This window comes from Apium graveolens, chromosome 9, assembly GCF_009905375.1.
Source record: "Apium graveolens cultivar Ventura chromosome 9, ASM990537v1, whole genome shotgun sequence".
NCBI lineage: Eukaryota > Viridiplantae > Streptophyta > Magnoliopsida > Apiales > Apiaceae > Apium > Apium graveolens.
The window spans coordinates 106,053,215-106,125,303 of NC_133655.1; the positions used below are offsets into that span (position 1 = coordinate 106,053,215).

At 34.5% G+C, this 72,089-nt stretch overlaps 1 protein-coding gene, 1 long non-coding RNA gene and 2 other non-coding genes across 11 annotated transcripts; 2 read left to right on the forward strand and 2 right to left on the reverse strand.

The window, feature by feature from the left end:
- Positions 1-17,299: 17,299 nt before the first annotated feature.
- On the forward strand, positions 17,300-19,636 carry LOC141686867 (uncharacterized). 3 transcript variants are annotated; one of them, XR_012560833.1, is made up of 5 exons: positions 17,300-17,593; positions 18,525-18,643; positions 18,728-18,779; positions 19,105-19,186; positions 19,373-19,636. It is a non-coding gene; the product is annotated as an uncharacterized LOC141686867 (long non-coding RNA). The 3 variants fall into 3 exon arrangements; XR_012560834.1 differs by having other exon boundaries at positions 17,300-17,535; XR_012560832.1 differs by lacking the exon at positions 17,300-17,593 and having other exon boundaries at positions 17,600-18,643.
- Positions 19,637-31,557: 11,921 nt separating this feature from the next.
- On the reverse strand, positions 31,558-36,937 carry LOC141687014 (uncharacterized). Of its 6 annotated transcripts, none has more exons than XR_012560895.1 (4): positions 35,413-36,937; positions 33,273-33,350; positions 32,016-32,124; positions 31,558-31,806 (listed from the first exon to the last, which is right to left on the reverse strand). XR_012560895.1 is itself a non-coding variant. In XM_074492152.1 (2 exons), exon 1 carries the CDS (start codon positions 36,408-36,410, stop codon positions 35,421-35,423), a length of 990 nt encoding a protein of 329 aa, XP_074348253.1. In that variant the 5' UTR covers positions 36,411-36,937; the 3' UTR covers positions 33,461-34,414; positions 35,413-35,420. The 6 variants fall into 6 exon arrangements, 3 of the variants coding, with proteins under 3 accessions (XP_074348253.1, XP_074348252.1, XP_074348251.1); XR_012560894.1 differs by having other exon boundaries at positions 33,273-33,451; XR_012560893.1 differs by lacking the exon at positions 33,273-33,350 and having other exon boundaries at positions 35,413-36,933.
- A 13,189-nt stretch (positions 36,938-50,126) lies between these two features.
- Positions 50,127-50,233, forward strand: LOC141688477 (small nucleolar RNA R71). Its single transcript, XR_012561919.1, has one exon. It is a non-coding gene; the product is annotated as a small nucleolar RNA R71 (small nucleolar RNA).
- Positions 50,234-66,837: 16,604 nt separating this feature from the next.
- On the reverse strand, positions 66,838-66,944 carry LOC141688044 (small nucleolar RNA R71). The gene has a single exon (XR_012561513.1). It is a non-coding gene; the product is annotated as a small nucleolar RNA R71 (small nucleolar RNA).
- Between the last annotated feature and the right edge of the window lie 5,145 nt (positions 66,945-72,089).

Genomic DNA, 72,089 nt, shown 5'->3' on the forward strand with positions numbered 1-72,089 from the left:
AATCTGAAGCTTCTGGTAAAAAGACACTTCCAAAACTCAAAGGCATTGTGATAAAAGAAAGGACAAATACTGAAGCAATATTGGCTAAATCACAACCGCAGATAGATCCAAGATCCAAGGGTAAAGAAAAAGTTGGTGAACCTATCAAGGTTTATGTGCCTCCTGAGAATGAAGAAATCACTGATGAAAAGGATAATCTTGCTCTGACTTCAAGAAAAGTTCTTAAAACAACCTCTGACATGGCTCAAGTTGTTCAGAGTCAAGAGACAGTAAGTTCTGATATTCCAAAGAAGCAAGTAACCTCTGACATAGCTCAAGTTAACTTGATATCCGAAGATAGATCAAAGACACTCCTACCAGAATTCACTAAAGCAAAACAGACTCAACCTTTGAAGACTGCTGCAAGTGGTTTTGAAGCAAGAATAGTTACTGGAAAGGAAGCAAGAGATAAAACTGGATTGGGAAGTGCTGATGAAAGAAGAATACAGAACACTACCAATAATCCAACTTCCTTGAGTGAACCAGGTATTGGAGCAACTCCTGAGAGATTGAATCAACTGGAATCTGTACAAATGGTTTACCATACCTACTTGAAAGAACACATCTTGTTGTACTTCATGACAGATGGTAGGGTTTATCATATAAGGCAAAATGTCATTCCATTGAAGTATTTTGATGAACTGGAGCATGTAATATTCTTACTTCAAGTGAATGACAGATTAACAGAAAGTGCTGCAAACTATTTGAAGGATCAGATTCAGAGACATAAAAGGCTTTATTCTGTTAAGTCTGACAGCACATATCTTCCAAAATACAGAGATCACAAGGGTGATATAGTTGAAATGAAGCCCAACACTGCTAAGATTATAACTACCTTTCTAGGTTACAGGGCTGTGAAATTCAATCTTGAGTCTGATAAAGCTTATTTGATCAGACTAGATCAGGATATAAGAAAAGCAAAGATTAATGATCTCAGGGCTGCAATCTTTCAAATTGGTGAAGATAATGCAGAGCTTAAAGATGCTAAAAGGAGGATGATTGATGAACTCAGATATGCTGAGAGATGTTTGTTGAAGAACTATCTCAGAACAACTCCTGACATCAGAGAGATCAGAAGATGAAGCCAAGTCAAGATCTATAACTGCTTAAATTCTGATATTTGTACAGACTGAAGTTTTTATCAGAAGTTAAATATTGGTAAAGCTTTAAGGACTGTAAGTTGTAGTTATCTAGTCTAATTCTCATGCATTTGTACTTAATGTTTTTGACATCATCAAATATCTGTTAAACTTGTATATTATGCTAATTTACAAGTTGGGGGAGATTGTTAGATATATTTGATAATGTCATGGCTAATATGATTTATGTTTAGTTTTCAGATCTTACTTAAACAGGATAAATCAGTACTTACTGGAAGTCAGGACTTAAGGATATCAGTACTTATATTATCAGGAGATAATCATCAGAAGATGGATATCAGAACTTAAGTGTTGAAGGACGTTCAGATAAGGACAGTAGCTGATTAAAGGAAAGAAGATCGAGATAAACATAAGAAGAGATATGCATGAAGAAGGAATTCTATGAAGAATAGAATACTTGGAAGAAAAGATATATGATTGATTTATTTTAGGAAGCAGAATTATATTCCATATCAATTAGCGATTATCTTGTAACTGTGTAGTATATAAACACAGACATAGGGTTTACACTAAAAGTGTTATTATATTCGAGAAGATTATTCATTGTAACCCTAGCAGCTCTCGTGATATTTGTTCATCACTGAGAGATAACAGTTCCATACTGTAACAGAGTTTATTATTTCAATAAAGTTTATTTTCTGTTACTTGTGATATTAAATTTTGATTTGATTGTACTTTATACTGTATTCACCCCCTCAACAGTGTGTGTGACCTAACAAACTAATTACGCGAACAACCCTATGCACCAAAAATCACACATAGATAATAATAAAACAACACATAACGGTCAAAACCAATAACATATTTTATTTAATTAATTATTTAATAATTACACTTTTAAATAATATAAAAGTATACGAGTCGTTATATTGTGCATATTCGTCTTATGAGCGTCGCGAACTTATAAGATAGTGTGTTAATTCTTAATAAAGCGAAAGTAAATTTAAGGATTTAGAACTTTCCATGCTAGCACAGGTTTATGTATTTGTTATGCATGATTCGTAGGTAATTTTAACCATCTTACTTGCCCTATGTAATCAAGATAGATAACTTGTGCTTAAACCGTTATGTTGTCAAATTCTATTGACATATAGGGTCTCAATATAATTGGTGTCTATTCAGCTTCTATCTCTTTTGTGGATGTCTGGTAGTATGGTATTCGTACAACAAAAGTCGGCGTTTATCAGTTTCGTGTTATCTGATTAGTGTCATCACCATTGTATGCTAAGGTTAAGAACAATAAGGCTATTGAAAGAAGTATTTAATGAATTTAGAATCCCATGTTTATTATATATATTAATTCAATCAATCTTATTCCATTAGTTATAATTGTTAGTTTAATTCTTAGTTATAAACAACCTCAATTTGTTATCATCTTAGCATTGAATAATAACCATACATTATTGCTTAAGTGCATAAATTAATTAGTTAACCAAAGCCAGTCTCTGTGGGAACGAACTATAAAAGATTATATATTACTTGCGAACGCGTATACTTGCGTGTATTATTAGCGCGTGTTTAGCGACAAACAGTGCCATCCTTGTTTCTCATTTCATACACTTGACTTTGTTCAAGTGATGGTGCAGACTCTTTACAAGATGCATTAGGGTGAAAACTTTGTTCAATAGAGACACCCTGTTGAGAAGATGTCCCTAGAGTCTATTTTAATCCCTGTTTTACAACTACATCCTTTTGGGAGGATGCAGAGGTGGCTAGAGTGGTCAGCTCAGTTTGTTTCACCTTCTTTATTTTCTTGACCAAGGGTGACATCTATTTTGTTTGGTCCTCACCACTCTCATTGATTACTGTTAAGGGTTCCTTCTTTCTCTTCTTTTTACTCACTTCACCCTTTTGAGATGATGAAGTGGTTGGCTTTCTAGCTTCTATTGGTACAAAAAAAGTGGTCTCAGCTTGGGAAGGCCCCTGTTGGTTATCCTGTGTTTGTGCTTCCACAAGTACAGTGACCATTACTGTACTAGATTCAATATTTGAGCTCATGTTAAGCATAGGGTAAGGGTAAGTCATGAACCTCTCCAACATAAATGGAGTGATTTTAAGACTTACAGGTACCTTATTTTTAGTAATATGTGAACTAAATAACACTTTGGACACTTGCTTACAGTTGCCTATTTGTATTCTATCTATACCATTTAACATATGAATGTCATGCACTTTATGATTTAAAGCAGACATTATAAATCTAGGGAAGAAAATTTCCTTACCTCTTGTAGTTAGGGGCATTGTTAGCCTGGTGCTCAGTTCTTCCAGGATAAATAGACCAACATTCAAGTATCTGTTGTGAGCTATGAAGAACACCAGCTTCTGGACCACACTTGATATGTTGTCATAGCATGTCTTTCTGCAAGTGAAATTCCTCACAATAGAATCAAACAAAAAAGACCATTCCCTCCTCAGGTATTTCTTGTTTAGGCTAGCTAGGTTGATTCTTTCACTATAGTTGATGAAGTCCATGAACTGAGCTAGCTCATCCAGGTTTGGAACCTCCACCATGTTCTCAGTTGGAATGCCCAAAGCTTGATTCACATCTTGCTCATTGAACTCCAACTGTTGGCCTCCAATTAAGTAGTTCACCACCATAAACACAGAATTGCCATACACAAATGTCCTTACTACAACTTTTGTCCAGAATTCATGCAGGACTTCCAAGTAAAGGATTGGGTTAACAGTTAAAGCTCCTGCAAGATACGATTCACATAAAAACTTAACAAACCCCTTGAAAATGTCAGGAGCTTGATTAACATCTGTAAAAGCGATATAGTTGGTTCCATCTTTGGGGATTGCAGCTCTAACATTGTTTTGTGCCATTTTAGAGGATTAAATTGGAGTGGGTAAGAAAAATAAGAGAGAAAGAGTTTGAAATGAGAGAGAGCGGTTGAGAATTGGAAAAATTAGGTCACTTGAAGATCTCAAAAGCGTAAAGAGGTGTATATCGAGATGTCTGGGTATTTATAGTAAAAGGTAAATAACTTATCGAGAACTAAAAATGGATGTTTGGAATTTGCTTATCGAGAAGTCATATTTAGAAAATCGATACATATCGATATGTCATTTTTCTGACTCTTATTGAGAACTAGAAAATGACTTGTCGAGATGTCAAATAAATACTCAGTTTGTCCTGAATGGACTGAATTGTTTCCAAATTTTATTTGAATAAATCAAAATAAAATCAGAATGAATTTTATCAAAAATATCATACTAAAAAAAATTTATTAAATAAAATTATTTCAGTCTGATCTAAAGATAAGTTTAAATTATAATTTTGGAGAACTCAAACTGGATTACTCGAGAACTCTACAATACTTATCGAGAAGTCATAGAGTGACTTATCGAGATGTCCATTCGAGAAGTCTAGTAATGACCTTATTTGAGAAGTCAGTCGAGAAGTCATAATAACTTATCGAGATGTCCACGAGAAATCTAATAAAGACTTATCGAGAACTCTATCAAGAAGTCAAAATAAATTATCATGATGTCTTACTCAAGTAGTCCAAATCTGACTTATCGAGAACTACTTCGAGAAGTCTCAAAATGACTTATCAAGAAGTCATTTATACTTATCGAGAACTCAGTTCTCTATGTACTTTTGCTGCTTTTGAGATCTATCCTTTATTAACTTCATATACTGAAAATAGGAACTAACAAAAAGACAGTTTACTTAGAATTTGAAAAATTCCAAGTTTACAATAAGTAAAATGAAAAATAAATATGTCATACTCACAGGTTAGGATCTCCAACTTGTTCTCCCTAACTTCCTCTGTGCCTTCATTAATCACCTCAATAGTTTCCCACATGTGTTTGGAATTTTTACAGTTCATCACATGTCTGTTTATCAAGGGATCAAGGAAATCAATTAATATTAATTGAAGGCTGGCATCCAAGGAGGCTTCTTCCTTTTCAGCAGGAGTAAAATCTTCAGGCTCTTTTGGATAGGTTCTAGCTTTGGTAATCACAACATCATCTTCTATCACCTCTGGTTCAATAACCATCGGAGTTTTTAGACCCTTCTTTAACAAGTTCAGATATTTGGGATTTGCAACTTGTAAAAATAATAGCATCTTCTTCTTCCACATGATATAATTTTCTTTATCAAATAGTGGAATTTTAACGGTTCCAACTTTTTGTGAAGTCATTATGAATTTTTGAATAAATAAAAATTCAAGGAGTTGAAAAATCACAAAAGTCTAGGATCTTGATTTGTTCGTTAATCAGAAGGCTCTGATACCAATTGTTAGGTCCCAATGTGTTTGTAGAAGGGGGGTTGAATATAAACAGTACCGAATAATCGAATTAAATGCGGAATAAAAATGTGAAACAAAATTCAAGTTAAATAAGAATATTATTAAACTTGAAAGGTGTTACAACAACTGTATCGATTACAAGGAATTAATCTCAAATTAATTATCACAAATCTAGAATAAATTTGACATGAACTTTTTCTATTTTTGCAATAAAAAGATTCAAATGCTAAACGCAATTTGAGATTAAGTTCTAGGGATTTTGATCCGCTAGATTGTTACACAAGAGCAAGATAAAGATTTCTAGTGGGTTGGATTTAACAATAAAAACTAGAAATATGATCTTGAAATATGCAGATGAAAAGATGAAATATTGCTGCTTGTTTTTCTTTTCTGCTTTGTTCTTGACTTCTGTGTTCTGGATGATTAAAATGAATGTTCAGCTTCTGCTTCTTTTATCAACCAACCGAATGAAAATGAACTGGCATGACAATCTCTTTAGCTCAGCAAGACTTTCGGTAGGACTATCAAATTCCAGTAGAACTTTTGGTAGGACTATCTTTTAGAACTAGCAAGACAATCAGAATGAACTAGCAAGACTTTCGGTATGACTATCAATTGTCATACCGATTGTCATATTAGTTCAAACAGTTTGTCTTGCTGAAATTAAATAGATTTAAATCCTAATAATAATTCTGATAAGACAATCCTTTTGAATTAGCATGACTTTCGGTATGACTATTGATTGTCATACCGATTGTCATACTAATACAATCAGTTGTCTTTGTTGAATTTATAACAGATTTTAAATCAATTAAAATTTTGAAAATTTTTAATATTAATTTAGAATTAATTAATCAATTAATTTAATTAATCAAATAAATTAATCTTTGCAGATATAATTTATTTTCTTAATTAAATTATATGACTTAATTAATTAATAGAGAATTAATACTAATCTTGAGCAGCATCCATTCTTCTGCAAATCTTCTGAAAATCACTGAAAGTTATGAATCAATTCCACCACTTCAACGTTGACACTCGATGTACTGTCTGGTTCATGAGTGACTAACTTCCGTGACGTTTCTTCATGTCTTGACTTTGATACTCTGATTTTCTTCAGATTAAATTCTTGTAATTAATGATACTCTGACGAGATCTCTGTCACTTGATTAAATCCACAATCTTGATTTATATCACTGAGGCATGATCAATTTCTTGAACTTCTTCCAGTGAATTAATTCCTCAAGTCCGTAGATGAACCTTGTTTCTGAATCCTTTGACAGATATTACTTTGCGAGATCTCTTTGACGGTAGATCCACTATTTACTTATTACATTCTTATTTGAGTTGAGTTAAATCCTCGAATATACAAATAGGCTATGACATATGCCTTACAATCTCCCCCTATTTGTTTGTTAGACAATAATGCACAAATACCTAGAGGATAACTCAACTAACAAATAAGAAAAAGATATAAACAGAAATGCAAAGTAAATAGCAGAAAAGTTCTGGATAATATTTAACATTTTCCAGATTCCAAATAGATGTTCCTCTAGACTGAACATATCTTCAAGTAGTTTCATCTTCTTTTGTACAACCACATTTCCTGTTGAGAAGCACATATCTCTCTTGCTTCTCCCCCTATGAGAATCAACTAATTAAAGAAGATCACCTTCGTTTACCACCTCTCCCGTATAATAGGATCCGCAGATAAAACCAATGGTACTCCCCTAACAGCTTCTTCCCTTACTAGAAAATCACCTTGTGTTTACCACCTCTCCCGTACAATAGGATCCGTAGTTACAAACAACAATGGTGTGGTGTAGTGTACATATGCTTCATCTTTTTCTTCCTCCCTGCTATTTCTCCCCCTTAGTTGAGAAATCCTCCAAACTATTACTTAAGCTTTTATCTCCCCCTTAAAGAAGGAATGTATGCCGTCGTCTGAAGGAGTTCTCATATTTTACTTGGTTGGAAAAGAAATAACAAGTAGTTTCTCTTTCTTCCTCACTGTGAGTGTGTGATTCTGTTTTAGTGTACCTCACATGTGTTTCACTCTTCTCTCCACTCGTGTTTACACTCATTCTCACAAGTGTATAACTCCTCTCATAGCTCCAACATTCAGTTGTACCTGCAAGGAAAATCACCTTAGCCATCCTTAAGGAGGTCACAGGTGGTGCAATGGGAGTTCACAAATCCCCATCCTTGTTAAACTCGTCAGATGAATCTGAGTCATAATTTACAAGTTGCTAATTTCCCTTTTATGGTTCCAGATTTGAATTCTGGGAAGGTAAACAATGATCCAAAGAATTTAGCATAAAGATCAAAGTTCCCTTCTAATGTCTGTGAAGACATTTCCTTGTGACTCATCAGGTAATATCTGAATCATTGTCAATAAGTTGCCGATCTGCACCTATGTCAGATCCACTATCCGCAGATGCATCCAGGGGATTTAAGCCTGGGGAGGTAGACACTGACCACTGACATATGGCTTTTGGATCAGTATCCTCTCCTAACACCTGTAAAGGCAATTGGTCCATTAACGAACCTTGTACAATCGAATTTGACCTTAAAATGGTCGAAACTCTTGTTTCCGTCAACTCATCCTTTGTGTGTGTAACCTTTCCTTGTGCATCAAGAATTGTTTATATTTGAGGTGGTGACACTACATCGGATACCTTGGCCGACAGGCAAATTTCAATAGACGCACCCTGTTGAGAGAATGAATCTAGTAACTGTTTTTGTGCCTTTTCAGCCATTACATCTTTTTGAGAAGATGTATGGGGGCTAGCAGTTGTCTCGGTTTAAATACTACTCATCTATGTAGGAGACAGAGCTACTGGGTTGACTACAGAACCTTCCTTATGTGGTGCACTAAGGCACTATCTCCCTCACGCTCATTCATACTACATTTAGTGGTAAGAGAGTGTTGGTTGGTTCTGTTTCTGTGTTTGTCTTTACAGTCTGGGATAGACGTTGTGGGTTTTCAACCTTATGACTGCCAATGAAAGAAAGCCATTTGAGACTGAACCTGTATCACAGAACATATGGCAATATAGAGAGATAAAATGTACTATAGTGATTTCAAAAGATTTTACATGAAATAAGAAATCACTAACGTAGAAAAAAGTTTGATTTACTCCTAAAACTCACTGCTCATATTAAACAATATGATTGTGCCTAGTGATTAGAGAGTTATAAATATGACGATTGCTTGAGCAGTACACTAGTTTATACCAACCTGAAGTGAGATTGTGAAGAAGAGATTGCATAGTCCAATAGATCTGCAACTGCAAAGTCCATGAACTGAGGTGCATTGACTTCCTCTTTTGACTCACCAACCAGGAGTACACTTGTACACATCTTACTAGAGTCCAATTCCAAGTGTAATGTGCATCAGGTGCCTGATATGTCATAATATTCTCAAGTCTCGTCACTGGTGTTATATGTTAGATACTGCTTCCTGATAATAACCTAGCACAATATACAAATTTACAATGATAACATTCCCAGCTTACGAACAACCATATCCCTCAGATAAATCTTTGTTGTTATCTCCAAAGGTAACCATGGGGCCAGCTTTCTCAACCATATTTGATAGCAGGGCTCTATCTCCGGTCATATGTCTTGATGATCCACTGTCAAGAATCCACACTACCGGTTACACCTGTTTAATGCCCTGCACTACAAATGGATTAGACCTTCTTCGGAACCCAAACTTGGTTGGGCCCGGCATACTTGTAGAATTGTCCTTTGTCAGGCAAAATAATATTTTTAACTTTAATGGTCTCAACTTTCTCAATGAATGAACATTTGACCTTGTAAACAGCCTTAACAAATTTCTGTTTAAACTTAGGCACAAATGTCTCCTTTATAGCCCTAGAAGGACTAGCAGTCTTAGATCTATCATGCTTCTTGTTATTCACATGCTGACGAGGAGTAGTCTTATCATTAGAAACATGCTTACCATTAAAATAAGCATACATCATATTAAAATCACAAGACATACAATTAGAAACACCACATTCTTTATGAGAGATATTAACAGCAGGCAATTTATGCATGGTAGACATGGCATTTTTGTTATCCAACTCATGTGTGTCTGAGTTAGTCTCAGTTGCTTTCACAACTTTGACTGGAACTTTCGACACACTTGGCTTGGAAATAACCTTCTCATTAGCATGATCTTCAGCACGTATTTCTTCTTGAATAATAGAAGAGGTCGCATCAAATGGTTCAGCAATTGATGCTTTATAGAGGGGTTCATCAACACCCTTAAGCACATGTGGTACTTCCCTCCCTTTAGCACAGACATGAGGAGGGGAGTTTATGCCTAATTCTCCAATAGCAACATTGTAATCATAACCTATTCTAGATGTTTGATTAACAGCTTGCTTACTGTAGAACTCTTTAGCCTTCGAACAAGAATTGAAGTAGGCTCTAACCTTAGTCTCGAGACCGATGATCTTGTCTTTGAGAATAGTTTCGAGTTTTCTATAACATTCAACTCTATTCTCTAGAAAAGATACTTGTTCTTTTAACTTGTCTTGATTAATGTGCACAAGTCTTAATTCATTGACCTCTTTCTCAAGGTCTGTGATCTGTAAACTTAACAGTTCATTATCACGACGTGCACAATCTAAGTTACCTCTTAGATGATAAACCATTTCAGCATCAGAAAGTTTTACATCTATTCTTGACGATGAAGCTTTTCCATCAATAGCCATAAGAGCAAGATTTCCTTCTTCTTCATCTTCATTGTCAGTATCATCCCAGCTTCTTCCCTTTGTCAGATAAGCCCTTTCAGAGTTCTTTCTTACTTGCTTTGGCTTCCTACATTCTGTGGCAAAGTGTCCCAACTCATTGCAGTTATAGCATCTAATGGTGCTCCGATCAACCATCCCAGTTTTGTATCCACCACTGCTGGTGTTAGAGGATGAAGATCCACCTTTCTGGAATTTGTTGTAGTTGGACTTGTACTTAAGCTTGGGATTCCTCTTGAATCTGACATGGGAGAATCTCTTGACAATTTGGGCCATTGACTCGTCTTCCAATTGCTCCAGCTCTTCCAAGGAATGAAAATCATCACTTGATTGATTTGTAGTAGGAGGATCATATTCTGCTACTAACATATTTTCCTCAGCCTTGGAACACTGTACCATTCTCTCCAATTGTTGAGATTGATGTTGTTGTTGACCTTCAGCTACAAGTGCAGTAGATGTGCTGACCATTCTATCTTTCCCGTAGACTTCCTTCTGCTGAATCTGCTCCAACTCATAGGTTTTCAACACACCATAGAGTCTATCCAAAGAAATCTCACTCAGATCTCTAGCTTCTCTAATGGCAGTGATTCTATGTTCAAGATGAGTTGGCAGTGTTAAAAGGAACTTTTTGTTGACCTCCCTGATTGAATAATATTTTCCATTTATGTTCAGGTTATTGATCAATGCATTGTACCTCTCAAACACTTCAGAAATTCCTTCTCCTGGATTTGATTTAAAATGTTCATACTCACAGGTTAGGATCTCCAACTTGTTCTCCCTAACTTCCTCTGTGCCTTCATTAATCACCTCAATAGTTTCCCACATGTGTTTGGAATTTTTACAGTTCATCGCATGTCTGTTCATCAAGGGATCAAGGGAATCAATTAATATTAATTGAAGGCTGGCATCCAAGGAGGCTTCTTCCTTTTCAGCAGGAGTAAAATCTTCAGGCTCTTTTGGATAGGTTCTAGCTTTGGTAATCACAACATCATCTTCTATCACCTCTGGTTCAATAACCATCGGAGTTTTTAGACCCTTCTTTAACAAGTTCAGATATTTGGGATTTGCAACTTGTAAAAATAATAGCATCTTCTTCTTCCACATGATATAATTTTCTTTATCAAATAGTGGAATTTTAACGGTTCCAACTTTTTGTGAAGTCATTATGAATTTTTGAATAAATAAAAATTCAAGGAGTTGAAAAATCACAAAAGTCTAGGATCTTGATTTGTTCGTTAATCAGAAGGCTCTGATACCAATTGTTAGGTCTCAATGTGTTTGTAGAAGGGGGGTTGAATACAAACAGTACCGAATAATCGAATTAAATACGGAATAAAAATATGAAACAAAATTCAAGTTAAATAAGAATATTATTAAACTTGAAAGGTGTTACAACAACTGTATCGATTACAAGGAATTAATCTCAAATTAATTATCACAAATCTAGAATAGATTCGACATGAACTTTTTCTATTTTTGTAATAAAAAGATTCAAATGCTAAACGCAATTTGAGATTAAGTTCTAGGGATTTTGATCCGCTAGATTGTTACACAAGAGCAAGATAAAGATTTCTAGTGGTTTGGATTTAACAATAAAAACTAGAAATATGATCTTGAAATATGCAGATGAAAAGATGAAATATTGCTGCTTGTTTTTCTTTTCTGCTTTGTTCTTGACTTCTGTGTTCTGGATGATTAAAATGAATGTTCAGCTTCTGTTTCTTTTATCAACCAACCGAATGAAAATGAACTGGTATGACAATCTCTTTGGCTCAGCAAGACTTTCGGTAGGACTATCAAATTCCAGTAGAACTTTTGGTAGGACTATCTTTTAGAACTAGCAAGACAATCAAAATGAACTAGCAAGACTTTCGGTATGACTATCAATTGTCATAACGATTGTCATATTAGTTCAAACAGTTTGTCTTGCTGAAATTAAATAGATTTAAATCCTAATAATAATTCTGATAAGACAATCCTTTTGAATTAGCATGACTTTCGGTATGACTATTGATTGTCATACCGATTGTCATACTAATACAATCAGTTGTCTTTGTTGAATTTATAACATATTTTAAATCAATTAAAATTCTGAAAATTCTTAATATTAATTCAGAATTAATTAATCAATTAATTTAATTAATCAAATAAATTAATCTTTGCAGATATAATTTATTTTCTTAATTAAATTATATGACTTAATTAATTAATAGAGAATTAATAATAATCTTGAGCAGCATCCATTCTTCTGCAAATCTTCTGAAAATCACTGAAAATTATGAATCAATTCCACCACTTCAACATTGACACTCGATGTACTGTCTGGTTCATGAGTGACTAACTTCCGTGACGTTTCTTCATGTCTTGACTTTGATACTCTAATTTTCTTCATATTAAATCCTTGTAATTAATGATACTCTGACGAGATCTCTGTCACTTGATTAAATCCACAATCTTGATTTATATCACTGAGGCATGATCAATTTCTTGAACTTCTTCCAGTGAATTAATTCATCAAGTCTGTAGATGAACCTTGTTTCTGAATCCTTTGACAGATATTACTTTGCGAGATCTCTTTGACGGTAGATCCACTATTTACTTATTACATTCTTATTTGAGTTGAGTTAAATCCTCGAATATACAAATAGGCTATGACATATGCCTTACATTGTGCCATCAAATTCAGGTATTTGAGATATTCTCATGATTCACTTGTTCAGTTGACTCTTCATCCATTTTGTGATTTATGTTAATTTCAACTTCATCCTCAAAATCACTATCAATGTTGAGATTTTCAAATTTTAGGGTCTCAAATATATTTTCATCAAGGAATTCCAAGCCCGGACACTTGTCATCATCAAAAGTTACATCTGTGCTTTCCATAATTTTCTTTTGTTCAAGCACATAGACTTTGTAGGCAGTTCTCTCCAATCACTATCCCAGAAAAATTGCTTCAAAAACTTTAGAGTCAAATTTTCCCACATATTCAAAGTTGTCTTTCAGAACATAACACTTACTTCCAAACACATGAAGATGCTTCACAGTAGGCTTCCTTTTAGACAAGATTGAATAGGGTGATTTGCCAAGATTTTTGTTGATGAGATATATGTTTTGAGTATAGCATGCAGTGTTAACAGCTTCTTCCCAAAAACTTGTTGGCAATTTGGCATCTGGCAGCATTGTTCTAGAAGCCTCCACTAATGTTCTATTTTTCCTTTCCACGAAACCATTTTATTGAGATGTCCTAGCTGCTGAGAATTCTTGAACAATGCCCTTGTCTTTACAGGATTCAGTTAGAGTTGTATTCCTGAATTGTGTGTCATTTTCACTCCTCAATATTTTTAGACAATTCTAATCTTCAGCCTGTTTCTCAATCTTCTTGATGTATTCAAATATAATATGTGGAGTTTTATCTTTAGAATGCATAAATTTTACCCATGTGTATCTTGAGTAGTCATCCACCATCACAAGTGTCTATTTCTTTCTTGAAATTGATAAGACATTAAATGGTCCAAATAAGTCCATGTGAATAAGTTGCAAATGTGCACTTATGGAATTCACAATTTTGCTCTTGTGACTTGATTTCTTCATTTTCCCTTTTTGACAAGCTTCACAGGCTTTATTCTGAGCAAACTCGATATTTGGCATATCTCTCACTAACTCCTTTTTGACTAGAGTGTTGATTGCTTTAAAATTCAAGTGAGAGAGCTTCTTATGCCACAACTTGCTTTGTTCTTCAGATGCCTTGGTGTACAAGAAAAAAATTACATCCTTATTTGTCGAGTTCAAGTCTGCAACAAATAAGCTTCCCTTTCTCCCTCCTTTCAGAGCAACTTCATTAGTCTTTTTGCTGATGATTAAGCATTCCTGACTAACACTTAGGAGATTTAATTCTGAACCAACAACCAATGCTACATCTTCAATGATAACATTTCCAGAAATTAATTTGTCATATCCCATTGTGAAACCTTTGTTGTTGTCTCCAAAAGTCACTAATGGGTCAGCCATCTCCTCAAACTGTGATAGCAGGGTCATATCACTTGTCATATGTCTTGAGCATCCACTGTCTATGATCCATATAGATTTTTTCATTTTGCCCTGCACACAATGAGGATTAAGTGTTTTTAGCTACCCAAGCAGTGTTGGGTACTTTCTTCTTGTTAACAGAATGTGCAGAATTAGAATGAGTTGATTCAGAAAAATGGTGTTCATTGATTTATTTGCATGTTCCTTTTTGGATGTAGACCCAACATTGATTTCTTTGAGGTCTACTCTTAGCTTGTGGCAACTTGTCATAACTTTCATGTTGCAAGGGATTGCAATCATTTTATCACAGAAGGAATAGGGATCTTCAGTCTTTGTTTCACCATACTTGATGCTCCCAACCTTGGCTACTAACAGCCTTTTTACAAAGGTGAGTTAGGTGATTTATAGAGCCACATTTCTGACATTATTCTCTAAGAGCATCTGCAACAAATGCAAAGTTATTGCTTTTGTTTATCCCAATCTTTTCATTTCTATTTTTCTTCTTCTTTCTTGCATCTTCAATTTTAACTTCCTTGATTGGTTCTTTGGGAGTTTGATCAACCATGGGCTTCTTCTCAGCTTTAGAAGTTAGAGTTGTTTCTGTAAATTTCTTTTCATTATCCTCATAAGCAATTTCTTGGTTTATGATCAACTCTTCTTCACTGAAATTTACTTCACATGCTTTGAACATAGGTGAACCAACCTTTCTCAGCATGGCTGGGACATCTTCACTTGCAGTTGTTTTTCCCTTATCACCTTCAACTTTCTTGTTTCTATTCAATGCATCATAATCCAAGCCAATAGCTATGTTAGCACATGGCTTGTTCTTCTCATGGTACTGACCAACTAACTGAGATGCATTTATGAATGATTTCAGTTTCACTTCATTCTTTTCTAGATTCTCCCTTAACACAGCTTCTATCTCAGTAGCATACTTCAGCTTGTTCTTTAGATATTCATTTTCTTGCTTGACTGTCTCAAGATCCACAAACAGTAGATCAAAATTTTGTTTCTCACTCTCAAGCTTCTCATTAGCTTTTGACAACTTACTGACCTCCTCAGTACCTTTATTTTTTATGAGGATGACTCTCCATGCTCCATGGCCATAAGTGCATAGTTTCCTACTTCCTCATCTTCATTATTTTCAGAATCATCCCAACTCTTTCCTTCTGCAATATAAGCTTTACCCTTTTGATTTCTTAGAAAAGTCTCATACTTTGCCTCCAATTCAAGATAAGCTTTGTCCTTTTTCACTTTCTTTGGCTTCTTGCATTCTGTAGCAAAATGGCCCAATTCATCACAATTGAAGCACCTGATCTTTGACCTGTCAACGGATCATGTTTTGTAACCATCTTTTGCTTCCAGAGTTATACTGTGTTTTTCCTTTCCAGTTGTTGTCCTTATTGGATGTTTGTCCCTTATTTTTGAAGAACTTTGGCTTCTTTACTCCAATGTTAGAGAATTTTCTTGCTAAGTAAGCCATGGACGGATCTAACTCGTCCAGTTCATCTAAGGTATAAAATTCATCCTCTTCAAGTTCAAGAATAACTTGCTTATGTGGTTCCTTGTTCTTTTGCTTACTGTTTAAGACAACTAGAGTCTGGATTTCCTATTCATCATCAAATGACTGGTTGTCATTAACCACTAAAGCACTTGATCCATCAACAATGTACCCTTGACCAGCTCTTAAAGACTTTTTTTTGAATCATTTCCAGTTTAGAGGTTTTCAAGATACCATATAAAACCTCCAGTGTCATTCTGCTCAAGTCTCTCCCTTCTCTTATAGCTGAGATCTTCTGTTCTAAATGGTCAGGAAAGGTGAGAAAAAACTTCAAGTTAATCTCCTCAACTCCATAATATTTATCATGGAGTTGCAAGTCATTAATCAGCTTACTGAATCTTTCAAAAACATCAGTTACACTTTCTTTAGGTTTAGCCATGAAACCCTCATACCGAGATACCAAAATTCTCCTTTGGTTTGACTTAACTTCCTCTGTTCCCTCACACAGAACTTCTATCTTCTCCCAGATCTGTTTGGTTGTGTCACAGTTGATAATGTTATTATACATCACATTGTCAAGTGACTCTATTAAAATTAGTTGCAAGCCACTATCCAGAGAGACTTTCTCCTTTTCAGGTTCAGTATACTGTGAAGGATCTTTATGAGCATAATGAGCTGGAATGACCATGTCTCCATTTGTAGATTCCTCAATTCTATCCATGGGGTGAAAGGTCCATTCTTGAGAATCTGAACATATAATGAGTTGGCCATCTTTATAAAAAATAACATTTTCTTTTTCCATAACGTGTAGTTAGATATGTCAAAGGCAGGAATCTTGGTATTGCTTATTTTCTGTGTATTCTCTTTCAAGATCTTTAATCTGTTTGCTTTCAGATTTTTCTCTGATACCACTTGTTAAGGAATGAATAAAACACAGGGGGTGAATGTGTTTTGGTTATTTTTAAGGTTTTTTTAATGTTTATTGCTTTGTGAACAAAGCAGATTAAAATATAGTAATATTATGTTAACTGAAATTAAAATAGTGCACACAATATTTCAAAACTCACATAATTTTGTAATAAAATCAAGCTAGTGTTTTGCTACAAATTTTGGGTTCTTTGTAAGAAAAGAACTCAGCTTCTTCCTTCAGAGAGTTACAAGAAATTCTACACTACTAGAAAAGTGTCAATAGACATCACTCTTTTAACATAAGTTGAAAAAATCACTGATGTAAAAAACACCTTTTACATCTGTTATTTTCAAACTGATGTTAAATATATGTTTTTACATCAGTATTTGAAAAAACCCGTGTCTAAATATATTTTTTCAAATATAAAAAAATAGCTTTCGCATCAGTTTTTTCACAACCGATGTTAAAAAATTCATTTTCACATCGATTGTTTAATGAATGATGTTAGTGTCTATAATTCATATCGGTTCTTTAGCAACCGTTGTCTATATGAAATTTTTTTAAAAAAAATAAAATACAAGACCCGGGAATAATTCCTCCTCTTTTGTAACAAAAAAACATTTTGTACTTGGTTTAAATTTATTCCTCCTCATATCTCCCTATGCGCTCCATCATCAATTTTCCCCTTCTCCCCCACCTGTTCTCTCTCCTCTCCCCCTCCAACCATTCTGTCTCTCCTCTCTCCCTCCAACCCTTCTCTCTCCTCTCTTTCACCCTGAACGGCTTCTCTCTTCTTCCATCTCATTAGCACACACTCATCTCTACTCTCTAATTGAGCCCTAAGCTCTACAATATCTAATCGGGTCTTTAGAAGATTGTATGGAGCCTCTACAAGCTCTAATTAACTCTTTACAAACTTTGAGAAGCATAATCGAGTTATGTAACACAAATTGAATCCTAATTTTTAAGTGTCAATTATTCTTTTATTTTATTTTATTTTTGTTCTTTTTTTTGTTTTAATTCAAGATTTGTTATATTGCAATTATTGTTTGTTAATGTTCTTATTTTTATGTATGTCTGTCCATATATTTATGTCTATTCATTTCTTGAACCATGAGGCTTAGAACCCTATTTTTGAATGGTTGTGGTTGCATCTACTTATTGCAATTCTCGGCACTTCATCTTTTTCAATTTTATAAAGTTTTTATTTTTATGTGTATATGTATACTTTTGTATTTATTCAGTTCCTCATTTAAAATGCCTGGAACCCTAATTTTGGATGGTAGTTTAGTTCTTTATTTATTTATGATTTATTGGTTATTGCAATTCTTGTTTGTACCTAAATCTTTGTGTTCAGTTTGTAAAATATCTTATTTTATGTGCACATGTATTTTTGCATCCTGATTGCTTAGAACCTTAGTGTTGCCTGGTGTTCTTTTTGGTATTTGAGACCTTTTGTCCATTGATGTTATTTTATTTAATTTAATTTTGGTGTCTATATACTTATTTATATATGCATTTTTTAATCACTAGGAAATAATGCTCTTTGACGTTTATATAATTTTGGTGCCTATATACTTAAATCTTTATAAATGCATTTTTTTAATAATTTAATTTTGATAAGTTTATCTTTAAAATGGAAAATAATGCTCTTTGACGTTTATTTGGTTTGTATAATGCATAAGCATCCTAGAGTCCTCGTTTACTCTTTGTGATCTTTGCTTGATTGAGATTTATTTTATGATTGCGATATGGGCTTTATGATTAATGAATATCGAGAGTAGAAACTTATAATACATTACCGCTAATAGTTGTTTTAATTTCATGATTTTTTCTTAATAGCTGACTTGACTCTGTCTAAAACAGATCAGAGGATGAACCTTCCCTGAGTCTAAGCACACGCGCAAATGTGTTAACCCTGAGATGACTACACTTTTCCAATAATAGGTACGACTTTGTAGGCAAAGAAATCAGCTGAAGCAAAGGTATAAATTTATGTATTTGTATGATGCAGGCTGCATTAGTTGTGTATATGATGCATGTATGTAAACAATGATTGTTATGTACAGGGAGAAGTGTGGAGTACAACTGAGCAAAAGCATGATGATATTGCAGGAGCAGGTGAATTTATTGACTTCTGTTTATATTACATAAGCACATACAATAGGTTTATATATTAAACTTGCCACAAGCATGAATGATAGTATAAAAAAGTAAAATATATCTTTTTGTGTTGTTTTACAGATTTTCTGTTGGTTGATTCCATCTTTCACAAATTTTAACACATATAGAATTATATTTGTTATGCACCTGACATGGACTTCTATCGGCTGTGCTTCCAATTACAAACTATCGCAAAACAGATTATTCTTATTTTTTGTTGATCTTTTTCATCTCCAATAAGTTCTCAAGGATTTACATTTTTTCATGCTTTTGATTTAAACAGATTCATATGACTAAGGTTCCCTGAGTCTAAGCATGCACGCTAATATGTTAACCTCGAAAAGACTACCATTTCCGAATAATAGGTATGACTTTGTCACTCGGTAAGTCTGCATACATTTGTAATATTTCTGGAAATGTGTTGTTCAGTTAATACGAAACTAGAAAGGAGCTTCATTATACTGATTAATGCACTGTATATAAAATATAATTACGGAGGACCATTGTTATCAAAACAAGCCTACATTAAACGCATTGATTTGAACATGCAGGTTATGTTAAACCAAGAAGCAGTGGATTCAATCAAAAGCTCAAGGGACCAAAGGCTGCTACAATGCGTTTGACCAAGGAGGCAATCTCGTGATAGGAAAAATAAAGATGATATAACTAGCTGCAATATGCTTTGATAATGTAGTAATCTTGAAAATCATGTTTTTAATTTTTTTTGTTAGTATACTAAAATTCTTTGGATTGGTTTAATAATTAATGGTAATTTATGTTTTGGTTATATAAATACAATAGCATTTGTTGGTTTTTGTTTTTGGATTTTTTTTGGAATGTATATGTTTAGATCAACCAAATATTTAATATTAGTATATAGAGTAAAGTTCTATGGAGTATACCTTTTAATTGGAGTCCTCGGAGTCCATATATATTCTGCAAGTAAAATATAGCATTTAACATTAGTTTTAAAGTAACCAAACATGAACTTATAGCTAATGTTTGTTAACGAGACATCGTCTAAAACCGATGTCTATGTACATATTAGACATCAGTATTTTGAAGGAGTTGATGTATAGGATAACATTTTACAACGGTTTTGGACCGATGTGAAATATATAGAACTGACGTCTGGGGTGACATTTCACATCGGTTTTTGATCGATGTGAAAAAAATTCCTTTTCATCGATTTTGAATAAGATAGACATCAGTTGTGAACTGATGTCTATTGACCTTTTTCTAGTAGTGCTAGATCTGTTTGATACAATTAAAAGTAAAGGACCAGTGTTTACTTTATAGATTAGTAAACATAGGTTTACACAACATGCAATAGAATGTACTAAACCCTACTTTGAGTTATCTCTAAAGCTTTCCATTTTTGTTTTAGTGTATCTTTGCAAATCCTGTTGATATGTGACTTTCCTTTGTCAGTTAATCTTGGCTTTTGATCTTGTACTCTTCAAGCTGCTTTTGTAGACTTTTCAATCTAACTGAGTAGATCGTTTGTTGATTGATAATCTTAAATATTTAACTTGTCTGCATTCTGTACTTGAGCTTCATATCGAGATCTCCAGTTTGATCTATAAAGAACTGACACCTCGATAAGTATAATGGCTTATCGAGATCTCTTAGTTTTCTTTAAGTGTTTTGACTTGTCGAGGTCTCTGAGTTTTCGAGGTAGCTTTGACTTGTCGAGGTCTCTAAGTTCTCGAGGTAGTTTTGACTTGTCGAGGTCTCTAAGTTCTCGAGGAAACTTTGACTTGTCGAGGTCTCCAAAACTCTACATGTAGAAATGACTTATCGATATCTCTGAGATCTCTATGGGCATATTAACTTATCGATATCTCTGGGAACTCTAATGAAATATTTGACTTGTCGATATCTCCAATCTTTATGACTTCATTTGAACTTGTCGATATCTCTGAGTTCTCTATATGCAAAGTGACTTGTTGATATCTTCATATCTTCATTTGACTTATCGATATCTCTAGGACTTCTCGATAGGCCAATTTGGACTTCTTGATAAGTCATTCTGGAGTTCTCGAATGACTTCTCTATATGACTTGATTTGTGACTTATAGATATCTTGACTTAGAATGTTTTTCCAAAAACAGATTCATTCAACTCCAAACTTCTTCACAATTTCTCTGAGGCATGATCTTCTTGATCTTCTTCCAGAGTTTATTTTTAGGATTGAGACTGTTTACGGAAAAAATACTTCAGTCTGATTTTTAAGATTTTACAGAATCGAGTAATACAATACAAAATACAAATTTAGGTTATCATACAACTAATTCTTAGGGTTGTCAATTTGACTTAGTCTTGTTATAGTACAAGCATGTCTTGCACAACAAAAACTTTAGTAATATATATGAAATTTTTTATCAAATGATTTTAATTCGTAAAAATTTAATTATATACTTTATAAATAATGTAAGTGATTTTTTACCCAAAATTTTGATCAAGTACCACAAAAAAATAAAGGAGTAAGAATGAGTATATTTTTAGTATAATCACAAATAGAAAATAATTATATTGTTCTACAACCATTCAAACACCAATTACGATATAATGTTCTAATACAATCTTAGATTGGATATATTTGGAGATTTAACAAATCATAAATATAAAAAAATTGCATTGTTCTACTACTATTCAAACACAATAATATAATAGTAGAAAGAATATGATTAGATATTCAACTATATATAATACCTATTTGGGATTTCGTAAAAAATGTAACGTATGAGTTAAAGTTGAAAATTGTCTTTATAAGTGATATGAAAATCGAAACTTATAAGTTATTTAAGTGTTTGGATAATTTTATATATAAATTACTTATAGGCCGATAATATGCTTGGTAAATATAACTTATAAGTTATATTTTTTTGAAACAAAATTAAAAAGTTAATTATAAATTAGATGAATGAATTATAATTTTGATACATGAATATAAAATAAAAGATAGATTATTTAAAAACCTGGATAATGACCTCGGGATAAAACTATATAATACTCCCTTCTTCCCTTTTTAGTTTTCACATTTGTAAAAAACCACACATATTAAAAAAAAAAAATTAAATTATTTACATGTGTACCACTGATTATTGCATTAAACATTGAGTTTGATTTGTGTATTAGTTACCTAGTCAAATATTGTAAATAGGAATAGAGGGGTAGACATTGGAAAATTCTGATACAAATGTATTAGAATAGGAATGTGACAACTATTTGAGTACAATTTCCCCGATGTGACTACTGAAAAGAGGACGGATGAAATATACACTAATAATCTCGAAGAAAATAAAATTATAGTAGTGATTGTGCTAAAAATTCAAACTGCAACCTTTTATCCTATATAATGCGCACCTTATCTGATGATCAAATCCCCCATGGCGAACTATTCATATTAGATTCACCGTCTGGTGGTTAGAGCATCTTCAAGGGGATGCACTAGTTAGCAATAAAACCGGCATGACAACTATAATTTCAAAAATATAAATAATATATAAAAAATAGAACTCCGACGAAGATACATGTTAGATATATTTTTAGATGTCGATAAACAAGCACGCTACATTTCTTAATTGAAGCACCATCATCTATATTCACTCAACCTCATTTCCCTCCCAAAAAACTCTATCCCAACTTTATTTACCTCTAAAATGAAGAATTCTCCCGCTTTAGCCTAGGGCATTTAGATGTATATACTTGTTCATCACACATATATATATATATATATTATTTTAATTTTATTTGAAGTATGAAATTATTTTACGAAAAACTGTAAAAAATTTCATTGTTAACCAAATTTCATTAAATACTTATATAATAATTTTAATATATATTTTATAATTTTAAATTTATTAATAAACTAATATAATAATAAAATTAGTTAAACATTTTATAATATTTAAACATAATATTTTAACTAATTCTTCAAATGTTTATATTATAAGAATAATATCCTTAAATATGTTTTAATTAATTTAATATTTTAGTTTCACTTCTATTCACTAAAAAAATAATTAGTTTGTTATTAATAATTTATTCACAACTATATATGTTAAAAATAATCATTTAATATAATTGTTGAAATTTGAAAATAACAATAAAACTCTTTTCAAATATAGCTAATTATTTTAGCTAATAGCACTAAAGTACAATTGCTTACGTATTAAACAAATTTTATATAATATCTATTTTGTACTATTTTAGCTAATAAATTTAGCTAATAGCCTTGGAGATACTCTTATAATGGCATCAAAACATACCAAAAGTAGAAATCTATATTATATTATTATAAGCGAAACATGATTTCGTTTGGTCGATTGGTTATCGCATTCCTAAAATGTATGTTAACACCTTCCAAAAATAAATGATGTATCCGATATAACTACAAACTCTATGAATTATTATTCAACCTAATTTCTAATTTCACTCAAGTTCTTTCTTATCTTTTCTACAAGAAACCAAACATTTCCAAAATTAATTTTAATAATTCATATCATAATATAACAAAATAATTAATAAATAAAAAAAAATATTAAAAAAATACCAAATCCACATACACCATTGTTATTCAATATTTCAAGCGACCTATATAGACTTTAATATAAGGACTTTTTAAGATTTTATATATCTAAATTTTGAATTCCTCAATAATATAATACATACAAAAATATACGTAAATATTTTAATTTCGTTAATCTGAATAATATATAATTATGGTATTTTATAATTTTTTTTTATAAAATAATAAAATTACGAATATTATAATCAGTCCGTGCATCGCACGGGCTATAGTCTAGTATTTTATAATATAAAAAGTCAACTACATCAACCATATGTTCCACTATACTCATTATATATTGATTGATCTCCCCATTTTACCAACTTTTTACATTTTCCTTTTCTCTTTCATCTAGAGATGCACAAAAGGCCCACCGGGCTGGGTTTTGACCGGACCGAGCTTTTCGGGCTTTGACTTTGACCGGGCCGGGCTTTCCGAAAATGTCAGAGCCCGTTTGGGCCCTCGAGGCGGGCCTAACCGGGCTTTTTTAGGGTCGAATCGGATCACGACGGGCTTTTTTCTAATTTAAATAGGATCGAGTATTATTAGAGATTCCGAAAAATACATATATTAGCAACTATATCATCATAAAAATGTATCAGTTTACATGGAATATTTTATGAAAATATTATTTCCTTGAAAAGATTTAAGTTCAGCAAAAAATAAACATATTTATAAAATAATATGTTTTATAATAATTATGATAACAATGATATCCAAATATATATAATGTACTTATTATATCTTCTTTCATTATTTATGCAACGAAGTATATAAATAATATTATTAATCACAAATATGTAAATATATATGTGTTTAAAGTATTATTTATATTTATAGTAAATGTGAATTTATAAATATATAAGAAAATATATTAGAATAATCATATTATAACCGGGCTTTTTCGGATTTTTAATCGGGTCGGACCGGGCCGAAGCATGGGCTTTTAACCGGGCCGGGCCGGGCCGAAGCCTAAAAATATAGGGCCCGTCGAGGCCCGAAGCCCGGGCCGGGACTGGGTCGGGCTTTGACCGGGCCGGGCGTGATCGGGTTTTGACCGGATCGAACCGGGCCAGATTTTCGGGCCCGAACTTTTTGTGCATCTCTACTTTCATCCCACTATCTATCAAAATAAAAATCGGGAATCAGGGAAGATCGGTGGAGTTATCGATTTGGGGTTAATTAAAAATTGAGAATTAATCGGAGTAAAAATCAATTGTATTATATTATTAAATTATATTTAATATATTATTATGGTTATAATTAGTTATTTATTAATAAATATATATTAATTATATCATAATTTCTATAATTATTCATATTTATATGAGTATAGTATTTTAGTTTTAATAAATAATTATATATACTCCAATAAAGAAAAATACGTAAGGATTAATCGGATTTCAAAAACGGATCAGTTGAGTACCTTGCAGGCGAGGATTAATCGAGGATTAATCAGTTAAATCAGGAATTTTTAGAACACTGATCGAAAGTAATATTTGTTTAATATTTTTCTTGTCCTCCATAACCAAACCATCTATATACAAATGGTTGGTACGGAGAAAGTAATACAAAAATGGGCCCGAGAATGAGTGCCCCAATCAGGCACATAATTGTAATAATTAAATTTCACGTTCGTATATTCCTCAAATTGTTACAACAAAATTACAACAAACTATTAAAATAAAAACAATATTTGCAACATCATAAGTAAATAATATATATGTACATTTAAAAATATTTTTTAAAAAAATACCATATATTGCACGGGTTATAAGTTAGTATTAATTAAAACACTATATATGATCTATGATAAAATCTATTTTTTCTCTATTAAAAGTGTGAAGAGATTGTTTTTACCTATTTACATATATTTCTTCACCATTCAAGAGAGGGAGGATAAAAATTTATGGTTTTTAAAATCATGACTAATTTGTTTATGACAAAATTTTAGGTATATGTAAAATAATTATTTTGTACAGAGATGTTTAAATTATAATTTTAAAAACATTTCGGCTAATATTTTATTATTATCGTGAAGAAGGGACCTTTGAGAGTAGAGCTGTTCACGAATCGAGCCGAGCCGAGTTTTGATCGAACCGAGCCGAGCTTTAATTTTTTTTCTGACGAGCCGAGCCGAGCCGAGCTTTCTTAACGAACAAAAACATGTGTTCGAGCTCGAACTCGTTAACGAACGAGCTGTACAAGAGTTTTTATCGAACAAAATCAAGTCGAGTCGAACCGAGCCGAACACGAGCCGAACAAGAGCTTTCTCCATCAAAACGAGCCGAGCCGAGCCGAGCTGAATTAAAAAATTCTGGTCAAAACACCGGTTGACTGTTAAAATAACAAACCAAATACTTTTATTTTTTTCTAAAAATTTTGTCATATCACTAAAATATATTGATCTTAACATCCGTACAGTTGGATCATTCATAAATATTTTTAAAAAAACCGAAACATTAATACGATACTAAACACTAATTACAAGTACAAGTCAAAACACCGGTTGCCTGTTAAAATAAAAAATCAAATACAATTATTTTTTTCTAAATTTTTTGTCATATCACTAAAATATATAGATCTTAACATCCGTACGGTTGGATCATCTATAAATATTTTTAAAAAAATCAAAACATGAATACAAGACTAAACACTAGTTACAAGTACTGTTCAAACAAATGGTTGATTGTCAAAATAACAAATAAAATAAATTTATTTTTTTCTAAAATTTTTATCATGTCACTAAAATATATAGATATTAACATCCGCATGGTTGGATCATCTAATATTTTTTAAAAAATCAAAACATTAATACGAGACTAAACACTAGTTACAAGTAAAGGTCAAAACAATGGTTGACTGCTAAAATAACAAACCAAATACATTTATTTTTTTCTAAAACTTTTGTCATGTCACTAAAATATATAGATCTTAACATATGTACGGTTGGATCATTCATAAATATTTTTAAAAAAATTAAAACATTAATATGAGACTAAACACTAGTTCTAAGTACTATTCAAACAATTGGTTGATTGTCAAAATTACAAACAAAATAAATTTATTTTTTTCTAAAATTTTTATCATGTCACTAAAATATATAGATATTAACATCCGTACGGTTGGATCATTCATAAATATTTTTTAAAAATTGAAACATTAATATGAGACTAAACACTAGTTACAAGTAAAGGTCAAAACACCTGTTGACTGTTAATATAACAAATCAAATACATTTATTTTTTTCTAAAATTTTTGTCATATTACTAAAATATATAGATATTAACATCTGTACGGTTTGATCATTCATAAATATTTTTTAAAAAATCGAAACATTATTATGGGAGAAGTACTAGTCAAACTACTAGTTAACTGTTAAAATAGCAAAACAAATATATTTATTTTTTCTAAATTTTTTATTATATCACTTAAATATATAGATCTTGACATCCGTACGGTTGGATCATTTATAAATAATTTCAAAAAATCGAAACACCGATCAGGAAATAAATACTAGTTACAAGTAGTAGTCAAATCATTTGTTAATTATTAAAATATCAAATTAAAAAATTAATTTTTAATATCTGATTTTTTTCAAATTACTAAAATATATATTTTGACATTCGTATAGTTCAATAATTTAAAAATATTTATAAAAAATCTGAATAAAATTCATAATAATTAAATATATAAAAAATAATTTTCTTTTAATTTTTTTTTTCGAGCCGAGCTCGAGCCGACCATACCAAAAGCTCGGCTCGAGCTCGTTTTCTTAACGAACACATTTTTGTGTTCGAGCTCGAGCTCGAGCCCTTAACGAACCGAGCCCTTAACGAGCCGAGCTCGAGCTTGTTCGCGAACGACTCGGTTCGCGAACAGCTCTGCTTGAGAGTCACCGTCAAATTCTAAAAGGTTATTGATGTTTACAAACATTTTTTTTTGCAGAAATATAAATATTTTCATTGATAAAAATCAAGAATACAATCCGGAGGGACAGAGTTTCTTTCATTCATCAAAGTATATAATCTAACCAAAAAGCAAACATGTGCTACCGGAAACTTAGGCAATATCACTTTAATGTTCGATCAGATAACCCAGAATTAGGCCTCATTAAAACCCCTCAAGAGTAAAACTCAGTGGAAAAAAAACTCATGAGGGGAAAAAGAGTACCCACTAATTTTTTTTTTATACAATACTAAGTATAAACTAGAATCTGATATTGCGCGGGAAATCTCGAAAATCTTCAACATTATCTTGTAATCCGAGAATTTGATTGATAATTGAGTTTTGAATCTGATATGATGACCCCTATTAAATCTCGTACCATCCTGAAAATAAAACCAAGGAGACAAAAAATACAAAAAAATTAAAAAACGATTAATAAAATTATAAAACAAATACAAATATATATTACATAATAATAACATAAAATCTAACCAAAAATATTAGTTAGACACAAGCAAGCCCAATAAATTGGCACAAAACAAGTCCCATAAATTGGCAAAAAACAAGTCCCATAATTGCCACAAGATTTTCTCTAAAAGGCCAAAATTATGCCCACAAATAGGCCACCCATAAATGCATTTAATCAAGGCACTCATTAAAATATCTAAAAATTAATTAATTAGATTCTAGATTTGGAACTCCCTTTTTAAGTAAATACCAAAATTACTCCAACAATTATGACATCAACAATTAAATTGAGCAATTACTACCAATCAGAGCAAAATTATAGCAACAAGTCAATCACTTAAGATCAGCGGATTACACAATCAATACATAATAAAAAAAATCAACATTAATACTCATATTCAAAATTTGAAAACAAAACCTTTCATTAAAAAACAATTATCATATTTAAAATTAGAACTGAAAATTAAATGCCCCTACTAAAAACTAATAAAAGGACAATAAGTTTTTTTTTTTTAAATAAACAAACTAGCACCAATTTGGTAATCGTAATGGTAGTGAACATAATTAAACCAATCAAAATTAAAATCAAAACTTACCAAGAAAAGATAACAATCATGGAATCAATAACGATAAAAATATCGTATTAGCAAGAATCGATAACGATAAAAATTTTATTAGAAAGAGACTAAAAAATCAATTACTAGGGTTATAGAACTGAAGTACTAGGAACAACCGGACAACAACCAAATGAGTTGCCTAATACTTCTTACAAGGAGTTACCTAATACTTGAATATATTGAACATGATAGAAACAAAAAATAAACAGATTGTAAAATTAATATATAAGAGCATTTTGATAAGATTGTAATATGATATTATTCAACCAAGCTCCCAATCACCAGGACTAGTGTCTGTACATATATGACTCATTCACTAGTCTCTGTACATATATGACTCATTCATAAAACAGCAGGCAACCACTTAAACCAAAGAAGCAATAACAATCAAAGATTTAAAACATTATTGTTATACCCACGTCAAGATCAAATATTGATTTTTATCCATCTCAATACATGATCATAAAACAACCAAGTATCAAAATTAGAATAAAACAATACAAGTAACAACATACAATTTTAATGGCCACTGGAGCAAAGTCATTTTTAATAGTTAAATTGTAGGTACACAATATAGTCTTAAGAATTTATACCTGAGTCGTAGTCTTCATTCACACGGACTTACCATTAATTCTTGTTTGAAAGCAATTAGCAGGAGAACATAACTGATTTAAGTCCGAAATAAAAATGAAGCACTCAGCTTCGTAAACAAAAAGCGCCCCAAGAGCCCATTACAATTTACAAGGCTCCCGAAAGAGACGCAGGTAGCCTTTAAACATCCCAAATCTCCCCGATGTCTCGGGACGTTACACTTACTTTGTTGATGCACAATTCAAATTGCCAATTTACGGGGGTCAGTTTGAAGGAGGTTACAAGTTTTGACGGGGGGCGAGAGAGAGAGGGGGATTGAGGTAAATCTACAATTTTTAATTGGACAACTTTTCTAAGAAACCGATTTTTACCTAAATGGCGTAAAATTGGGTTCCAAAAATCATGAACTTGGGGCTCATGCATCTGAGATGCTTTTAAGCAGAGTACTTATGTACAAACATTTGAACAACTTACAGCTATAACTTGTATGTATATATTTAAAATTAAAAACTTAAGAAAGAATACCCAGAATACCTAGAAAAAGAGGATACTATGGCCAATATACCGATTTTTCGTAACTATTGCCCGGAATATCCACTAGACACGCTTTTATGCGTGACGCATATTTCCAAGCTATATCACAAATGCATGTCTAGTACTTCACCACTTTTTACTCATATAAACATGTATGTATCACGACATTAGTGCAGAGACTCTTTTGGATGATCAAGCCTTCGTTAATTCTTCTTGTCAAATTAAAGAGAATTACTTTTACTCCCATATTTTTACAATCTGTAAATGCTCCCAATGACTATGGATGTTTGAAATAAAAAGGTGTTGCAATCCGGTTCTTTACTTTACTTTTATTCATGTAAATGTTTGAAATAAAGGGGTTTGGAACTAATACTGACGTATCTGCCTGCCAATTTGTCTCCAGCTAAGGTGTATATTAGTCTCCTTGTTTGGATTTTTTATTGGCGTATCTTCTCGACACGCCTTTCCAAGATGATGCTGCTTCTGATATGACACATCTGACGATACGTCTTTTGTTTCGACGTATGCAATGAGTATACGATACGTCTTTTGTTTCGACGTATGCAATGAGTATATGAGACACTATTTCGGGGCTGTAGGCGTTTTGGACCCAAAAATTAAAAGTTACGGTATTTGACAAGACTAAGGGCCTGTTTGGGGGTCATTCTTGAGCTTCATTTGAACTTTAAGCACCATCCTGTCATGAGTGTAGTGTTTGGCAAATTAAGCCATAGACCATATTTAAGCCAATTTTTAATGCAGAAAGTTAGAATTTCTAACATTTTCGTTTTCATTCTTCATTTTCTGTTCAACCCATTTAGTTTTCTTCCTTATTTACTGTTTTATGCTTGTAAGGCTTAAAACTGTGTGATTGCATGAAATATTTTTAATTTTAAATTATATATATTTTTTAATTTAATTTGATGAAAATTGTAAATTTAAAATTTTTTTCATTTAAATTTTTTAAATGATAGTTTGTCATCTTTTAATTTTAATTTTGTTTCAACCCGTTTCAATCATATAATTTTGTGTTAACTCGAAACCATTATACCGGCCAAATTAAATCGATATAATTATATTAAGTCTTATTTTTTTAACCCGAATCAATAATATAATTTAAATTTCGTCGAGATGAATGCTGTGTATTATATAATTTTTTTCTAAGGTCATTATCTTTGTTTTAAAATAATCTCCTTTTATTTTATATTAATATATTAAAATTATTAACTAATGTAATTTATAATTTATGTTTTAATTTTATTTCAAAAAAGTTATAACTTATAAGTTATAATTAACCCAACATGTTATCACCTTATAAATAATTTATAGGTAAAATTATCCAAACAACTAAATAACTTGTACCGGAATATGGAGCAACCAAGACTCAAGTGCCAATTTGCTGATGGTAGTAGTTATGGAAAGCCAAGTGTCATGTCAAAAGAACGAATTATGATTATTCAAAACCAAAAGATTCTCAACCTTCACAGATTAAAAAAAAATCCGTCCCTAAAAACATTTTCTGTTTGTGTTATACATGTTTGCCTAATATATTTTTTAATTATTAATATATTTAATTTTGTATTAGTATTAAATATAAAAAGTTCATTGTATTAAAGTACTCATGAATACTAATCCAACAAAATCACTCATAATTATGTTTGATATTATAGATTAGACGTAAATTAGTAATCAATGACTTATCATGAACAATACAAAAATTCAAAACGGGAACAACATTCTGGGAATGAGGGAGTAGTGATTTGTTTTAGTGTGTTTTGTAAAGCCTATAAAATATGACTACTTTGTTTACTTTCTTTAGATATAATATATACAAAAAAGGTGTATTCCTTTTCTCCAATTTTTTCCAACACTTGATTCCTCTTCTGGATATAAGGTCTTGACTCTTAAGCATCGGAGACCCTTGGTGGAGATGATACATATAAAATGATGGTACGAAAATGGGGTTTAAGGTTGATGAAGGTGCACTAGAAGTATCAGAATATGATTTAAGAAATAAAGTAGGTCTTGGTATTGCTGAAAGTAGAAACTTAAAGTTTTGCGATTCGACAAGTTTAAGCCTGTTACACCTGCGAGCGAGAAAAGTAGAGAGGAGACTGGTATTGTTTGTACATCACAAAGTAATATGGAATGACCAAAATTTAGGTGGCAATCTGCTGGTGGTAATAGTCTTCGAGTAGCAGTTAAACATTAGGCTAACCCTGCGTTGTCTCTAGCACCTCATGATTCAGAAGGCCTGAAAAATGGAATCAGCAGCACAGAAAAATTAGACCATCTTGGATTGAACTTTATAAAGCTAAGATTTCAGAGCAGAATTTTTTGGAAAGAAAATCTTCAACTTGTAGTGGAAAAGTAAAAATAGATGGATTATCTAAATAATCTGATAGTAGTGGAATAAATAATTCTTCTTAGGCACCGGAGATGAAAATGATACGAGAAATATACCATACAACTGGGAAAATCGTTGCGACGGTAAGGTTCTGAATTTGAATTGTGCACCATACAATGAACACCAGGTACGTCTGTCTATATTGTGATGAGGAAAGTACCGGACCTGTATATAGAAACATTAGAAAGGCTTCGACATGATGAAAAATAAACCCAACGGAAGGAATAAAAGGAATGCAGATATATGTAGATGTAGCAATGCAACTGAAAGAAAGAAAGAACAGCATAAAAGGCTTAATATGCAAAAAAGTGTTGAAGCTGTCCCTGGAAATTGGTGACAAGTTTCATCGAAGAACTGAACTTTTAATTATCGGGTTACGCATATCAAATTCTTGACTGGTATAGATAATTAACATTATCAGAAAAGTTACTTTGTTACACATCCCAAACAAATAAACTAACGACGTTAGCTACAGCCTAGTGGAGTTGACCCAGAGCCCCTTCGTTAGTAAAAAAAGAAATAAAAAAAACTAGCCAAGCATATGGCTAAAATTATAATTTAGACATCTCCATGTAAAATATTTATTTTTCATGTACCCAAAGAGCAATTTAGTCTTTGGTTATTATTAAAACAAGTCGATTTGAAAAAAAATGAGAAATGGATCATTATTACATCTATAACAGAGATAAATAAATATATCTAAATAATATAAGTAAGTTTTCGGTAACTTCAACTAATATAAAAAAAATATTACCTGCATGTATATTTTTTAGAGCATTTTCTTCATTATTTACCGCATATAAAAAAATGATATGTGAATTCTCTGCAACTTTTTACAAATCAATTTAAAGATCTTAGAAACATATGATATGTCTATTTTAAAAAGAAAATCTGTATTAAATAAGCATGAAATTTACAGAAAAAATATATTTTGAAATGAGAAGTGGCATCAAATCTACATAAAATTTGGAAAATAACCCGATTATTTACAAACTTGTAGATCAAATCTTGAAAAGAGAATTTAGAAACTTCCAATTTATTTTTAGTTTACATACATGAATTTGATGAAACCAAAATCTATTTCAAAATTTGAAACCAAACAAGTCTTTAAATAGAATCAAATGGGGTATTTGATTTAATTTAGCAAAAACAAAAAGATCACATAAAAAACAAATACAAAAATGGGTTCGGTTCAATTCAATCGAATTATAATGGAACATGTATACATGATTTTTTTGGAAGTATATTATAATTGCAAATTATATATCTAGAAATTAAGTACCTCACGTCAGTCTCTTTATCAAAGACTTTACCTGGACATATCTTCAAAACTGCTCTGTTCACCGAAAGCGTGTATGCAATTATATAGGGAGTAGTCGTCGTTGTGAATTCTGGTGCGAGAGTAAATGTCCATCCGAAATAAATACGTATATGAATATATAAATGTATCTTGAATGCAAAGAATATAGCTGGAAAATTCATTCGGGGATACCTGATATGAGATATATTAGGGAAACTCTTTAAGAGAATCAATAATTATTATTGGTGAGATAAATTTTATCACTTAGAATTTCTGTGGAGGCATGACTCCTACTTAGAATTTTTGTGGAGGCACGACTCCTAATTAGTATACAACATGTATTTATAAGAGTGCATAAAAACCTAAAGAACCTTCTAGCATAGGATATTAATATATTTGTGGGTCATACTGAATGGACTTTAACGTGTTTCTGGTCCAACTTATTTGGACTAATTTTATGGACTTTCAGCCCTTTTAAGTTTATACCTTTTTTTGTGGACTTTATGGCTAAAAAATAAATTAATAAAATTTACCCACTACAGATTTGGATAATCAACTCGTGTATGTATAGATATATTAGAGCAAGTCCAATTCTAAAGCTAAAATGACTATAACATTGCTATAATTTGAGATCAAAAAGTGTACTTTGGTGTTATAATAGAACTTCAACTCCAATGCTAGTTTCATTTTGCAACCAAACATTTCCAAATAAACCTAAATTTTATATCTCTCCCAAATTTTATTTAAAACATACCAGCAATTATTTCATTTATAGTTATTTAATGATGCGGAAAAGATAGCTATAGTTATATTTGGTCCTAAATATAGGAGCAGCTATCCATTTACGCATTTATAGGACTAACTATAGCAACGCATTGGAATGGTGATTTTGCAACGTTATTTCTATAAAATAGTTATAGAAACTCTGAACTGAATCTTAGTTTACTAAAATTAACCTATATTATGGCTTACCAATTTGATTCAGCTTTGTCAATCTACGTAACATCAAGTTGCATTCAAAAAATTTAGTGTACAGAAAAACTCTAACCGCCTAGCTTTCCTCCAATATATAATCAAACACCGTCTTGTTAGCCTTATAAATATTCTGTTGACTTGCTTTCAATTCCGCGTAATCTCTACCTTGATTGGCATCACCTGCTCTAATTATTGTGTATTTAAAGTCCATCCCTAAGTAATTAAGATATGATTAACAAGCCAAATAATGAAACAAGACTATGAAAATGGCCATAATGGAGGAACAATGTAAAGTATATCAAGAGAAAAAAGTGTAACATAAAGAACGAAAATCATGTGCGCATAAATATTTTTTGCCTAAAATTTGATGATGTGCAAGTGTACACAATGACAAGTAATATTAATTACCTGTTATGGTTCCTCAAAGAATGTATATTTGTATTAATTGCAAATAATATCAATAATTTGATTATCGGACAATATTCAGTTTATAGTTTTATAACTAATGTAATTAATTAAAAATACTAAATAAACCAACTCAAATTTTATTAGCAAGAGAGTTTCAAATATGATTTGATATATTATATCACTCATACAGTCATACAGTCCCATACAGTCATACTGCATTAAATGTAAAATTGTTATTAGTATTTCTGGTGTTGCATTACATATAACCTTCGTGGATGCTCTATGTAATATGAAGCTGTCTTCTTACAAGTTCCATATCTTGAATCCAGTTCTAAAATACAGAACAATCCAATTATTAAAATATGCTTTCCTTAAATTTTTAGTAAAGCTTACGTTAATATATGGGTTAATCATCATATACATGACTCTGCTGTCCAAATGTATCAATTGAGTCGCTCACTGCAAATTTGACTCAATTAGGTCACCAATTTGAAAAATCGTATAGATGAGATCATTTTTGAATGACTAAGTTGATACAAAATTTTAACTTTTCACTAACTAGGTCAATAGAAAATTTTAAATTAGTGACTAAATTGAGTCAAATTTGCAATGAGTGACCAACCCGATACATATCATGTGTTTGATGATTACCCGTTATTATATTAATGTTCCTCTCAATTTTTTTTAATGTTTGGACAGTAGAGATTCTAATTAAAGTACCTCCTTCAATAACATCACATCTCTTACAAATTAAAATTGTGAAGATATACCTCAAGGCCTAATCTTCAGTGCTCAATCTTTCATCTTTACATCTCCTCTGGTCACCGACCATGGATGCAAAAACATCCAATAGTCCATCCAAGCCTTCAGAATTCTCCCCCACAGCCTTAAGTGCATATACAATGCTTTCAATAGTGGACAAATATCCCGCCTTTGGTTGATTTCTTACTTCACCATACAAACTCAGCTTATCCAAATCCAATTTCAAATGCGGCAATGACTTTAACCAAGGATTCTCATTATACATCCTTTTAGCTTTAGCCCATGTTCCGTCCAATACAATCAAGTTCCTCACCTCAAAATCAATCTCCTCCGGACCAATCGCCTTTTCACTCGGGAAAAGCAAAACAGAACCAGCAGGAACTTCCATTTCAGACTCTACATTCACACTTTCTCCATCAAATTCCCTTTCATGCACCTTTTTTACCACAAAACCTTTCTCGAACGCATCAACGGGAAACCTCTCATCCACAAAATCATCAAAATCAACCTTCTCTTTTCCATTCACTCCCAACATTTTCCTATTAAAACAACTAATAATCCCATGCTTTTCAATACTAAAACTCAAACAACTTACATGCCTACTACTCTCATTAATCAAGAACCCATCTTTCCCCACACCATCATCTCGAAACATCCGAATATCGAAATGGGCTTGAAAATTAACATCAGAAACCCATTTTACACTAAGATTCTTGAGGCCCAAAACAGCAATTCTAGTGGAATTGAGGGGGTGATCCTTCTCCAAAATGTGCTGAAAAATGGTAACAGCAACAGCATTGTCAAGAATTGGAGTCTTGAAGCGATTGCATAAGCAAGTTCTGGTGGGCTTTGAACAAGAAGGGCACATGGGTCTTTTTGAGTTAGTTCCCATTTTCAAATTTAGGGTTAGGGTTTTGTGAAAATTGGGAATGCAATTAGTTTTGGCTAGTGGGTAAAATTTGAAAATAGAGTAAAGTGTGTTGTTTCCGGGCAGAGATAGCAGCATTTCAATTCAAAATTGCAAACAAAAACGATTTAGGTTTTTCAGCTCTGACCCGGATCCGTTTGGAGCTGTTACAAACCAGTGTGAAGTACACAATAAAATTGGCTACAATATAACAAAGCAAGCTACAATATAACAACAAAGAAATCCAACTAATACAACTTATATCCAACTACTAAACTATCCAAGTACACAATAAAATTGGCTGATATACGGCCTCCAGCTACTGCTACAAACTACAACAACATAATATACAAATAAAAAATAACTACAGATCTCCTGAAGAACCAAATCTGAGCTCTATCTATCACCGCTACAACTCTGCTCTAGCCACTGCCATCAATAGTGTGTAACTCGAACACCAACCAGTTAACCAAGTCCGGGTACTGAAGTCCGGGTACTGAATGATCCCAAACTCAGAGCTAATAAAAGGGTCAATAGACCTAACTCGCTCAACAGCAGTCTGAGTCAAAGTCCTCACTCGGGTCTGGATATCGGGTGAAGGGAGAGGGATGCCCTGAAAGGGTCCAACTGGCACTCGATGAAGATGAACGACCAGCTTCGGGCTCTGCTTTTTAATAAAAGATCTGTTCACCGCCCGATGAACATGATATGAAATTGGGGAGGAGGTACCTGTAGGAGTAGAAGGAGGAACTAGAGGTCTAGAGAAAGAAGAGCTGGGTCCACAACCTGGTGGAAAATCTCAAACAGCAGATACCGATCTATGTACCCAACGAGGACGGGCACTATGTCCTGACATATCTCTCGGTACAAACGGAGGCACTGGCGGGGGAGGCAATGGAGTCTCCTCAGCTACAACGTATAGGGTCCTCTTTGAGTCTGAACTGTCTGAATCAGATCTGTTCTCCCGGGATGGAGAATTGGATATCACTATGGGCCACTGCCAAAAATATAAATATACAGGAAAGACACAATAAGGTTAAGGCAGTTCTATCAAAATATCAATGGATGTCAGGGTAACGCCTTCGGAACCCTCGACTGACTCTTAGGTTTGCTCCTCTAAATGAATTGCTGACTTACACCTTAGGACACAATACCTATACCTTTTTGACTCGATCCTTAACCTAAATTAGGGATTTGAACCTGTAGCTCTGATACCAACTGTGACGGCATCAACCCCGGGGTCAGGAGTTGACGTCACCAAACATAGAAAACCTCAAAAAATAAACTACAAGATTATTATTAATATACTGACGCACCCCCAAAACCAAGATCCGATCCAGGTTCAAGTATGATTTAAGCTGCTCACTATTACAAACCATTTATTTAAAAATCTGACACACTAAACTTATTCAGCAACTCATCAGACCGCACATGGTCAGATACAAACTACCTCAAAGGAGTCAGGTCTGGAAGGGGCTGAGACTCTGTTCTACCAAGGTCTGATAGGTCTTCTAGGCATCTGCGATATGTATATAAGAGGTTGCAAGGGTGAGCATATAATCGCTCAGCAGTACCAACATATGAATATCAAGATAAAAACAGTAAAGTAAACAGTTATAGGAACAGAACTATAAATCAGCATGAAATCAGTAACCTGTAAATCATTTCGAACAACAGTAAATGAACATCGATAAAAGAAACTGGATATCACTGACTAGCATGCTCTTTATAAAACAATTGTAATTGTGTGTTATGTAAACACCAGAGTCCAATTTTAGCATGCTATTCACATTGTTATTCAACTGTACAAATCACTTATTCCCTTACAAGAATCACAAAGCCAAATCAGATACATAATGGATATGTGAAGACAGCTGATCAGGCTATCAACACCAGACGGCTCCAACCGCCATCCCATAAACATGTTCCGGAACTCAGAGACTAGCTAGGTCTCTGACCTGCTGGACTAATCCGTTATGTAGTGCGGGCAACCGAGTTAACCTCTTACGCCACCTCAATAGGCCACTCTGGCCCCTATGTATCCAATATCTGACCGTTTTATCCAGTTTTCAAATCACTTGTATCTATCTCAGTTTAAAACCGTTCATTTAACAGCACACGTAAAATTGGTTCACAAATCATTTTCATTCGAGATAGGTACCTTTCGAAGTTACTTTTCCCCAAAATAGGTTTAAAACGATTAGTTATAACTACAGGGGATACGTAACTTAAAAACGTTTCTGTTCATGTACGAGAATAAAATAACAGTTTATCCATATGTACACAACCGTAAAAGAATGGTCAGGGATATTTGCCTTGCAACGCTTTAACATAAGCTTTTACGCTGACTTCGATCCTCACGAGACTCGACTGGGATCTACAGTAATAGAATAACCTAATCAGTTATACCGACATGCTTGATATCCTAGAACCTAGTTAACCCAATCCGATAACCCGACTCGTATAACGTATATGCACATAACCACGTATTCAGTATTCACAATAAGGGTAAAATGTTTTATATCGTATAGTACACGTTTCGTATTTAAAATAATTTTTAGAAATTTTTTTGACAGCGGCTCCTCTATTTATAAGCCTACCCATCGAAACAGAACCGACGTCAAATCCCAACAAATCACAATATGATTTTTACAACTAAATACCTAATTACATACGAAAACTAATTATACGAATCACTTTATTTATTTTATAAATTTTGGACTCAGAACATAACATCACCGTCCACCGTCGACTCACCGAAGTTCATCGTCAACAGCGGTAAAATTTATGGGTACCCGATTAATTTTGAGTTTCCAACGTAAATTCCACCAATTACGTAATTAATTTCCCGAAAGCAATTAATTATTTCACGAAATTTAATTAATTAATTCCTGCAAAAATCAAATAAAATAACATCAAAACCAACTGCACACAATCAGCCTCAACATTAGAGGCCCAACAGCAAGGCCCAACTAATAGGCCCAATAACACAGTCCAACAGAGAACAGGGGAGCACGAGTACACGGCCACAAACACAACCAACAAACACGACCACCGCCGCACACACATATACACACACACACAACACACACACTTCACTCACACACACAATTACACACACAACAACTCATATATATACATACGAAACTCAACTGAGAAGGCACGAAACCTACCGGATAAAGAACGGCCGGAAAACAAACGGCGAACAACAGCGAGAGGCAGAAGAACGGAGAGGGAGAGAGGAAAGCAAACGAGGGAGGGGGAAACTGAGATTGAGAGAAAGAGAGAGAGGATCGAGAGAGAGAGAGAGAGAGAGAGAGAGAGAGAGTCAAGAGGAGTAAAATGAAATGCCCCCAAATTTTAGACTGCAGACACGTATCCAACAATTGTGATACGTGTCATCTTTTGACCGACTGCAAATACGCGCCTTACAAGCTTAGTTTCTCCCCGAATTCACAAATCGAGTTGCGGGTAAAACAAACTCGAAAAATTATCAAAATAGTCTTAAAATTTTATAAATATCCCGAAAGTAATAAAAAGTAAATTTCATAATTTTTAAACCATTTCTGAAACACAACTTATACCCGCCTTTATGATTTAACGAACAAACATGCGGGTGAATTTAATCCCAAAAATTTCCAAAATAATTTTAAAATTCTCAAAATATTCCAAACTTAATAAAATATGAGTTCCGTAATTTTTGAAGCATCCTGGAACTAAAGACTGATTTTACAAATAAATATAATTAAAAAATCATTTAAAGATAAATAATTAATGAAATATTGATTTCTAAATTTTATAAAATCCCAAAAATAATTATTAAAATTGTAAAATCATAAAATCATAAAAACAATTTTAGAGACAATCCAACTATTTATGAAAAAAAATATGCAATAAATCTACTCTTAAAAGCGAAAACAAATCAATACAACTCAATAATTAATTATACAAATGATCCCTGTACACCAACAATCACGTATAAATAATAATAAACCACACACAGCTGTCAAAACTAATACATATATTTTATATAATTATTTATTTAACAATTACATATTAAAATCATACAAAAATATACGAGTCGTTATATCCTCCCCCCCTTAAAAATATTATGTCCTCAGAATCTGACTTAACTAAACAAATGATGATATTTATCAAGCATGTCGAATGTTACTCCCAAGTAGACCCTTCTACTCGAGGATTTCTCCAAAGCACTTTTACTATGGGGATTGACTTATTTCTAAGGACTCGCTCTTTACGATCTAAAATCTGGATTGGATGATGTGGACAAATCTGGCTGAAGCTCGATCTGTTTGTACTCTATAACTTGATTCGAATCAGGAATGTATGGCTTCAACATGGATACATGGAACACATTGTGAATATGCTGCAACTGCGGCGACAACGCTATCTCATAAGCGACCTTTCCTATTTTCTTCAAAACTTCAAATGGTCCTATGTACCTTGGGCTAAGCTTGCCTTTCTGACCAAATTGAACTAATCCTTTCTAGGGCGATATTTTCAACAATACCAACGATCCCACTTCGAAGTTCATATCCTTTCGATATAAATCAACATTCCTTCTCTATCTATCTTGAGCTGCTTCTAACCTTTTCCGAATTAATGCCACTGCATCCTTGGTCTGCTGAACTAGCTCAGGTTCAAGCACTTTCTTTTCTCCTACCTCATCCCAATAAAATGGTGATCTACACTTGCATCCATACATGGCTTCATAAGGCGACATTCCAATGTTGGCATGATAACTATTGTTGTACAAGAATTGAATTAAAGGTAAGTGTTCATCCCAATTTCCCTTAAAATCCAAAGCATACACTCTTAACATGTCTTCTATGGTCTGGATTGTTCTCTCACTCTGACCATTTGTCTGAGGATGATAGGCGGTACTCATATTCAGCTTAGTTTCTAGACATTCTTAAAACTTAGTCCAAAACCTTGAATTGAATCTTGGGTCTCGATCTGATACAATGGACACAGGAACTCCATGCTTGGTTACTATTTTATCTAAATACAACTTAACTAGCTTTTCCAAAGGATATTTTTCGTTGATTGGGAGGAAATGTGCTGACTTTGTCAATCGGTTGATGATTACCCAAATAGCATCATGATTGGTTCTCGTCTTTGGCAATCCCACTATAAAATCCATTGCAATCTCTTCCCATTTCTATTGGAGAATCTCTAATGGCTGCAACAATCCACTCGGCCTTTGATGTTCTGATTTCACCATCTGGCACACGTGACATCTGCTTACCCAATTTGCAATATCTTTCTTCATTCCTGGCCACCAGAAATTTTTCTTTAAATCTTGATACATCTTAGTACTACCAGGGTGGATAGAAAACCGAGAGTTGTGCGCTTCGTGTAAAACTTGATTCTTCAGTTTCATCATATTGGAAATCCAAATTCTGGAAGAAAATCTAAATATACCTTGGTTATCCTTTCAGGTGAACAGTTCTTCCCCTGTCAGATTATCCAGTTCTTGCTCCATAACTCCCTCTTGATATTTTTTAATCTTTTTCATTAATGCTGGTTGAAACGTAATCTCATACAATTGCTCTGTACCTTTTTTCGGTACTCGAACTTTAATTTCAATCTTTTCCAAGTCCCGTGCTAACTCTTCTGCAATCTGCACCATATTCAGCTTCTCTTTTCTGCTCAAGGCATCATCTACTACATTGGCCTTACCTGGGTGATAGTTGATAGAACAATCGTAGTACTTAATTAACTCCAACCATCTTCTTTGTCTCATATTCAAGTCCTTCTGAGTGAAAATAATCTTTAAGCTCTTATGATCCGTGTAAATATCATACTTTTCTCCATACAGATAATATCTCCACAATTTTAATGCAAAAACTATAGCTGCCAACTCAAGATCATGGCTAGATACTTCTGTTCTTGAGGTTTTAATTGTCTGGAGGCATAAGCGATAAATTTATCGTGTTGTATTAGTACACAGCCCAATCCTTTTAAAGAAGCATCGCTATATATCATAAAGTTTCCCGTCTCATCTGACAATGCTATTACTGGAGCTGACACTAGTCTTTTCTTTATTTCCCGGAAGCTTTCTTCACACTTCTTCGTCCAAATAAATTTCTCGTTCTTCCTAGTTAGCTTAGTTAACGGAGATGCGGTCTTAGAGAAATCCTTCACAAATCTTCGATAATATCCTGCTAGCCCAAGAAAACTTCTCACTTTTGTCGGAGTCTATGGTTGTTCCCATATGGATACAGCTTCAATCTTTACAGGGTCTACCTTGATACCTTTCTTCCTTACTACATGTCCAAGAAACCGTACCTCTGTCAACCAAAACACACACTTGGAAAACTTCGTGTACAGTTGTTTTTCTCTTAACTTTTGGAGGGCAATCATTAAGTGTGTTGTGTGATCTTCTTGAGTCTTTGAGTAAATGAGGATGTCATTAATAAAAATAATAACAAACTTATCCAATTACTCCTTATACACCCGGTTCATTAAATCCATAAAATTCGTTGGTGCATTGGTCAATCCAAACGACATCACTAAGAATTCAGAATGGCCATACCTCATTCTGAATGCAGTCTTGGGTATATCTTCAGGCTTGATCTTCAGTTGGTGGTAGCCAGATCTTAGGTCGATCTTGGAAAAATAACATGCTCCTTTAAGCTGGTCAAATAAATCATCAATCCTCGGCAAAGGATACTTATTCTTGATCGTCAACTTGTTCAGCTCCCTATAATCAATACATAGCCTCATACTTCCATCTTTCTTCTTTACAAACAACACTGGAGCACCCCACGGAGTAACACTTGGTCGGATGACTCCTTTATCTAAAAGTTCCTGAAGTTGCTTGGCCAATTCCTTCATTTCCACTGGAGCCATTCAGTATGTAGCTTTAGAAACTGGTTCTGCTCCTGGTATCAAATCAATGTGAAACTCTATTTCTCGATCTGGTGGTAATCCTGGCAATTCTTCCGGAAATACTTCGGAATATTATCTTACTATTGGAATCTTATCCAGAGTAGGGGTCTCTTTCTTGGTGTCCACCACATGAGCCAAATATGCTTTGCATCCTTGCCTTAATAATTTCTTTGCTTGCAATACTGAGAGAAACTTCTTGTCCTGCTTTTGACCTTGATAACTTATCCTTACATTATCTGTTGTATACATAACAACTAGCTTTTTCTTGCAGTCAATACTTGCCTTATACAGAGACAACCAATCCATGCCTAGAATAACATCGAATTCTCCTAACTTAAAAGTTATTAGGTCGGTGGGAAAAGAATGACCTGAAATCTTTATTTAACACTTAGGACATAATTGATTTACAGATACCTTATCTTGATCAGCCACCTCTATGGTCAAAGGTTCATCTAAGTCTTCCAATATTAATTGCATTTTGTTCACACAGTTCAGGGATGTGAAAGATTTAGACGCTCCCGAACTAAATAGAACAGTAACATGCACGAAGTTAAGATAAAGCGTACCTGCAAATATATTAGAATCCTGACCCGTGAATTTCTTAGTCATTTTGAAAGTTCTAGCTCTGGCTGTACCTGTTGCTGTTCCTTGAGATACACTTCCTCTTACACTGCCCTGGATAACTGATTTGCAGTTCCTAGCAATATGCCCCACTTTGCTGTAATAGACGGAGGTTACTCCTTGATTCTCAGTTTTGCAATCAGTGGAATAATGAACCTCCTGGCCACACTTGAAACAGTTGACGTTCTCTCTACACTGACCACCGTGCTTCTTTCCATATGTCTTACAATCGATCACTGGCTTATTGGACTTTGTCGGAGTAGAACTAACTGAGGTAGTACTGGGCCTAATTTGTGGGAAATTCTGCCTCCCGAATTTCTTGTCTTTATTCCTTCCAAATTGTCGCTGAAACTTCTGACTTACTCCTTCTTGTTCTGACTTTGCAGGCCCACCTTCAAACTTCCTTTTCTTCTCGCCTCTTTCCCTAGCAGCTAATCTCTGGTAACTTTCTATTACTAAGGCAGCCTGAACTACCGAAGTATATGTCTTGAGTTGTAGAGCTACAACTCCACTCCTAATCTCTGGCTTCAATCCTTATTGAAACCGCTTCACTCTCTGAGCTTCTGAACTTACATACTCTGGTGCTATACGAGCCGATTTCGTGAACTTGGCTTCGTACTCCGTGAAACTTCTATCTCCTTGCTTTAGCTCTAGAAACTCCATCAATCCGATTTTTTTTCCAAGAACAGTTTTGTGAATCGGGTCCAACGAATATGACCCTCTCCTTCTAACGCTCGCGTAGACTCCCACCAATAGTTAGAATCATTCTTCATTAAGTAACTAGCATAGTCTGTCTTTAAATCCTCACTCACCTTGGTGAGAGCAAAAGCTTTCTCCATTTCCTTCAACAGATCCTGGCATCAACAAGATCTACTTCACCTTTAAATTCTGGTCAACTTGTTCATCTCCTTATAATCAATACATAGCCGCATACTTCCATCTTTCTTCTTTACAAACAACACTGGAGCACCCCACGGAGAAATACTTGATCGGATGACTCCTTTATCTAAAAGTTCTTGAAGTTGTTTGGCCAATTCTTTCATTTCCACTAGAGCCATTCAGTATGTAGCTTTAGAAACTGGTTCAGCTCCTAGTATCAAATCAATGGAAAACTCTATTTCTCAATCAGGTGGTAATCCTGGCAATTCTTCCGGAAAGACATCGGAATATTATCTTACTATTAGAATCTCATCCAGAGTAGGGGTCACTTTCTTGGTGTCCACCACATGAGCCAAATATGCTTTGCATCCTTTCTTTAACAATTTCTTTGCTTGCAATACTAGAGAAACGTCTTGTCCTGCTTTTGACCTTGGTAACTTATCCTTACATTATGTTAGGCGAAAATACGCGCTAATATTCACGCAAGTATACGCGTTCGCAAGTTGTATAAGATATAAATCAGATTCGTTCCCACAGAGACTGGTTTAGGTTAAGTTCAATTTATGCACCTATGCAACAATGTATGGTTATCGCTCAATGCTAAGACAAATAACAAATTGGGTTTTTATTAAACTAAGAGATTATACTAAATAACATTAACTAAGAGAATTGAGGTTGAATTACTATATATGAAAAACATGGGATTCTAACTTCATTACTACTTCATTCCAAGTCATTGTTCTTAACCTTAGCATGTGATGGTGATGACACTAATCAGATAACACGAAACTAGTAAACGCCAACTTTCGTTGTACAAATACCCTACTACCAAGCATCCATAAAAGAGATAGAAGTTGAATAAACACCAATTATGCTTAGTTCTTATATGTCTATAAGAATTGAAAACATAAAGGTTTAATGCGCAAGTTATCTATCGTGATTACATATGGCAAGTAAGATGGTTAAAATTACCTACGAATCATGCATAACAAATACATGAACCTATGCTAGCATGGCAAGTTCTAAACCTCTATATTCACTGTCGCTTCAATAGACATTAACACGCTATCTTATATGTTAGCTACGCACATAAGATGAATAAGCACAACCAATACTAGGATATCAATCAATCACCACACACCAATATATCGAAACAAATTAATTATTGAAATCCATAAGTAAATCCGCTAGAATCTCATGATAATGATTAGCCCATAATTGAACTCATCGTCATAATGGGTTCCAATGAAAGCATGGTATAAAATAAGGTCTTAATAAACTGAATAATAATCAAAGTACTAATAAAAAAAATCTACGTTCAACAAGAATGAAAACGAGCATCCAAAGTTATAACTATTTTCAAAGAATCAAAAGTAGAAAACAAGATCTTCTTTTTCGGAGTTGTTTTGTGTTTCTACGTCTTCTCCTTGATCTCCCAATCTTCCCAGATGATGATAACCCTTTTTTTTAAGTATATATAAGCCCCTAGTGGACCTGTACCCTTAAAATTATCAAATTCCACTCAAAAAAGGCTTTTTCAGCGAAATCAACGAAATCAGCCGCACATCAGCATGTGGTCGCGCGCGGGTCGCGTGCACTTCTGACGCGGCCGCGTGGGCGGCTTCTGAAAAATTCTGATGAATCTTATTTTGGCCATAACTTGAGTTATACTTGTCAGAATTAGGCGATTCAACTGTCCACGCGAAGCTAAAGATATTCTCTACAACTTGAAAATGGCCTTGGATTCCAAATCTGATCACTTTTCATCATATTTCCTTTAAAAGCTCCTTTTTTCATTTAACTGATACCTGAAATATAATAACACAAAACACATCAAAATACCAACAACTTGAGTCTAAAACACCAATTTAAGCTTGTAATAAAGCGTTCCAAGTGGATATAAAATCCACTTATCACACCCCCAAACTTGAATCGATGCTTGTCTTCAAGCATAAACAGACTCAAAACTACAAAACAAACCTAATGCATGAATGCAACTACGTGAATGCAACTAAATGATAATGCAATCGATCCCCTCAGAATAACCATAACCAACTGAATAAGCCAATGCCTCTAAGAATGCACTGACTTAAAATAAAGTTCGAATAAATCCCACAAATCAACTCACAAACCAGAAACGTGCGTGTGTGGAATGCTTAACAGATATCTCTCGATACTAGATCAATAACCATAAGTTATCTATCATCGAAACAATCAAAAGTTTATAAATTGAATAGACAATAAACGCATTATGACTCACAACACCTCCTTTCTACTAGAGTTATACAAGGATTCACTTTATTATTGAACACATAACAAAGATGCTTATTTGACCGTGCAATGAATGAGGTCCCAAAAGACTTATGCAATAATACCCATGTTGCGAGCGTTAGGTTAGCGGATCCCAGACTATAAAAGCCTTAGGTAACTAGGCACAAAGTCCCCTAAAACTTAATAACTCGAGTATTAAAGAGCTCACTTTTGATCAATTATGCATAAACACATACTTTTTTTCTTTTCTTATTTTCTTATTTTTCTTTTTTCCTTTTTTTCAACAGTTTCTGAATGAGTGCGTTTCGCTCCATCTCATTCAACCCTAGACTACTCATAAAAATATGAGCCGGCTACTAGCCATTTGACGCATATCCTTACAATAACTAGCAATGAAATCCAAGTTTTTCTCCAGATAAAAAAAATCAGTGTTTTTACGTCATTACGAGAATAGCAAAAATTCTAAATATAACCAAGTGATTAAATCTCAACAAATAAACAAGTACGATCATGATCTAGTTCAAAAGCAAACCTATAAGACTTTGTGATTTTTTTTTATTTTTTTTTGGCATGCAAACTTATTCATTAAGACTTAAACATCCCTCTATTCATCATCACCACACTCAAATCAACATCAACTTATCAAATATCATAGTTTATCTTAAAGGATAATGCTAAATATGCATGCAAATGCAACTATATGAAATCACATAAAAAAACAAACAAATATGTCCTATATGAACAATCATGCAACACTACGAATGAAACACAACTATATGCAATATGAATCTATATGAACTATATGGACACACAGAAACTAATCCTTACATTATCACCCCCAAACTTAAAATTTTCAATGTCCTCATTGAAGGCAATAATAAGGATTTCAGGCATACCTAGTCGTCAGAAAGATCACCCTCTTCGGGTGGAGGATCAGGTGGCCAATCAACCTCGACACCAATGGCTCAGAAAATAGTGTCCAAAGCCTGTGTCAAATCTGCAGCAAAATGATGGTGAATATCGTGCATTGCCTCTATACACCTAGTTACTCGCCTATACTGCTCATCACCAACACCAGTCCTATCAACTACCTGTTGCACATAAGAAGAACCCTCTGTAGGCACTATAGGATTCATTCGGCTGCCTTCTATATCATCAAAAAAATATCCCAAGCCCTTATCATGGGGTGCACCTAAGAATGCATAACTCAAGTGATCTGGTAGTGGGTGAAGCTCAAGTGTGGAAACATCTTCAATAGACGGCTCGAGACGCTCTTAAAAAATTTTCAGCTCTACTAACCCAAGAGAATCGAATGACATATCTAACTTCCTCTTCCACGGAGGTGCATTCAAAACCTGCAGTTGCTCTGCTCCTTCCTTGTCATCAATAACTGATTTCCTCATTAAGGATCTCTCTAAGGTCTATGACTTTGGCAATTGCTCAAGTTTCGAATTCACGACAGAGTCTACCCACTCTACTTTAAAGCACCCCTCTCTAGTTGTGGATAACTTTATTGCCTTGAACACATTAAAAGTGACCTTTTGATCGTGAACCTTCATCGTAAGCTCTCCTTTTTGTACATCAATCATAGTTCGGCCAGTAGCTAAGAATGGTCTCCCCAAGATAATGGGAATGTTCTTATCCTCCTCAAAGTCAAGAATTACAAAATCAGCAGGGAAGATGAGTTTATCCACCTTGACCAAGACATCCTCCACTATACCTCGTGGATAAGCGATGGAACGGTCAGCTAGTTGCAATGACATGTATGTTAGTTTCGGATCAGGTAGACCAAGCTTCTTGAAGATAGATAAGGGCTTCAGATTGATGTTAGCTCCTAAATCACATAAACACTTGTCGAACGATTAGTTTCTGATGGTGCAAGGAATAGTGAAGCTTCCAGGATCTTTAAGTTTCGGAGGCAACTTCTGTTGCAGCACAGCACTGCATTCCTCCGTTAGAGCAATGGTCTCTAAGTCATCGAGCTTCACTTTCTGAGAGAGAATACCTTTCATAAACCTCGCATAGCTAGGCATCTGTTCAAGAGCTTCAGCGAAAGGTATGTTGATATAAAGTTTCTTGAACACCTCCAAAAACTTCTCAAACTGCTTATCCAGCTTTTTCTTCTGCAGCCTCTTAGAAAAATGAGGTGGAGGATAGATCTATTTCTCCCCAATATTACCCTCAGGAGGAGTGTGTTCCACAATAGTCTTCCTTGGTTCCACCTCTGCTTCCTTTTGCACTTCTTCTTCAGCCACAATTGCATTTTCTGAAACTTGAGATTTTTCAGGCTCTCCGTCTTGCTGAATTTGGGGGCTTGCGACCTTTCCAGACCTTAAGGTGATGACATTCACCTTTTCTTCAACTTCCCTCTTGCCTGGATTTGTTTTTGTATCACTAGGAAGCGTTCCTGGTGGTCGATTCAATAAGGCATTAGAAATTTTCCCTATTTGGTTCTCCAGAGTCTTGATAGAAACAACCTGACTTTGGCATATAAGAGCCTGGTTTTTGCACATAAGCCTCAACTCCTCCAATTCAGATTTTTCATTCAAAGATAGACCCGCATCATGAGTTTGTTGTTGAAGTTGGAGTTGTTTTCTTGGTGCAAATTGTTGCTGAAAACCAGGAGGGTTGAATTGTTTTTCTCCAAACTGCTGGAACGACTGTTGCATCACATTCTGATTGTTGCTCCATCTGAAGTTAGGATGATTCCAGTTGTCAGGATGATAAGTGTCTGGAACTGGTTGCTGGGATCTCTGAAAGTTGCTCACAAACTGAGCTGATTCACTAGATATAGCGTATTGCTCCGTCGCATGCGAACCTACACATAGCTCACAAACACTGGTTATCTGATTAACACCCAAGTTAGCCAGATAATCGATCTTCATAGACAACTCCTTTAGTTGAGTAGTGATAGCCATAACTGTATCCACCTCAAGAACTCCTGCTACCTTGCTCTGTGGCAATCTCTGGGCTGGATACTGATATTCATTAACAACCATCAGTTCAATTAGATCATAAGCTTCCTCATAGCTCTTCACCCATAAGGCTCCACCTGATGCTGCATCGAGCATGGGTCTGGACTGTGCTCCCAAACCATTATAAAAATAGTTGATGATCATCCAATCAGGCATTCCATGATGAGGACACTTCATAAGCAACTCCTTGTAGCGCTCCCAAGCTTCACATAGAGATTCTTCCGATTGCTGCGCAAATTGAGTAATAGCGTTTCTGATTGTAGCTGTCTTTGCCATAGGGAAGAATTTAGTGAGAAACTTTTGAGCAAGATCTTCCCAAGTAGTAATCGAACCAGCTGGTAGAGAGTATAACCAGCTCTTAGCCTTGTCTCTCAGAGAGAATGAGAACAGTCATAGCTTCACAGCATCTTCAGAAACACCGTTCAACTTGAAGGTGTCGCATATCTCAATGAAATCCCTAATGTGCATATTGGGATCTTCCGTTGGAGAACCCCCAAACTAGATTGAATGCTGCACCTATTGAATTATGCCAGGCTTGATCTCAAAGGTATTAGCTGTGATAGCTGGCCTGACAATGCTAGATTGAATGTCATTGATCTTGGGTTGAGAAAAATCCATCAAGGCTTTCGTTCGTGCTACTGGGTCTCCCATTGTAATGAGTACCTGAAATACAACAAGTATACCGTGAAAGTAAAAGAGTCCGAGTCAGTGAACTTTAACAACCACTGATGACAAGCACATAAACTAAACAATTAACACCGAGTCCCCGACAGCGGCGCCAAAAACTTGTTAGGGCGAAAACACGCGCTAATATTCACGCAAGTATACGCGTTCACAAGTAGTATAAGATATAAATCAGATTCGTTCCCACAAAGACTGGTTTAGGTTAAGTTCAATTTATGCACCTATGCAACAATGTATGGTTATCGCTCAATGCTAAGACAAATAATAAATTCGATTTTTATTAAACTAAGAGATTATACTAAATAACATTGACTAAGAGAATTGAGGTTGAATTACTATATATGATAAACATGGGATTCTAACTTCATTACTACTTCATTCCAAGTCATTTTTCTTAACCTTAGCATGTGATGGTGATGACACTAATCAGATAACACGAAACTAGTAAACGCCAACTTTTGTTGTACGAATATCCTACTACCAAGCATCCACAAAAGAGATAAAGTTGAATAGACACCAATTATGCTTAGTCCTTATATATCTATAAGAATTGAAAACATAAAGGTTTAATGTGCAAGTTATCTATCGTGATTACATAGGGCAAGTAAGATGGTTAAAATTATCTACGAATCATGCATAACAAATACATGAACTCATGCTAGCATGGCAAGTTCTAAACCTCTATATTCACTGTCGCTTTAATAGAGATTAACACGCTATCTTATACGTTAGCTACGCACATAAGATGAATAAGCACAACCAATACTAGGATATCAATCAATCACCACACACCAAGATATCGAAACAAATTAATTATTGAAATCCATAGGTAAATCCGCTAGTTACCCATGATAACGATTAGCCCATAATTGAACTCATCGTCATCATGGGTTCCAATGAAAGCATGGTATAAAACAAGATCTTAATAAATTGAATAATAATCAAAGTACAAATAAAAAAAGTCTAGGTTCAATAAGAATGAAAACGAGCATCCAAAGTAACAACTATTTTCAAAGAATCACAAGTAGAAAACAAGATCTTTTTCGGAGTTGTTTTGTGCTTCTAGGTCTTCTCCTTGATCTCCCAATCTTCCCGGATGATGAAAACCCTTTTTTAAGTACATATAAGCCCCTAGTGGATTACCCTTAAAATTATCAAATTCCACTCAAAAAAGGCTTTTTCAGCGAAATCAACAAAATCAGCCGTGCATCAGCATGCGGTCGCGCGCGGGCCGCGTGCACTTCTGACGCGGCCGTGTGGGCGGCTTCTGGAAAATTCTGATGAATCTTATTTTGGCCATAACTTGAGTTCTACCTGTCAGAATTAGGCGATTCAACTTCCCACGTGAAACTAAAGAGATTCTCTACAACTTGACAATGGCCTTGGGTTCCAAATCTGATCACTTTTCATCATATTTCCTTTAAAATCTCCTTTCTTCATTTATCTGATACCTGAAATGCAATAACACAAAAATACATCAAAATACCAACAACTTGAGTCCAAAACACCAATTTAAGCTTGTAATAAAGCATTCCAAGTGGATATAAAATCTACTGATCACATTATCTGTTGTATATATAACAACTCTCTATTTTCTTGTAGTCAATACTTGCCTTATACAGAGACAACCAATCCATGCCTAGAATAACATCGAATTCTCCTAACTCAAAAGGTATTTGGTCGGTGGGAAAAGAATGACCTGAAATCTCTATTGAACACTTAGGACATAATTGATTTACAGATACCTTATCTTGATCAGCCACCTCTATGGTCAAAGGTTCATTTAAGTCTTCCAACATTAATTGTATTTTTTTCACACAGTTCAGGGATATGAAAGATTTAGATGCTTCCGAATCAAATAGAACATATTACCAGGCACATAGTTAAGATAAAGTGTACCTGCAACTACATCAGATTCCTGAGCCGTGGATTTCTTAGTCATTTTGAAAGTTCTAGCTCTGGCTGTACTTGTTGCTGGTTCTTGTGATGCACTTCCTCTTACACTGCCCTAGGTAACTAATTTGCAGTTCCTAGTAATATGCCCCACTTTGCCGTAACAGAAATAGGTTACTCCTTGATTCTCATATTTGCACTTAGTGAAATAATGACCCATTTGGCCACACTTGAAATAGTTGACGTTCTCTCTGCACTGACCATCGTGCTTCTTTCCATATGTCTTATTTATTGGACTTTGTCGGAGTAGAACTGACTGAGGTAGTATTAGGCCTAATTTGTGGGAAATTCTGCCTCCTAAATTTCTTGTCTTTATTTCTTCTAAATCGTCGCTGAAACTTCTGACTTACTCCTTCTTGTTCTGACTTTACAGGCCCACCTTCAAACTTCCTTTTCTTCTCGCCTCTTTCCTTAGCAGCTAATCTATGATCACTTTCTATTTCTAAGGCATCCCGAACTACCGAATTATATGTCTTGAGTTGTAGAGCTATAACTCCACTCCTGATCTCTGGCTTCAATCCTTGTTGAAACCGCTTCACTCTCTGAGCTTCCGAACTTAAATACTCTGGTGCTATATGAGCCAATTCCGTGAACTTGGCTTCGTACTTCATGACACTTCTATCTCCTTACTTCAGCTTTAAAAACTCCATCTCCATCTGATTCTGGAGACAATCCGGATTTTTTTTCTAAGAACTGTTTTGTGAATCGGGTCTAAGGAATATGACCCTCTCCTTCTAACACTCGCGTAGACTCCCACCAATAATTCGAATCATTCTTCAGGAAGTAATTAGCATAGTCTATATTTAAATCCTCACTCACCTTGGTGAGAGCAAAAGCCTTCTCTATTTCCTTCAACAGATCCTGACAGCAACAAGATATACTTCACCTTTAAATTATGGGGGTTTCACAGACTGAAAAGACTTAAAACTAACAGTTTGGGTTGTCCCCCTCAACTGATGCTGTTGTTGGATCTGCAGCAGCTGCTGTTGGATTTGCTGTTACTGTTGTTGTTGTATGAGCTGCTGTTATTGTTGTTGTTGTTGCTGAAATTGTTGTTGTTGTTGCTGCTGAAATTGTTGTTGCTGTTGGGCCAACTGTAGACTGCTGACACAATAAATCTATCAATTCACTCATGAAGGGATCCCCAGTAGATCCATTGTTGGGTTGAGAATTCTTCTTAAGTGGCATTCTCCTGAAACATAGCATTCATATATAAGGAAACATATTGCTCCAAATAGTTTATACATATATATTAGGAGAGTGCTGCCACTAAGATAATATCCTCATCCTCAGTTAATTGGATCCATCCTGAGTGAATGATTATATTCTAGAAAAACCAGCAACATAAGCAAAATTATAATAACAACAATAATAACAATGCACAAGTATATGAAAACTGAACAATATAATAAAGCAGTTACAATATAACAACCACACAAAAATCCAACTAGTACAACTAATATACAGCTACAAAACTATCTGAGTACACAATAAAATTGGCTGATATACAGCCTCCAGCAACTACAAACAACAACAACATAATGTACATATAAAAAACAACTACAGAACTCCTGAAGAACCAAATCTCAGCTTTGTCTATCACCGCTGCAACTCTGCTCTAACCACTGCCACTGCCACCAATAGTGCCTAACTCGAACACCAACCAGTAAACCAACACCTGGTACTGAATGGCCCCAAACTCAGAGCTAGTAAAAGGGTCAATAGACCTAGCTCGCTCAACAGGAGTTTGAGTCAAAGTCCTCACTCAGGCCTGGATATCGGGTGAGGGGATAGGGATGCCCTGAAAGGGTCCAACTGGAAGTCGATCAAGATGTACGGCCAGCTCCGGGATCTGCTCTCTAATAAAAGATCTGTTCACCGCCTGGTGAACATGATATGAAATTGGGGAAGAGGTACCTGTAGGAGTCAAAGGAGGAACTGGAGGTCGAGAAAAAGAAGAGATGGGTCCACAACCTGGTGGAAAATCCCTAACAGCAGATACCGATCTCTGTACCCGACGAGGATGGGCACTAGGTCCTGACATATCTCACGGTACAAATGGAGGCACTGGCGGGGGAGGCAAAGGAGTCTCCTCAGCTACAACGTATAGGGTCCTCTTTGAGTATGAACTGTCTGAGTCAGAACTGTTCTCCCGGGACAGAGAAAAGGATATCACTATGGGTAGGGGTGAGAAAAAAAAAGTCAAACCGACCAGACCGGACCGGACCAAACCGACCAAACCGCTTTTTACTTTTTTTTCAGCGGTTCGATTTGGTCTAGGTTTGGTGTGAATAAAAACCGTTATTTTACGGTTTAACCTGGTTTTCATCTCCAAACCGGACTGTTAAGGTCGAACCGGACCGTTTCAATATATATTAATATATTTATTATAATTATATACCATTTTTATGTATATATATATTAATTACCTAAGTTTATTTTATACTTTATATATATTTTCTATTTATTATCTTCAAATTTGTATTTTACATGTAATATTTGTATTCTAAATTTTAAAAAATAAATAAATTTTATAATTATATATTTAGTTAGGTTTCAAACCGTTACCGACTGGACTGGACCATTAACTCGCAGTCTGGTCTGGTCTGGTCCGAAATTTCAAACGGTCCGGTTCGGTTTGATATTCTGTAAAACCGTTATATATGGTCCGGTCCGGTTTGATCGTAAAAAACTGACCAAACCGACCGTTGCATACCCCTAACTATGGGCCACTACCAACAATATAAATATACAGGAAAGACACAATAAGGTTAAGGCAGTTCTATCAAAATATCAATGTATGTCAGGGTAACGCCTTCGAAACCCTCGACTGACTCTTAGGTTTGCTCCTCTAAATGAGTTGCTAACTCACACCTTAGGACACAGTTCCTATACTATTTTGACTCGATCCCTAACCTAAATCAGGGACTTAAACCTGTAGCACTGATACCAACTGTGATGGCCTCAACCCCGGGGTCAGGAGTTGACGTCACCAAACATAATAAACCTTAAAACATAAACTACAAGATTATTATTAATATACTAACACATCCCCAAAACAAAGATCTGATCCAGATTTAAGTATGATTTAAGCTACTCACTATTATAAACCATTTATTTAAAAGTCAGACACACTAAACGTATTCAGCAACTCATCAGACCATACATGGTCTTATACAAACTACCTCAGAGGAGCCAGGTCCGGAAGTGGCTGAGACTCTGTTCTGCCAAGTTCTGATAGGTCTTCTAGGCATTTGTGATATGTATATAACAGGTTGCAAGGGTGAGCATATAATCACTCAGCAGTACCAACATATAAATATCAAGATAAAAATAGTAAACAGTTATAGGAACAGAACTATAAATCAACATGAATTCAGTAACCTGTAAATCATTTCGAACATTAGTAAATGAACATCGATAAAAGAAACTGGATATCACTGACTAACATGCTCTTTATAAAACAAATGTAGTTGGGTGTTATGTAAACACTAGAGTCCAATTTTAAAATGCTATTCATATTTGTTATTCAACTGTACAAATCTCTAATTCCCTTACAAGAATCATAAAGCCAAATCAGATACGTAATGGATATATGAAGACAGCTGATCAGGATATCAACACTAGACGGCTCCAACTGCCATCCCATAAACCTGTTCCGGAACTCAAAGACTAGCTAGGTCTCTGACCTGCTAGACTAATCGGTTATGTAGTGCGCGCAACCGAGTTAGCCTCTGACACCACCTCAATAGGCCACTCTGGCCCCTATGTATCCAATATCTGATCATTTTATCCATTTTTCAAATCAGTTGTACCTATCTCAGTTTAAAACCGTTCATTTAATAACACATGTAAAACTGGTTCACAAATCATTTTCATTCAAGATAGGTACATTTCGAAGTTACTTTTCCGCAAAATAGGTTTAAAACAATTAGTTATAACTACAGGGGATACGTAACTTAAAAACGTTTATGTTCCTGTACGAGAATAAAATAACAGTTTATCCATATGTACTGAACCATAAAAGAATGGTCAGGGGTACTTGCCTTGCAACGCTTTAACAGAAGCTTTTACGCTGACTTCGGTCCTCGCGAGACTCGACTGGGATCTACAGTAACAAAATAACCCAATCAGTTATACCGACATCCTTGATATCCTAGAACCTAGTTAACCCAATCCGATAACCCGACTCGTATAACGTATATACACATAACCACGTAATCAGTATTCACAATAAGGGTAAAATGTTTTATATCGTATAGTACACGTTTCTTATTTAAAATAATATTTAGAAAATTTTTTGATAGCGACTCCTCTATTTGCTATTTATAGCCTACCCGTCGAAAAATAATCGACGTCAAATCCCAACAAATCACAATATGATTTTTACAACTAAATACCTAATTACATACGAAAACTAATTATACAAATCACTTTATATATTTTATAAATTTAGGACACAGAACGTATCATCACCGTCCACCGTCGACCCGATTAATTTCGGGTTTCCAACCTAAATTCCACCGATTATGAAATTAATTTCTCGAAAGTAATTAATTATTTCACGAAATTTAATCAATTAATTCCTGCAAAAATCAAATAAAATAACATCAAAACTAACTGCACACAATCAACCTCAAGATTAGATGCCCAACAGCAAGGCCTAACTAACAGGCCCAATAACACAGTCCAACAGAGAATAGGGGAGCACGTGAACGCGACCACAAACACGGCCACCGCACACACATATACACACACAAACGCACGCACACAACACACACTTCACTCATACACACAATTACACACACACAATAACTCATATATATACCTACGGAACTGAACTGAGATGGCACGAAACTAACCGAAAAAAGAACGGCCGGAAATAAACGGCGAACAACATCGAGAGGCAGAAGAATGGAGAGGGAGAGAGGAAATAAAATGAGGGAGGGGGAGACCGAGATTTCGAGAGAGAGAGAGAGACAGGATCGAGAGAGAGAGTAGAGAATCAGGAGGAGTAAAAAGAAATGCCCCCAAATTTTAGACTACAGACATGTATCCAACAATTGTGCTACGTGACATCTTTTAACCGACTGCAAATACGCGCCTTACAAGCTTAGTTTCGCCCCGAATTCACAATTTACAAATTGAGTTGCGGGTAAAACAAACTCGGAAAATTATCAAAATTGTCTTAAAATTTTATAAATATCCCGAAACTAATAAAACGTAAATTTCATAATTTTTAAACCCGCATTTAATGATTTAACGAACAAACGTGCGAGTGAATTTAATCTCAAAAATTTCCAAAATAATTTTAAAATTCTCGAAATATTCCAAACTTAATAAAATACGAGTTCCGTAATTTTTGAAGCATCCTGGATTAAATACTGATTTTAAAAATAAATATAATTAGAAAATCATTTAAATATAAATAATTAATAAAATATTGATTTCTGAATTTTATAAAATCCCAAAAATAATTGTTGAAATTATAAAATCATAAAAATAATTTTAGAGACAATCTAACTATTTATGAAAATAAATCAGCAATAAATATACTTTTACAAGCGAAAACAAATCAATACAACTCAATAAATAATTATACAAATGATCCCTGTACACCAACAATCACGCATAAATAATAATAAACCACACACATCTGTCGAAACTAATACACATATTTTATATAATTATTTATTTAAAAATTCCATATTAAAATCATACAAACGAGTCGTTATAATATAGTCTAACTAAACTAAGTTATTTTTGTCAAAGAAGGAAAAGGCAACGGCTAAACGCACAAAAATCAAAAAATTTCAAAACACCACTTTTGCGAGTCTTAACTATCAAAATTATTTAAAAGCGAGTTGATCTTAAATTTTTTACTCTCAAATATATTTGATATATACATTTGAATATAAATATCAAATTATCTTGCTAAAAGCCGTGACAACATATCAAAAAACAGATTTTATTCCGAAAAACCCTAATATGCTCATTTATCCGGATAAAATTAATATAAATTTAAACATAATTATTCCTCAGACCTCATAGTCATTATTATTCATGAAAATTTATGTTTGAACATATATCAAGTCAAAACTTTTGTCTGAATTATCGGGTAAAGACAAATGATTTTTTCGATTGTTTTAGAAGGCTGTTTTAACGTTCAAAAAATCTGAAACGAGACCTCCAAATATCTTTTTGACTTGTAAATAGGGATTTGACATGGATATATTTATTTCTAATATTGGTAGGAATTTCAAAAAAAATCACAATTTTTCACTAAATCTGTTGTGTATCAGCTCTTGGATGTGTGCAAAGCTCAACTAACAATTTTCCTTGATTTATGGAAGCTTGTTCCCATTTTTTCTCATATTTTGACCTATTTAAACACCCCTCCCCACATGCATTCACTAAGCCATTTTCAGCAAGAAAAATTCTGGAGCTTTTATCATTCTGAACTCTCTCTATTGCAGTAGCAAAAACATGTCCAAAGTTCTAGCAATCAAGCCTTTTTATTTCTTAAATTTCATACCTTTAAAAGTTTATTTTTGCCTCTTTCTTGCTCAAATCTCTCACACCTTGTAACACTTACTTAGAAAACTTAAATACCACTTTCTTGCAGCCTCTAAGTGTCCCAAGAACCTCTAAAAAGTTCTTTTTTATAGTCCCTACTCATGCCAATTTTCCGTTCACTTTTCGGGTTCATTTTGGTGTAGTTTTCGGCTTCGATCTTAACTCTTATCTCTTGTAATACAATCTTTAATTTAAGAGGAGCTTGAGCCTTTGGAAGTTCAAGAGTGATAAGTTACTTAATATTTGTGTTAGTGCTAAATTGTTCGATCTTTTGCACAACTATTTCGTTAGTTTACAATTTTATGTATTCGTGCTAAGCTAGTTAAATCTTTTAGATACACATAATTTGTAAACATATTTATGAGAGTTTCTACCTCATACACTCTCTTCTAAATTAGTTGTTTATATTCCGTACATCTTTATCCGGAATTAAATACAACTCCGATTTACTTAAATTCCGAGTCGAGGCAATTTTGTATAAGTCGATATGCGACATAAAGAAAAAACCTCCTTGTTGAGTTAAAGTAATTATAACAAATTTATATTCTGAGTTAGAAGCATCTTATATAAATCTCATATAAGACATATAAACGAATGATTCCTTGTTAAATATTTACTAAACGATTCCTTTTTGTTTCCAAGTTGAAATTGATTTGTATAAGTCAAAAGTAACCACATAAAAAATAAACTTCTTCGTCTGAAATATAAAGTAACTTAAAATTATCTCTTATTCTGAGTTATAAGCTACTTGTATAAATCTCTTTATAATTATAAGAGATATAAGCAAAACGTTTCCTTGTTGAATACTTGCAAGTTAGTCCGTTTTATTTTCGAGTTGAAATAAAATTTATATAAGTCAATATAATACGACATAAACAAATACTTTCTTGTTTGAAATAGATAGAGACATAAACTAACTAAATTCAGAGGTTACAAATTTTTGTATAAGTCTCGTTATAATTATAAGAGGCATAAGCAAAATATCTCTCGCTGAATATTAGTAAGTTTGTAACAACTTCGAATCTGAGTTGAACACAACTTGTATAAATCTCTTTATATTATTTAGAGATATAAACAAGGCTTTCTCGTTGAGTTAAAGAAGTTAAATAACTTCGAACACAAATTTCAAGATTACTCGTATAAATCTCATATATTATAATTAGAGATATACACGAGCCTTACTTACATTGTTCTTTAACGCTGTGCTCCCGAATTTTTTGTGGAAGAAGAGAAGAGAAGCAAGTAGAAGAGAAAAGAGTAGAAGGAAAGATTAATTAATAAATTTTCTCTCGCTTGCTCCCAAGTTTTTGATGGAGAGAAGAGAAAGTTTGGATATAAAAGTAATTAGATAAATTATTATGTGAGATAATCTCTCCCGATCATCCCAAAAATGGGAAGAAATTTTTGGAAAGAAAGTGGGAGAATTTTCTCTCCGGATCCTTTCCGTTTTCTCCTAAAAAAACTCACGAGCATACATACGGAAGAAAATTTCAAAATTTTATTTTCTCTTCATTTCTCTTCTCTCTCATTTACAACTCGGGAGCACAGTGTAAGTTAAAACCAATCTTAATTCTGAGTCAAGGAATATATTCGTATAATTTAATATACGATATAAAATCTCCTCGTTGATATTAGGCGGTTTATCTTAGTTTGTTAAAAGCCTTTATAACTTATTGTTATATTTCTCCCGAAGATTTTTAATAACAAACGAGATACACTTGAATTTTATTCATGTAATTAATATTCGGCCTTATATTTAATATCTTATAGTGCTTGTATTTAAACGCCCCTGTTGTGTTTTATACTTCGGATACTTTTTAAGATATTGAATTATCTCTCTGTATTAGTATTGTTATATACTAATCCAACCTTCTTTCTTACTTAAGCAATTTTGTAAGTCGTAGTACTTGTATTATATCCTTTGACGTAAGGTAAAGTGAAGTGAGGTGATTCTCGCTCTAAGATCCAAGTCATAGACACGCCGGCGGGGAGTTGGATGTCTATGCACCGTGAAAAGGAGGAAATATCCAAGACCCGATCTAAGTGCGAAGACCATCAAAGGGTTTAGATACGAAGTTTATTCAAATGGTTGCACAATTTTGAGGATGTAGTGGGAAGTTACGCTCCAAGACAATCTTGCAATGGTTCTACTTAGATTGTGGGGAAGTAACGGGGAGTTACGTTCCAAGATTAGTCTAGTAGTTTTGCTAGTATATTTTGATAAATTAGCGTGTATTTTAGGTCCAAGATAAATACATAGTGTTGTAAAGGATTCTCCGCCAGCTATAAAGGAGTTTTTGTATAGTAGAGAAAATCTCGAGTCTATGGAGGAGCTCGGGATTGGAGTAGGGGTGAGTGGACTCCGATTTTGCAGTCAGCCACAGCGAACTAGGATAAAATCGACTGTGTCGCACTCTATATCTTTTTGCACACTGTATCTTTAATGCTTTATCTTTCCGCACTCGACTTACTTGTTCACAAGTAATAAATTTTAAACGGTAAAGAAAATTTAAAAATGCCAAACTCTAAAATTTAAAAGGTTAAGTTATTAAAACCCCTTCTAGCTTATTAACCCCTATTTTGGGACTAACATATTATATAATAATGAAATAAAATATACAAAATTATATTATTTATAATTCAATATTAGTAATTTATATATATTAATAAAAATATTTCATGTTCCAGGTAAATATGTTTTACAATGATATTGGGAAAAAAATTAAGATAAAAGAAATTAAAGAGATACGAAAATGAAGAATGGAGTGAATGAGTGGAGGAAAAAAAGTTAATTAAGCAGAAGAAAAAATTAGGGGAGGAAGAATTATTTTTTTGACATAATATAATAAGTTAGTGGAGCTTTCTCTTTTAGTATAGTGTAGAAAAGTTTTTAATTTTAAACTAATCCAAATCTATATCTATCTATCTATATACATATTGACATACACACTAAATAACTATAAGCTTTAGATTTGGGTTGAACAAGAATTTTATATTTATGTATAAGGGCGAATTACTCCGTGAAAAACATATTTTCAGTTTTCAGTAAGAACAATAAAAAAATATCATAAAATTAAATAAAAACATATTAAAATTCTAATTTTCACATCAATTTTTTTTTATGAATACATATTGAATTTAATAAAAATTTGGGATCGAATATAACATTACTATACATACTTTCATTATTACAAATATATATAGAATACTAGATTCCGTACTAAATTCTATGTTACACTTGATTTTCAATTGAAGATGAAATTTTACATTATATTAAATATGTTAAGTGTAATTGATGTTAAACATTATGATTATAATCTGAACAAATTATGTTTATTAAAAAAATAAAGTATTTTATGGTGTTCTTTTATGTTCTTTATATATAAGGTTTTTTTGTGAAGTGCAACCCATATACAAGTATAAATTTGAAATTGGATCGGAGATGGTTTAATAGTATGAAAAATATTTAAATATTTCATATTATTTTATTACAAAAAATATATCATTTCCTTAACAATTAATTTAAAAAATGTTATTGTACACTTTTTTGTAAAAAAAGTCTTTCTAAATGAAAACAAATATATTTTAAAGACTTTATAAAATTAACATATTGTGACGCCGCCAAATCCGCCATCTTGCGAACCTGAGTTATCACGGCACCATTCACTAAACCTGTATTATTACAACACTTATATTCATAAAACACTTCTACATTAGCTTAGAATCGACTTTACACCCCCACTTAATTACACTTTTATAACATCGTGGTACAAATTGAAATATGATAAACTTCGATCTTAAAATAATAACAATAAAACTCATAACCAACTCGGGACCACCTGTCGGGCAAGGTGAAGCTAATAACTTTCAATCATGAAGTGGCTATTTCCCTTTTTAGGCCCCTGCTGCTCTGAATGATTATCCTCTTCATCTTTGCCAGTGTAAAGTATTCGTAATAGTAAGGGTGTACATCTAAATACTCAGCAAATTTATCCCGCGACATAAAGATTTATAAAACATAATTTTGAAAAGTTCAAAAATGAATAGAGTGCCAAAATAATTCCAATATTTAAACTATAAGCTAATTCACATCAAAATTATGTTTGAGTTGCTATACAAGTAAAAAAGAAGCAAACTGTTATCTGGAACTTCATTCCCAAATTGTCATGAGAATAAATTGGTCATATTTCCACCCCGGTACATCAATGATACGATCAACTACCATAGTGTACCGTCCTCCTGCGTATCTTACGCTCACCCGATCACGGCTCCTCGTAAGAATGCCCAACACACACTTGCTAGCATTTAAAATGGGTTCCACCTTGAACCCACAGCCACGCATGAGCCGATAAATAAAAAATATCTGCATCTCAAATAAATAATAAATAAACCATGGGTACCCCCAGGTTGACCAGTACAGATGAAAGAATCCTCCGATGATTTTCACAATTCATTTGACATGAAATTTGAAAAAATATTGAAAAATAATTTTTTTTGATCCAGTTTGAACAATAAACCATTTACGAAGTGAAATGAATTACCGACACGAACAATGTGTCGATCACGTTATCAATTACGATGATTTTTCTCGAATAAGCAAGAAGAATCGAGAATCAAACGAGCGTCGGGTTGTTTGAAGAATAAATAATCCTTAATGAATAATTAACCATAAAAGATAGTTAAAATGACCGCGAGAAAATTTATAACATGGGAAAAAGAGTTAAACGAATTTGCAAGCGCGAGGGTCTACAATAATTTTCATAAAACAGTTTCATTTGAAACATAACTTTCAACTTTATACGAAAATCATAATTTCACATTTAAAAATAGCAGGTAGAGATAAGAAAGAGTGGAATAAACTTGTCTTAAGTCCGTCACAAAATACATAAAGCTAGATATGATGATAACCAAAATTCTTATGTATAGTTATGGCGCCGACACGTTTGATTCTATAACCAAAATAATAATAATTACTTTAATTCACAAAGATACAGTATCTAACACGTCTCATTCATGATTCACTAAAATTCTAAGATACAGTATCTAACACGACTCATTCATGATTCACTAAAATTCTAATCCACTTATATAACTAACCAGTGTCTTACGCCTCTAAATATTTCTCGTGGAGGCTCTAATGCAATATAACAATTTTAATAAATATATGTTGCTCTTCATCATTAAATAATTAAATCTCCAATATTTTTAGTCATCAAGAATCAACTTAATGCATGTTTATTATTCATTTAGTATTATAAAAAATAAGTATATACATATATATATATTATATACTAGGACAATTTAGTTTACAAATAAAAAAAATTTAAAATTTCTAAATCAGAGGTCAAAAGTATTTTATTTAATTTGTTGAACTTAACCAATCTTATTTTAATATTTATTAAACTCTCCATTTTCTATATTTATTTTTAACCTTTACATTTTATTCAATATATCTAAATAGAGTCAGAAGTATTCAAATATACATAGTTATCCTTTTAACATAAGAAATTCTAATTAATCATTTTAACTATAAATTTCTACTCCAAAAAAAAATATTTTTAACAAACAAGATCAAAATTACTGATAAGTGGCATTTTATACCACTTAGAACGTCTTATAATAGCTTAAATTGGTGTCTTGAAATCAAGTATTTTGTGTATTTGATGCGTTTTTCTAGTGTTTGTGCATTTCAGGGTATTAGTTGCATTTCGGGGGAGAATTCATCAATAATAGGCCTTGGCATGTGTCTAGCATTGCAAGTGGGAAGAGAGGAGCAGATTACAGCGAAGAAACGGAGCAAACAGACCATTCTTCCAGAAGGGGTCTGAGCGCCCGCTCAGCTATGCTGAGCGGCCGCGCAAGGTCGTAATTTCAGATTTAATATTTTAGACTTCTAATTCTGTTTGGCTTCCAACTTCTGAGTAATCTGGGTTTTATGGGACTCCTATATAAGTAGATTTCAGAGACGTTTCACGTGTGTTGGATCGTTGTATTAATCAAGGAGCGGAGGAGATAAGGAAGAAGACCGTTTTAGCACATCGCAACGAAGAGGAAGCATATTTTCTTGTGATTCTTTATTTCGTTGTAACGTTGGATGCTAGTTTTCTTTGCTTTGAACCTATTTACTCTTGTGACGTACTCTGGTTTAATATAATTAGTTTAGTTATTATTCTTTTATGTTTATTTATCATGTTTTCATATGAACCCATGATGACGATGAGTGCTAACATGGGCTAATCATGATCATGGGGTCATAACGGATTTACTATGTACTTCTTTAGTTAGTTGTTTAATACCTTAGTGTGTGATGATTGTATGATATCTAGTATTGGTTGTGCGTATTCGTCATATGTGCGTCGCGAATATATAAGATAGGGTGTTAATCTTTTGTGAAGCGACGGTGGATCTCGAGATTTAGAACTTGCCATGCTAGCATAGGTTCATGTACGAGTCTGCATGATTAGTGGGTAACTCTAACCGTTTTATTCGCCCTGTGTAATCAAAAGGAATAACTTGTTCTTAAATCATTATGTTGTTAATTTCTGTAGACATATAGGGACTCAACATAATTGATGCCTATTCAACTTCTATCTTAATTATGGATGTTTGGTAGAATGGTATTAGTACAATAAAAGTTGGCTTTTATTAGTTTCGTGTTATTCGATTAATATCATCGCTGTTGCATGCTAAGGGTAATAACAATGACTACTGAAGGAAGTAGTAATGAAGTTGTGATCTCATGAGTGTTTTAATATTGTTAATTCTAAGTGTTAATTAAGTGTTTAATTCTAGTAGTTAATTATAGTTCATAATTAGTTAATCAAATCTAAGTGTTATTGTCTTAACATTGAGAAGTAATCATACATTGGTGAGTGAGTTTAATTGAACATAATTAGTCTGAGTCTCTGTGGGAACAAACTAGAAAGTATTCTATATTACTTGCGAACGCGTATAATTGCGTGAATATTAGCGCGTGTTTTCGCCTTAACAAGTTTTTGGCGCCGCTGCCGGGGACTCGGCGTATTTGTTTAGTTTATGTACTTACCATCATTGGTCGTTAGGACTCAGTGATTAAGACGTGTTACTTATTATTTCCGATTGTGTTTCAGGTACTTTAGCGAGCGTTTATGCAAACTCGTTCTCGTACTCGCAAGAGGACTTTAGATACAGCTCAGGAGACATACGAAGTTCTTGATATTCCGGAGAAGATAGACTTTGAAGATTCGGATTCAGGAAGTGAGCAGAAAGAGCCAGTAATCATGGGTGATCGTATTGTTCCGGCATATCCAACTCTTATGGACTTTTCTCGGCCTAAAATTGATGACATTCAGTCAAGCATTCTTCATCCGGCTATCCAAGCTAACACCTTTGAAATCAAGCCGGGCACTATTCAGATGGTGCAGAACTTTGTTTCTTTCGGAGGAGCTGCGACTGAAGACCCCAACATGCACATAAGGAATTTTGTCGAGATCTGCAGTACTTTCAAATATAATGGTGTGACTGATGAGGCTATCAAGCTGAGGCTTTTACCATTCTCACTGAGGGATAAACCTAAGGACTGGTTACATTCTGAACCAGCTGGGTCCATCACTACTTGGCAAGATCTTGCGCAAAAGTTTCTGGTGAAGTTTTATCCAATGGCCAAGACTGCTGCTATGAGGAGTGCTCTTACTCAGTTTGCGCAGCAACCTACAGAATCTATGTGCGAAGCTTGGGAACGCTACAAGGAAATGTTGAGAAAATGTCCATATCATGGAATGCCCGATTGGATGGTGATCACTGGTTTCTATAATGGTTTAGGGGCCTAATCTCGGCCCATGCTCGATGCAGCAGCTGGAGGCGCCTTGTGGGCCAAAATCTATACTGAGGCTTATAATCTTATTGAGACTATGGCTGCAAATGAGCATCAAAACCCAACTCAAAGGATGATGCCTGGGAAAGTAGCAGGTATTCTGGAAGTCGATGCAGCCACCGCTATTGCAGCGCAGCTCCAAGCGTTGTCTATGAAGGTCGATTCTCTAGCTACCTATGGAGTCAATCAAATAGCTATGGTCTGTAAGCTTTGTGCAGGTTCTCATGCTACAGATCAGTGTTCTCTTGTTAACGAATCTGTTTAGTATGTGAATAATTATCAGCGACAACAGCAGCCTGTGCCAGCTACTTATCATCCTAACAACAGAAATCATCCAAATTTCAGCTGGGGTAATAATAAGAATGCTATTCAGCCACCATATCAGCAAGGTGTGAGTAAACAGTTCAATCCACCTGGATTCCAGCAATCACAGCAGTATGCTCAAAGGAAATCATATCCTCAACAGGGAGGTACAGCTGCACCCACTAGTGCTGATTTTGAGGAACTTAAGCTGTTATGCAAGAGTCAGGCGGTGTCGATCAAGACCTTGGAAAATCAAATCGGTCAAATAGCCAATGCAGTGCTCAATCACCAACCTGGCACACTTCCCAGTGACACGGAAGTGCCAGGCAGGAAGGAAGCTAAAGAGCAAGTCAAGGCTATTACCTTAAGGTCTGGAAAAGTTGTTGATGCTGAAAAGGCAAAAGAAGGAGAAGCTGAAGTTGGAGATGAAAAAGTTAAGCAAAAGGACAAAGCGGCGGAATCAAGGAAGACTACTGTTGAACACACTCTGCCTGAGGGTAATACAGGGGAGAAACAGCTCTATCCTCCACCACCTTTCCTTAGGAGATTGCAACAATAAAAGCTGGATAAGCAGTTCGGTAAGTTTCTGGAGGTGTTCAAGAAACTTCACATCAATATACCTTTCGCTGAGGCTCTGGAGCAAATGCCTAGTTATGCGAAGTTTATGAAGAGTATTCTTTCAAGTAAGGTGAAACTGGATGACCTTGAGACCGTTGCTCTAATGGAAGAATGCAGTGCTGTGCTGCAGCAAAAGTTACCACCAAAGCTTAAAGATGCAGGTAGCTTCACCATTCCTTGCACCATTGGCAAGTTGTCTTTTGACAAATGCCTTTGCGATTTGGGAGCAAACATCAATCTGATGTCGTTGTCGATCTTTAATAAGTTGGATTTGCCTGATCCAAAGCCCACCTACATGTCTCTACAATTGGCTGATCGTTCTTTTACTTACCCAAGAGGCATAGTGGAGGATGTGCTAGTCAAAGTGGATAAGCTCTTCTTTCCTGCAGACTTTGTTATTCTGGATTTCGAGGAAGATAAGAAGATTCCCATAATCTTGGGAAGACCTTTCTTGGCTACTGGTCGTACCTTGATAGATGTGCAGAAAGGTGAACTTACAATGAGGGTGCAGGATCAGGATGTGACCTTCAATGTATTCAAAGCAATGAAATTCCCTACAAAAGATGAGGAGTGCTTAAAAGTGGATTTGATTGATTCTGCGGTTACTTCAGAACTCGATCATATGCTAATGTCTGATGCATTAGAAAAGGCCTTAGTGGGGGATTTTGACAGTGATGATGAGAATGGCAATGAGCAATTATAATATCTTAATGCTTCTCCCTGGAGGCGAAAGATGGACATGCCGTTTGAATCTCTTGGTACTTCTGACCTCAAAAATGCTGAAGGAAAGCTCAAACCATCAATTGAGGAAGCACCCACCTTGGAGCTTAAGCCATTGCCTGAATACTTGAGGTATGCTTTTTTAGGTGATGCATCTACATTACCTGTTATTATTGCATCTGACCTTTCAGGTAGTGAGGAGGACAAACTCTTAAGGATTTTGAGAGAATTCAAATCGGCTATTGGATGAACCATAGCAGACATCAAGGGGATCAGCCCTTCATATTGCATGCATAAGATTCTGCTCGAGGAGGGTAGTAAGCCAACTATTGAGCAACAACGCAGATTTAATCCTATCATGAAAGAGGTGGTGAAGAAAAAAATTCTGAAGTGGCTGGATGCAGGAATCATTTATCCTATTTCTGACAGTTCTTGGGTGAGCCCCGTGCAATGTGTGCCTAAGAAAGGAGGTATTACTATGGTCGCAAATGAGAAGAACGAGCTCATCCCCACTCGAACAGTCACAGGATGGAGAGTATGCATGGACTACCGAAAGTTGAACAAGGCCACGAGGAAGGATCACTTCCCTCTTCCGTTTATTGATCAGATGCTTGACAGGTTGGCTGGTCATGAGTATTATTGTCTTCTGGATGGCTACTCGGGATATAATCAGATTTGTATTGCACTAGAGGATCAAGAAAAGACTACCTTCACTTGTCCATTTGGCACGTTTGCTTTTCGCAGAGTTTTGTTTGGGTTATGTGGCGTACCAGCCACTTTTCAGAGATGTATGATGGCTATATTCTCTGACATGATTGGCAATAATGTCGAGGTGTTCATGGACGACTTCTCCGTCTTTGGACATTCGTATGATGAATGCTTGAATAATCTTCGTGCCGTGCTCAAAAGGTGTGTGGAAACTAATTTGGTGCTCAATTGGGAAACATGTCATTTTATGGTGCGTGAAGGCATTATGATTGGGCATAAGGTCTCTAGCAAGGGTCTTGAGGTGGACAAAGCCAAGGTGGGAGTCATTGAAAATCTTCCACCACCTATTTCTGTGAAAGGAATCCGTAGTTTTCTTGGTCATGCGGGTTTTTATCGGCGTTTTATCAAGGACTTTTCGAAGATATCTAAGCCGCTGTGCAACTTGCTTGAGAAGGATGTGTCTTTCAAATTTGATGATGAATGTTTGACGGCATTCGAGACTCTTAAGAAGAGTTTGATCACTGCACCAGTTATTACAGCACCGGATTGGACAGAGCCTTTTGAGATGATGTGTGATGCGAGTGATTATGCGATAGGCGCAGTTCTTAGGCAGCGCAAGAATAATCTCTTTCATGTGGTCTATTATGCTAGCAAGACCTTAAATGGGGCCCAAATGAACTACACCACTACTGAGAAGGAGCTCTTGGCTATAGTCTTTGGTTTCGAAAAATTTCGATCTTATCTGCTTGGGACAAAAGTGACAGTATTCACTGATCATGCGGCCATTCGCTATTTGGTTTCCAAGAAGGATTCGAAGCCGAGACTCATTCGTTGGGTGCTCTTACTACAGGAATTTGAGTTAGAGATCAAGGATCGAAAAGGTACCGAGAATCAAGTAGCTGACCATCTCTCTAGATTGGAGAATCCTGAGTCTACTTCACATGATAAGACATTGATGAACGAATCTTTTCCGGATGAGCAGTTGTTCGCAGTTCAGGAGGAAGAGCCATGGTTTGCAGATATTGTGAATTATCTTGTCAGCAATATAATGCCTCCTAATTTGACCACAGCTCAAAAGAAGAAGTTTCTGCATGAGGTGAAGTGGTATATGTGGGATGAACCGTATTAGTTTAGACAGGGAGCTGACCAGATCATCAGGAGATGTATCCCATTCTGTGAGACAGAGGGGATATTACGAGACTACCACTCCACAGTTTATGGAGGACACTATGGTGGTGAGAAGACGACAGCTCGTATTCTGCAAGCAGGTTTTTTCTGGCCTACCTTGTTTAAGGATGCTCATCAATTTGTTTTAAGGTGTGATCGTTGCCAAAGAGTGAGAAATTTGACAAGAAAGGATGAGATGCCGTTAAATGTGATGCTTGAAGTCGAGGTCTTTGATGTTTGGGGAATCGATTTCATGAGGCCTTTTGTCTCGTCCTGCAACAATCAGTACATCTTGCTGGCAGTCGATTATGTCTCAAAATGGGTAGAAGTCAAAGCTCTACCGACAAATGATGTAAAGGCAGTGTTGAATTTTCTTCATAAGCAGATTTTCACAAGGTTTGGAATGCCTCGAGTAATCATAAGTGATGAAGGGTCGCATTTCTACAACCGTAAGTTCACTTCTATGATGCAGCGTTATAACGTGAATCATCGAGTTGCTACTGCCTATTATCCGCAAATAAATGGTCAAGCGGAAGTATCTAACAGAGAGATCAAGCGCATTCTAGAGAAGGTTGTTTGTCCGTCAAGGAAGGATTGGTCTTTAAATCTCGATGAAGCTATTTGGGCTTACAGAACAGCATACAAAACTCCACTTGGTATGTCCCCGTTTCAACTGGTGTATGGTAAGGGATGTCATTTACCTGCGGAGCTTGAGCATAAGGCCTATTGGGCGTTGAAAAAGTTGAACCTGGATCTAGATGCAGCTGGAAAGAAGCGAATGCTTCAGCTTAATAAACTTGATGAATTTCGACTCCAAGCATACGAGAATAACAAAATATACAAGGAAAAGGTGAAAAGGTGGCACGATAGGAAGCTACATCCTAAGTTATTTGTGCCGGGGCAACAAGTTCTCTTATTTAACTCTCGTATCCGACTTTTTCCTGGGAAGTTGAAATCAAGGTGGTCTGGACCTTTTATTGTCAAAACTGTGTTTCCACATGGAGCGGTGGACATTTTTGAGAATGATCCGGACCAAGCATTCAAGGTTAATGGTCAGCGTTTGAAGCACTACTATGGGGACATGGTAAACCGAGAAGTGGTTAGTGCTGTTTTATTGTGAACTTGAGGAAGGTACGCAACGTCAAGCTAATAACGAAAAAGAAGCGCTTCGTGGGAGGCAACCCATGATTTGTTGTTACAGGAACCCTTAGAAGCTAATAACCTATCCAAAACCACAAAAAAATCAGAAAAACTGGGCCAGAATTTTTTTTTCCAGTAGCCTCCTGAGCGCGCCCGCTCAGGGGTCGGCTGGGAGAAAATTTTTTAGTTCCATAAAAATCCAAAAAAATCAGAAAAATAAAAAAACAAAATACAGCCCATAAACCCACGACCTATTTCCCCATTATCCCATGATTTTAACCCTTAAACCACTCCTAATCAAATTCTACCCTAATCCATACCTTATATATACATACACCTATCCCATATATCTCCCATACTCTTTCTACACTTCAACTCTCTCCCAAACACAAAAAC

Excerpts from the sequence above, each read along its gene's own strand:
- LOC141687014 (XM_074492152.1), bottom strand. The coding sequence starts at position 36,410 with ATGCTGCTATCTCTGCCCGGAAACAACACACTTTACTCTATTTTCAAA.